Source organism: Sebastes umbrosus, chromosome 1 (assembly GCF_015220745.1).
Source record: "Sebastes umbrosus isolate fSebUmb1 chromosome 1, fSebUmb1.pri, whole genome shotgun sequence".
NCBI classification, from domain to species: domain Eukaryota; kingdom Metazoa; phylum Chordata; class Actinopteri; order Perciformes; family Sebastidae; genus Sebastes; species Sebastes umbrosus.
Genome location: NC_051269.1, coordinates 28,129,674 through 28,201,455, shown reverse-complemented (window position 1 = coordinate 28,201,455; position 71,782 = coordinate 28,129,674). Strand labels below are relative to the sequence as shown.

The 71,782-nt window shown below is 39.3% G+C and overlaps 5 protein-coding genes across 7 annotated transcripts in view; 3 read left to right on the top strand and 2 right to left on the bottom strand.

The window, feature by feature from the left end:
- Positions 1-2,186: 2,186 nt before the first annotated feature.
- LOC119495929 (complement C1q-like protein 4) lies at positions 2,187-24,392 on the top strand. 2 transcript variants are annotated; one of them, XM_037782985.1, is made up of 3 exons: positions 2,187-2,696; positions 3,498-4,613; positions 23,061-24,392. In XM_037782985.1, exons 2-3 carry the CDS (start codon positions 4,068-4,070, stop codon positions 23,238-23,240), a joined length of 726 nt encoding a protein of 241 aa, XP_037638913.1. In that variant the 5' UTR covers positions 2,187-2,696; positions 3,498-4,067; the 3' UTR covers positions 23,241-24,392. The 2 variants fall into 2 exon arrangements, with proteins under 2 accessions (XP_037638913.1, XP_037638827.1); XM_037782899.1 differs by having other exon boundaries at positions 3,221-4,613.
- A 12,639-nt stretch (positions 24,393-37,031) lies between these two features.
- On the top strand, positions 37,032-52,738 carry smarcc2 (SWI/SNF related, matrix associated, actin dependent regulator of chromatin, subfamily c, member 2). Of its 2 annotated transcripts, none has more exons than XM_037782293.1 (26): positions 37,032-37,161; positions 39,315-39,434; positions 39,521-39,606; positions 39,742-39,817; positions 40,411-40,503; positions 40,658-40,727; positions 40,833-40,902; positions 41,147-41,222; positions 43,329-43,573; positions 43,707-43,831; positions 43,962-44,015; positions 45,015-45,052; positions 45,147-45,277; positions 45,451-45,522; positions 46,173-46,286; positions 46,379-46,532; positions 46,630-46,746; positions 46,845-46,907; positions 47,014-47,272; positions 47,384-47,545; positions 47,640-47,701; positions 47,801-47,921; positions 48,007-48,170; positions 49,662-49,796; positions 49,892-50,270; positions 50,599-52,738. In XM_037782293.1, exons 1-26 carry the CDS (start codon positions 37,051-37,053, stop codon positions 50,661-50,663), a joined length of 3,162 nt encoding a protein of 1,053 aa, XP_037638221.1. In that variant the 5' UTR covers positions 37,032-37,050; the 3' UTR covers positions 50,664-52,738. The 2 variants fall into 2 exon arrangements, with proteins under 2 accessions (XP_037638221.1, XP_037638210.1); XM_037782282.1 differs by having other exon boundaries at positions 39,736-39,817.
- Positions 52,739-53,919: 1,181 nt separating this feature from the next.
- Positions 53,920-60,712, bottom strand: myl6 (myosin, light chain 6, alkali, smooth muscle and non-muscle). The gene is made up of 6 exons (XM_037787205.1): positions 60,582-60,712; positions 60,256-60,283; positions 57,669-57,812; positions 56,096-56,269; positions 55,803-55,880; positions 53,920-54,340 (listed from the first exon to the last, which is right to left on the bottom strand). Exons 1-6 carry the CDS (start codon positions 60,582-60,584, stop codon positions 54,312-54,314), a joined length of 456 nt encoding a protein of 151 aa, XP_037643133.1. The 5' UTR covers positions 60,585-60,712; the 3' UTR covers positions 53,920-54,311.
- A 1,759-nt stretch (positions 60,713-62,471) lies between these two features.
- On the bottom strand, positions 62,472-68,469 carry tsfm (Ts translation elongation factor, mitochondrial). Its single transcript, XM_037787195.1, has 6 exons — positions 68,321-68,469; positions 67,354-67,506; positions 66,358-66,486; positions 65,526-65,648; positions 64,567-64,648; positions 62,472-63,061 (listed from the first exon to the last, which is right to left on the bottom strand). The coding sequence occupies exons 1-6, from the start codon at positions 68,366-68,368 to the stop codon at positions 62,673-62,675; spliced, it is 924 nt and encodes a 307-aa protein (XP_037643123.1). The 5' UTR covers positions 68,369-68,469; the 3' UTR covers positions 62,472-62,672.
- Positions 68,470-70,907: 2,438 nt separating this feature from the next.
- endou (endonuclease, polyU-specific) overlaps positions 70,908-71,782 on the top strand; it is a 5,190-nt gene continuing 4,315 nt past the window's right edge. The window contains exons 1-3 of the mRNA XM_037778615.1: positions 70,908-71,031; positions 71,148-71,270; positions 71,357-71,479. Of these exons, the coding sequence (XP_037634543.1) occupies positions 70,974-71,031; positions 71,148-71,270; positions 71,357-71,479 (304 nt within the window). The 5' untranslated portion in view covers positions 70,908-70,973. The remainder of the gene's footprint in view (positions 71,032-71,147; positions 71,271-71,356; positions 71,480-71,782) is intronic.

Below are 71,782 nucleotides of genomic sequence, written 5' to 3'. Positions count from 1 at the left end.
TTTTAACAGGGGAAAAAAAAGGAAGAAACCTCAGGAAGAGCAACAGAGGAGAGATCCCCCTTCCATTGATGGAAGTTACTTATGAAATCCACGCAACCGATAAGTATAAAGAGCGACAAACGCAGCGCAAGGAGGTCGGGGTGGATGGGTGTATCAGAAAACACAGGACTTTCTCCCAGGAAACCGGTGTTTGTACCCAGTGTGAAACCAGAAGTCAAAGTTGATTTATTTGCCGTGTGACTTCTGTTCTTAAGTTACGCCACTTCCGGAGTTATTTTAACCCAAACCACGATCTTTTCTAAAGCGAACTAAGTCGTTTTTTTTCACGCGACTTCCGTACTAAAGTTACGCCACTGCCAGAGTTAGGCTATTTTACATGGATGTATAAAGAGAACTGGATACAGCGTTCATTCCTATGAGAGCTGCTCAGTGGTGCATGAAGCCAAAATGGCTCAGCTGTCGAGTGATAAAGTACCCTGATCATCCAGCGGTCTTCCGCATCCTTTAACTCCACCTCCCAGCCCTCGGTCCTGCCTCGATCTGGGCCTCGTTCACATAAACGGAGGAAAAGAAATAACTCTGATTTTGGCGCTTAGTGTATTTTACAACTTTTAGGACCTAATAATTTCAAAAAGAAATTATTAGTTATAGACGTCTCTTTCCCAATGTAAGTCTATGGGAAAAAGTATTTTTGGGCCATTGGGAAGTTGTAGTACCGCAGTTTGACCACTACGAAAATTTGCTTCACAGCCCGCCGCTCTTCCTGGGGGTTTGCTATTTTAACCCAAACCACGATCTTTTCCTAAACCTAACTAAGTAGCATACTATAGATCTGTTGCCTAACAGTCAATATATTCCTAAAACGAACTAAGTAGTTTTATTTTGAAAAGACTGGAGTGGAAATTGACACGTGCGTCACCTGTTGCTGGATATTCGTAGAAAAACGCACAAAAAATACATTGTTGAAAGTGTTTAGTGTCATGAAAAAAGGGGAAATTTGTGTCTATGTACACAAATCAAATAGATTAAATTCCGTGACTATTTCACAAACTGCCGTGAGACTGTTTGCGTCCAGAATTTCATACTAACATGCTCTTTAGTATGCTAAAACAGTATGTGTGATATTTTACAATGTATGAAAAATATAGTACACAAAATACATACTATTTCTGGTGAAATATTACTGTATGCAACGCTGCAGACTACGGCAGTAAATATCCCACAATGCAATGCAGTAGTGCTGAAAACGTTCATAACAGATGTTGACGGACAGCTCTGTAACGTCAATAACACTTCAATTTAGTGTAAGTATAAGATTTCACTTTGCTAGGTGTAATATATATTTTAAATTAATTCAGACTTTGATTCTCACAAACCGTCGTTTTGGACACATAAGGTTGTCACAGGTTACCATGGTTAAACGTCTCCAACCGGCAATGAGGAAGTGACGACGTAAATTACTGCTCAGTGCTACTGAAAATACAAGCTTCGTCCGAAATTTCATTCTCAACCTCATTCAACCTCATGTGACCAAAACGACGGTTTGTGAGAATCAAAATCTGAATTAATTTAAAATATATATTACGCTTAGCAAAGTGAAATATAATATAATAGTAATAGTAATAGTAATAGTAATATAAAAAGAATGTATTCTTTAAAAATAATTCAGACTTTGATTTGGTCACATGAGGTTGTCACGGGTTACCATGGTTACACGTCTCCAACCCAAGGAGGAAGTGACAACATAAATTACTGCTCAGTGCCTCCAAATAGACACACATTACTGTTTATTCACACTAAAGGATGTTGAACAATAGTACACCATATTGAGTATGTATAGTGCATTGTATGTGATTTCGGATTAAGCCTGTGTTGAACAGTTATACAACAATAAATATATATTATATTATATTATATTAGTTTTTGGTTCAATACTGCAAATTAATCTTCAAAAATTGAACAGAAAACGACACCCTTTGATTAAACTATTAAACAGATGTAGTCATTTTGATTTGTGAAAAGGTCACACAGGCAGGATGGGAGGGTGAAGCTCAGTGTGTGTGTGTGTGTGTGTGTGTGTGTGTGTGTGTGAGTGTGTGAGAGTCTCAGAGTGTGTGTGTGTGTGTGAGAGTCTCAGTGTGTGTGTGTGTTGGGCAGAGAGAGAGAGAGGAGGGGGTTTTGGTAGGAGGCAGAAGATGCTGAGGAGAGAGACGCAGGACGGAAAATACAACAAGTGAGTGAACTGTTGCTCTGCAAATAAAGTCGCTCTGAGGCGGGATTTCTGCAGGGCGAAAGTCTGCAAAAGTAACTCTCCAGAATGTGTGATTTTATTTGACGGACGCGACTTTTGAATTGCTTTTATTATCATTATTATTACTACTCTTTTTTTAATTTATGTTTTAATTATCTGCTCGGACTGTGAGCGCTGCATTGTGGACGGTGCGGTCTGGCCACCATGCAGGAGGAGTCCTGGATGAGATGCTGCAAGTTTAATCCTTATTATTATTAGTGGGACTTTGAGTTTTGCAGCGCAACTTCACTCCGATGCGACGGTGAAAAGCGCTTCAGTCAGTTCTTTGGGAGGATTTCAGTCTTCAGTCCTGGACCAGGTTTTTCCTGCGGCGTTTCCATCTGAACCCGCATCATGACAAAACACTGAGAACCGGCTAGAAAAGAAAGAAAAAAAACACACTGGGGTAAGCTGTAATCTGAGTTTCTCAAAAAAAAAGTTTGCTGGTGAAATCTGTATATATTTCCTCTTGCTCTGATTAAATGTGGACGGATGTTTAAAATGGAAGTGCTCGTTTTAATTATAAGGATGTTATTATGAGAATTAGAATTAGAATTAGAATATTAGAATTAGAGTGTTTTTGAGTTTGTAGACCTTAATGAATGTAGGCCTGTGATAATATCAACATGTAGCTGTGACCTCAGCTCGTTTGGTTATTAGCCTATATTACTGAGGTTTCCCATGTCTTTTTTTTAATTTATTTTTTATCAATGATAAATATGTTTAAATAGCATAAAATACTCACAGTATCCTATATTGCATTTTTTCGCCCTTTTTTTAAATTTAAATATTTGTTAATAACAAAATGAAATGCTTTATTTGTTAAATTTATTTTATTTTTTGGTAAATATGTGTTATAGGAAAAGTATTTGTTTTGTTAGTTCTTATTTAATTATATGTGTGTATATGTGTGTGTTTTTCTTTCTATAGATTCAGTGAAAATGTTCTCTGCTTCATCCAAGCTGCTTTTAAAACAAGTTCCCACATTCAACACAATTTGGCCGGCCCTTTCCTCAGAATTTGCCTTTTTATGACCTGTAACAAATCTGTGGCTACTTTGAATGGAGAAGTAGACCGCTGAGATAAATCTAATCCAGGCTCTTGTGTGAGTCCATCAACAAAAAGCACAAGAAGGGATATAGAAAAAGATAAGAGATTTAGCAGTTTCCTCGTTCTTCTCTTCTCTTCTCTTCTCGTTCCTGGACAGACAAGTAAAGCGCCCTTCCCCATATGTGGTGGGTGAGATGAACTCCAGTGGGAATACTGTAGACCCCACCTGACAGCTTTTCACTGGAGCCTCCACAAGAGCTGGATGAAAGAAAAAAAAGCCTAAAATCCAACATCTCAACGGTGATGCTCATTTTTGACAAAGACATTTAAAATATTTATGTTATTTTTGCAAAATAATGTGTTATCTTTAGATAGGTTGAAAGCCCTCTGACATTGTGAACCAGAGGAAATTGAAAAATAAAAGGATACAAAACAAACCATACTGAATACCAAGAAATGGAAAAACCTATTTGTCATTCTCCCCCCGACTTCTGATTTTCTCCTGTCTGAGACTTTCCCGCTCCTAGAATAGCCCCCATTTCCTTTCTCTACCCCACACAATCACATATTTTCCTCCTCCACTTTCTCAATCCAGTAGTTACTTTCTTCAGATTTCAGTCTGGCCGGCACAACCATTCCAGCTAAGGGGGAGGAGGACTTCCTCACGCTGGCCGCCTCCCGGCTCAGCCGCAAGAAACGAGTCATCGGGGCTGGAGTCGGCGTGGCCATGGTCCTGGTCCTGCTGGTGGCCATTCCCCTATTGGTCCACACCACCAAGGGGGGAGGGTCCGGAGGAGGGGGCACGCGTTACGAGATGCGCGGGAGCTGCAAGATGGTGTGTGACACTTTCACCCCCCCACAGGGAGAGCTGACAGCCGTCTCCCCTCAGCCCCCAGACTTCTCGAACCGCAGGGGCAAACAGGGGTCCAGAGGGAGCTACGGACTTCCTGGTCCTCCAGGACCTAAAGGGCCCCCCGGAGAGCCCGGAGAGCCCGGCAAGCCCGGCCCACCTGGTCCGCCAGGGCCTGGACCCGGTGGCTACGGCCAAGCCTACAGTATCAAAATCGCCTTCTACGCAGGCCTCCGGAAACAACACGAAGGGAGTGAAATACTGAAGTTTGATGACGTGGTGACCAACGTAGGGAACTACTACGAACCGAGCACCGGCAAGTTCACCTGCCCTCTGCCCGGCATCTACTACTTCACCTACCACGTCCTGATGAGAGGAGGTGACGGGACCAGTATGTGGGCCGACCTGAAGAAGAACGGACAGGTGAGTGTGAAATTTCCCGCTGATATTGTGATCTGAGAGTTCCACCTTTTGAAACAAACTCTGTCTGCAGATATTAACCAACAAAAATAGGGAAAATCTTTTGCACAGTCATATACAGAGTTTGATTAAGACACAATAACAGTAACACTTTTATCATGCAGGTACGACACATATAAATGTTTTCTGAACCGATACCTCCAAACGGTTACAAAACAGAAAAATCACACAAATCAAACAGTTTTCTAACCATTGTTTTCGGAGAAGCCAGTATTTCAATTCAGCATGTTTTCTTAATCTCTGATGACGTATAAAATTCATTTTATGATCTATTACAGTAAGATTTTACATATTGGTCCTTTAACTTCATATAAGACAAGGAGAGATGTAATATACCGGATGCTAGTAAATTGCTATTTAATGTCCGTAGTACTTGTGCAGGCAGGTAGAACAATAAAATTGTAAGAAAAATTAGGCATTACAAGAAGATTAGATAACACACACATGGCTAGACATAAAAAAAGTACAAAATACACCCCCCATCCCCTCAACACACACAAGATCACACTCAAAATTAGACCTTAAAGAGTACCAAATACAGTCCTAGTCAACTCAGTAAGGTGTGGTTATGTTTAGGCACAAACACGACTTGGTTAAGGTTGGGGAAAGATCCAAATTTGGGTTAGAATAACTATTTGTTAAGGTCAGGGTAAAGTCATCACCATGGTTACAATAATAACCACTTGGTTAAGGTTAGGGAACGATCGTGGTCAGTGTCACAAGAAACCAACTGTCAGTAGGTAATGGGAAGCAAACAGCAGTATCACATGTCAAAATCCAATGTTGACCCCTTCGTCCACCTCGACTTCCTCCCTCTGCAGACTTTGGGGCTCTAAAACATCATCACACAACTTCCTCCTTTTCTCCCATCGGACTAGATAACTCCTACAGTCACTTGAACATAAACATACGTCGCTTTTGGGCATTTTCTGAAACGACTGATGCTGTCGTTTTTTCCTGAGACATCCAAAAAAATGTCATAAGCAACACCTCTCTGACACAGGGTCAACAAAACGTGATAAATAAAAGCATCACAGATGTAGTGTTTCTACATTAAGGCTATTCAATTGAACTGCATTGTATTGCACAGATTGTTGGTGTTGTGAAATAGTTTGACTACCACTCAGTTTTTGATGTTGAAAAAAAAGTATGAGCGCACCATGATGAAGTTTTAGACAAAGTCAAGTCTAAAACAAAGTTATACCATAAAATGAAATCTTAACTCTTATATGGAGACAAACTATCAACCCTCTGTTTAATAATACAGTTTAATCAGAACACGTTCAAAAAGCTTTTTTTCAAAGTTGTTGATTTAACTTTGGAGGACAAAAAAAGAAGAAACGAAAGCAGGATGAAAGTAGAAACAGAGGTGGGACTGAGAGCAGCTTTACATGGAAAACTGTAATTAATTGTACAACACGCACGCAAAAGGGGGAGAGAGAGCGCGAGAAAGAGAGAGTGACAGCCAAGCGATCAGGAGGATAACAATCCTCTACGTCTCTGCGGAACAACGCCAAACTGCAACAGCTGGCTACTGTCCTCTGAGGAACTCTGACTTTAACACTAATAAATAAACAAGTACAAATGCCTGGAAAAAAGCCTGGAATGCTTCCATCTGGAGATCCGTGACAAGCTTGAAGTACTAAGCCCTCACTGTGTTGAGGAGCCCTGATTCTGACATGTGTGCTGCAGAACAGAAGAGTGACGTCCTGGGGATTACCAGAGAAGAAAAGGCATGCTTTGCATTGTTACAAGTCAGAGGAGCCTGAGTGTTTGACGGTACAACGGTAGTTTCTCTGCACATAATTTACACGGTACATGAACGGACAGCAATTTGCTATTGAGCAGACCATCCCCCTGCTGGGCTGCTGTTCACTTTTTATCTTCAAAGCCTTTAGATACAGTGAGTGGGCCAGTAAGAATTCAACAGGGGACACGCTCAGCGGTTTGTACTGAAACCTTCTTCACTAAATGCGAAAAATGCCCAGTTTCAACTTATTCCTTATTATGTGAACATGCAAACATTCGCATTATACTTCTGAGTCACATATCACACAAAAATCTATCTTGTCAGGCTTTAAGTAATGTGTTTGTGTCCAGCAAACCCACGGATGTATAAAGAGAACTGGATACAGCGTTGGAGGCGGTCCCCCGTTTGTTCTGAGAGTTGTACAGTGGCGCATCAAGCAAAAAAAGCTTGACTTCCGAGTGATAAAGTACCCGGATCTTTGGCGATCTTACGCATCCATTTAGCCCATAGAGCAGGCGTAATAGCGTTTCCTTTAACCCCGCCTCCCAGCAGCCTGGCTCAGGCTCATTCACATGAGCGGAGGAAGGAAAATAATTCTGGACTCGGCTATTAGTGCATTTTACAACCTTTACGACCTAATGATTTAAATAAGGGCTATTCAAGTGTAATAAGTATTATCTGCTGATTTACAGGTGTTTTTTTTCCAATGTAAATCTATGAGAAAAAGTATTTTTGGGCCCAATGGCATCACGTGATGGACACATACGTTGTAGTACCACCGTTTGGCCACTACGTACAATTTGACACTGGACATTGCAGTTAGGTGGTATAAGTCTTAACCATTAGAGCGCCCTGAAAAAAAAGTAGGTTTTCTTTACTTTTTGAATGCTTATTTATCTGCAGTCCTCATCACTGGCTCTTGCTAACCCATGTGTTGGCGTATAGCTGCAGACGGACATGGCATCGCCTGCCAGTTCTTACCACCTGCCGGAGATGAGCTTCACAGGCAGGTTCACGCTGCACCCCGGCCCAGTCGGCCCAGTCAGTATAGGAACCATTAGTGCTGCAGCAAGGACATGCAGCTGGCGTTGTTGGCTTTCCCACCATTCATCGCAATTCAACAACGCTACCTACGACGTCACCAATGACATCATTGGGCATGCTACCTACTGGGAATCAAACCTGGTGATGTTGCAGTGGTTTACCACTGGACCACCCATGCACCCCTGGGTCAATTTGTTTGTTAGCTAGCAGGATATCTCAAAAACCTGTCAACATATTTCAGTACATATATGGCATAGGCCAAGAACTTTGTTTGGTGTCAAATCCAGGATATTAACTGGCACATGCATTCCATGACTGCCTATCACAAGGGGTATTTTGTGCAGATCTGGATCCAGATGGAGATGATGAAATTATGGCTGCTGACAGTTATTTTCCTTTGGCATTTAAAAAAATGTGGAAAAAATGCACATCACAATCTGCCAGAGCCCAAGGTGACATCCTCTAATTGTTTGTTTTGCCTGACCAACAGTCCGAAACCCAAAGATATTAAATTCGCAATGCAGACAAAAAAATGGCAATCCTTATATTTGATAAGCTGGAAATGACTGAAACAACTAATCGATTTCCAAAGTAGTTATTAAATTTGGAAAGCATGCCTCCAGCAAGGCTGCATCTACATCTGCATCAAATCAAGCGGATTTGCCAGATTTTTAAATTGAAATTTGTGCAATAGTTCATGAGAAAAGTGGGAAAATGTTCACAATGCTTTACTTTGCAATGAATACATTTATTTTTAGATTCCTGAATCTGCACCACAAACAAATCACTTCCTTGACCCGTGGTCTCACTAGCACCAAATTCAACCGCAATATGTTTTATATTTTTGAGATATTCTACAAACTAACATGTATGAGCTATAACAGCTATGATTAAATCAATGTACTGTCAGGTTCAGAACAAAAGTAGATTTTCTTCATACTGCTTTGGTTTTATAGACTTCCAAATACACACCATTATTTTATAGATCTTTTTTTGTGACTGGTCAAGTCCATAAAAACAGTTATTCCCTATTGCATTGATTTGACGGGATGTGCATAAAGTGCAGGGTAAAGAGGACAGACAGTTAAATGCCAGATATAATTGGAGGACTTGGTTTGTTGCGTGCCTTCACAGACATTGTCATTCCTGTCCTCTCTGGCTGTTAAATCTTTCATAGCCTTTAGATGAGATCCTCTCCCCTCCACCTGTGCCCCTCCTTTTATACACACACACACACACACACACGCTTTTACCGTCCACACTGACTGGCTATTGACTCCTTCCCCATTAATTATCTTTTCCATCAGCTAAATTATTTAACCCAATTCAGTGCTGATCTTGCCCTCACAGTTTCATCGCACCTTTCTGTGAATAGACAAGTGCTGTCGTAGCAGAGTGAACCAGCTAGGTCAATGAGAAACACCTTGAGGATAACACCGAAAGAGTTTGTCATTATTACTGTAACAATCATTCTGAACGGGTATTCTGTTCATGTGGATTTTATTTTGTCATTATATGAGACAACTTTGTCCCACTGTGAGATAATGAATGTAGCTATGTAGTGAGGACATGCATTGAAGAAATAGCTTGATATTTTGGGAAATACGCTCATTCACTTTCTTGCCAAAAGTTAGATGAGAAGATTGATCCTGCTCTCGTCTATGAGAAAATGAGCCTACTTCTCACTTGATTTATTACCTCAGTAAACATTGTAAACATGAGTTCATGGTCTCAATCGTTAGTTTCAAGTCTTCTTCAATACAGCATGATGTTCATTTAGTAAATTATGGTCCCATTTAGAGTCAAATAGACCATAAAGCAGGGTATGCTTTAGGGCGTGGCTACCTTGTGATTGACAGGTCGCTTCCACGACGTTGTCTGATCTGGGAGTTGTCCGTGTTTAACCCTCTCGTGTCACTTCTGGTTGCTAAAAACCAAGATGGCGACGGCCAAAATGCTGAATTTGAGGTTTCAAAACAGCAGTTGACTTACGACTACGTCCACTTCTTATTAACAGTCTATGGTCTCTACTGTAGCCTATATGTCCCAGGAGCCGGCAGCTGGTTAGCTTATCTTAAGATTGAAAACAGAGGGAAACAGCTAACCTCATGAACGTTGGGCAAGTTACTTGAAAAATTTAAACAATTAGTCATTAAAAACTAAGTAGGCTACTCAAGAGAAAAAGTAATTAGTTATATTACTCATAATATTATACTCTTGTTACTTACCATAGCTCCTTCAAAGGTGTCTTTAAGCAACTCCAAAAGCCTCCACACCCACATCACATATTCTGTATTTAACACATGTAGAAACAGAAAATAGATATTATTAGGGCTGTCAATTGATTAAAATATTCTCACGATTGTCCATGATTAATCGTGATTAATTGCAAATGGATCACAAATTTTTTATCTGTTCAAAATGTACCTTAAAGGGAGATTTGTCAAGTATTTAATACTCTTATCAACATGGGCGTGGGCAAATATGCTTGCTTTATGGAAATGCATGTTTATATTAACAACACAAAACAATGACAACTATTGTCCAGAAACCCTCACAGGTACTACATTTAGCATAAACAATATGCTCAAATCATAACATGGTAATCTCAAGGCTAACAGGCAACAACAGCTTTGTCGCAAGGTTAAATAATGCTCCAAACCTGCGCTTATTCGCGAGGAAAAACTGACATGGCCATATTCAAAGGGGTCCCTTGACCTCTGACCTCAAGATATGTGAATGAGGGTGTACCTGTGAGGGTTTCTGGACAATATTTGTCATTGTTTTGTGTTGTTAATAGATTTCCAATAATAAATATATACACACATTTGCATAAAGCAAGCATATTTGCCCACCCCCATGTTGATAAAAGTATTAAATACTTGACAAATCTCCCTTTAAGGTACATTTGAACAGATAAAAAATGTGTGATTAATTATGGACAATCATGCGATTAATTGCTAATTGACAGCCCGAGTAATAAAACATCTAAAAGCAAATATCCTATCAGGTGGGAGACCCTGGGGGTCTGTGGTCTAATCTGTGTCTGTTCAGGGGTCCTTGACATGAAAAAGTTTGGGCACCACTGATATAGGCTACTGAATTTCAAATTGTAATGTCTTACAATACTTGTTACTGAAAATAAGTAATTACGATACTGTAACATGCTTTTTGTGTTACTGCCCGACACTGCTAATTAACACATTAGGCTATATCTTGTTTGTTTTAATCATACAAAAAACAAAGTGTAAAAATTACAATTTGATGTTTTATGGGGGGGTTTCCCAAAATGTCAAACTAATGTAAATGGATTTGCATTAATGTAGTGCTTTTCTAGTCTTCCGATCACTCAAAGCTCTTAAACTATTCGTTTAAAACTTGGTATGCCTGTTGATAGTGTGTTTCGCAGCATGGGTGGATGTGTGTGTGTGTGTGTGTGTGTGTACAACAATTGTCAGACTGATATGCGTGGTGTTGATCAACGTCTTGTCAAAGAGAGCTGAGAATAAGACGCATCCTGAGGAGAGATCACTGCGGGGACAGGCAGGACACAGACACGTGGGCTGACAGAGAGAGACATGGGTAGATGAATATTCACAGGAGAGTGGACATGAGGAGGGTGAGAGAAAAGGAAGCATGAGAGCGTCCTCTGGTGAAGGGAGGAGCTGAGGAGATGGGATAAAGCTATATATAACTGACATATACGAAACTAATCAGACACATGTTGCTAACGAAATGTAAAGCTGATGTTCAAGTTTGCACCAAGTTTGCAGAGATGAATCACTCAATGCGAGAATCCTCTTCACTCATCGTGTCCTATAACTCATCAAAGGATTGGTGTTGAGGTGGATGACCTTTTCAATGGATATATAATTCACCACCAATATGTACTTTGCCCTTTACAGTGATGAGCATGGAGAGAGGGAGTATGAATATTTATAGCTAGTCCAATATGGGAGAAACTGGGCTGGTCAGTTGGTCGGACACACACACGCACACAAAATATAGTTTTGATGATTTGATCAGTGTGGTAGCAGCTTTTTGGCATCTCATCTGCTATTGACACACGGTGACCTCATTATGTGGCAGTGGCATTAGGAGGAGGAGACTGGTGGACGAAGCTGAGCCTTATTAAAGCCCAACAAAATGCTCTGACATGTGGCTCAGCCTTAACAATGTAAGGTGTAAAGGTTGGAGGGAAAGATTAATTAAAAGTGGAGAATTATGTTTCGGAGTAAAGGTAAAGATGTTCAGGTTAGAATAATAGATTTATCGGGTTCTGATGAAGGTGCATATGTTGGTTTTTATTATAGTGCATGGGTTAATGTCTTATTATTATGAATAAGGGTTTGGATTAAGCAGACAGGCAGTAGCTCAAGCAACAAGCAGCAAAGGCGTGTTTGCCATGTAGTATGTACTGACTACAATGTAAACACTTGCATAAATATGCAGCCTGTTCTCATTCCCAGGGCGTCAAATACCAACGCTTCGTCATAGCCGTCGGCACCCTTTTGCGCCTTTATGAGACTTTCCATTAACTACGATGTAAACCCATCCAATGCAGCAGTAAATGCACAGGGAAAGTGGTGTGGTGACGTAGTTTTAAGAGCAAAAGAGACACACGGCAGGCGGGAGGGGAGGTGGATGGATCCAACAAACACAAGGCTTTCATCCAGGAAACCGGTGTTTGTGTCCCGTGCGTTATGACTCACTTTCACGTTACAATCAGCTGTTCGCACGAGTCACATGTTCACGACGTCAAGTCACATTTTCACTGTAAAAATGTAGTAATTTTCAAACCCAAACCTAACAAAGTCGTTTGGTTGCCTAATCCTAAACAAAACTTTAAACAACATTAAGCATGTGTTTACTGCGACCAAAAGGTGACGCCGAGCGGTCTGACAAAGCGTCAGCATATGACGAGTTGGGATGAGAACGTGTTGAAATATGCTACTCTCAGAGGTAGAAGTAAAAGTGAGAAATAACGTTCATGGCGAGCGGGTGGGAAGATGGATGGGTCCAACAAACACATGACTTTTATCTGGGAGAGCAGTGTTTTGTTTTGCAAGTTACGTCAGCGACGTTTATCATGTTTTTTAGTGACGTTTGTGAAGTGTTTTCCGTACTTATGTTATGTTGTTTCCGTACGTTTTTTAAGACCAACCATGACGTTTTGAGTGAGTGATTTTGTTGCCTCATCCTAACTGTGGACGCTACTGTAGTTTTGTTGTATGGCGCACACATGACACGCGAAAAGCCTAAAATGCGTCCTCACGATCACCCAGAATGTCCGTGTAATGTCGTGCTATTTATACACCTTCCCGTGAGACCAGGTGTCTTTTAGGCTAGTTCTCAAGCAACAGTCAGCAAAGACCCGTTTGCTCAAAAAGGTGTATGAATGACATGATAATACACAATAAGAACACCTTTCTTGCTTTTGGCGTGTCATTTATTCACCTTGTAGTCTTGTACTGACAATTGCAATGTAAATTCATCCGCGTAAATACTGTATGCAGACATAAAGCGAGAAAGAACGCTTATGGTGAGCTGGCAGGTGGGGAGGTGGACGGATCCAACAAACACTCACGTTTTAACCAAGAGACCAGTGTTTTGTTTTGTAAGTTACGTTAGTTTTCCGTAGTAATGTTATGTTCTCTCCATACGTATTTTACTTAGTTTACGCACTTTCTTGAAGCCCAACCATGACGTTTTTCCTAAACCTAACTAAGTGGTTTTGTTGCCTAAACTTAACTGCGTACATTACCGTATTTTTGTTGCATGGCGTACACATGACATGTGAAAAGCCTAGAATGCGTCCTCATGACACAAAATGTCCTCGTAATGTCGTTCTATTTATACGTCTTCTTGTGAGACGAGACCGGCTGTCTTTTAGGCCGGCTCTCAAGCAACAAGCAACAAAGACAATGCACAAACTGACAACCACGGTTTATGTGTGTACATAAGAAAATAAGCTAATACGATCTAAGAGCTAATTAGATAATTAAATAAATCACACAAAAGTAGTGGTGATGACAAGCTTGGACTCAATTAGAGGAAATGAACGGCTCTCCTCCAGTAGGTAGGTGTGATCTGTGAGAGGTGGAAGCTGCTGATTACAGTACGTCAGACAAGGTGTCAATACGAGCCTCGTGTGGCACTTCATTAGACAGTTTCAAATTTATTTTATTTTTTGCCTTTTGGAAGCCGTGCTTTTTTCCCTCAACGGTTGCGTGTGTTAGTAGAATAATTAATAATCAAGGCTAATTTTGTGTGTGATGCATTGCTTTAGTGTAAAACACTATTATAATGGGAAACATTTTATGATGAAGGATAAAAGTCCACCCTTTCAGACAGCTTGTAGAGCAAACAGAAAGGGTCCTCTCACATATACCCTGCAGCTCGCCCTCGTCTTCCCTTCTTGTCTTTGTCTCTGAGAGCACACACACATTTATGCGCATGTTCATGCACACAGCCATTATTTGACTATATGTTTCTGTTATAATGGCTGAGGCCATTATATTCTGCCGACTGAAACGACCTGGCTGGTTGTTACTGTGTTTCGTCGTGCCTTTGTTGTGCTTTCCCTTTGCCTCCCCATTATATCATTATTTCTCCTCATCAGAGAAGCAGGATTTTGTCTCTTTCATAAACAGCAACAGTGTTTTGCAGTGTTTGACAGTGGCACAGCTGATGAATGCTGTTTGTGTTCCTGTGCACATAGCATTGTAAAACACACACAGAGTTAATATGAGACAATTAACAATATGTCATAAAGCTGCAACAATAAATCGGTTAATTGTCGACGATTAAATTAATCACCAACTATTTTGATAATCGATTAATCTGTTTGAGTAATTTTTTAAAGAAAAAAAAAGTCTAAATTCTCTGATTCAAGCTTCTTAAATGTGAATATTTTCTGGTTTCTTTACTCCTCTATGACAGTAAACTGAATATCTTTGAGTTGTGGACAAAACAAGACATTTGAGGACATCATCGTGGGCTTTGGAGAACACTGATGGACATTTTTCACCATTTTCTGACATTTTATAGACCAAAACAACTAATCGATTCATCAAGAAAATAATCAACAGATTAATCAACAATAGAACTAATCGTTAGTTGCAGACCTAGAATACTATAATTTAACTCCAGATGTTAGGCTTTGTCAGCTGATGCTCTGCAGGTATGCCGTCCACAGAACCCATTTATACCCAATTAAGGCATCTCCTCTACCCTCAAAGGTTTCAGTCTAGAGCCAATTAGAGACTTTTTAATCAACATCTTGACACCTTGGGTCTTGAGTGTCATGGCAAAATATTAACATTTAGTATGCCAATTAGTGTGTGTGAGTCTTCAGTGTAGGGAGAAGGGTTACGTGTCGACCTGCATAATAGAAACAGGATACCTCAGACTGGTACACATTGGTGAAGGCAGAGCGGCTTTTTACAAAAAGGGCCATTTCAATTGCCCTTCTCCTCTCTCCCAGTTCACCCTTAGACGTCCCTCAGGTAAGTTTAAGAGACCCCGTCTCAATCGCCTCGCTCCGCTCTGAGAGGTCTGTACATCACAGTGAATGAATCCTGTCAGTTTTATTACCAGAGGATCAAGGCGCCGCTGCGAAACAAAACAAAACTGAAAAAAAAAATAACACACTACACGGACAACCCGCCTCCCTAACCTCATTTAAACCCCCCTTCCTCCGAAGCAGGCATGCTTGATCAGTTTGTTATCCAACAGACTCCCTCCCCCATCACTCAAAGCCCCTCTCAACTTTGGCTTCCTTTACCCCAATCCTGTGCTTAGACTGTTAAAAGTGCATGCAGCTGCTCACCCGTCTGTGTCCTTATCCAAATTTCTGCTCTCCTTTTCACTCTCCTTTTCTCCTTACCCCCATCTTCCTCCCTCCTTCCATCATTTTTCCCCGAGACAAAGCCCAGACAAACATTATGAACACGCACTTTGATATTGGGTCGATACACATAAAAATGATGAAAATCTTTGGCTAAGTAAATTTGAAATACAGTATGTCAGCCCTTAAATATGTCACACAAATCAGTGGCTCACAGCTGAAAATGTAGATTTCATTGAGCATTTAGCACTGTCTGTGAATTATTTCTGTGCTGTCAATTTCCCCTCTCTCTCTCTCTCTCTCTTCCCATTTAATGTTGCCCCCTAATGAAAAGTGGAGGCAGTGTAATCTTCTCTATTGTCCCGCGGGTCTCCCTTCTCCCCAACAGCAGCAGATCAAGTCAGAACGGCGTTGAGCCAACAGACAGAAATTCACTCCCTTGTCGCTATCAATCTCCGCCGCTGTTGACAATAATCCTGATTTGCCTTTCCCTCTTGTTTTCACTCCCAAAGCCCTGGCCGGCGCCTCCTGCACACTTTAAGAAAACACTGTTTCACTGTGATTGTTGCTGACAGGCGAACCTGCAGACTCGTCTACGCTGGTTTCAGTGTCACAAAGCTCTGCAATGTCATCGGCTCGGGCTCGGCCCAAGAAAATATATTCACACAGTGGTGGAGGAAGTATTTAGGTTCTTAAATTAAGGAAAAACACCAATACAACAATGTGAAAATATCAGTTAAAGTCCTTCACTCAAAATTCTCCTTGAGTAAAAGCACAGATGTGTTATCAGCACACCAAACGTGTGACCTTAAAATAAACACCTTGACAATAATAGTTATTTACCTATTTTTTTCAAGGTAATCAGTTTCCTCATTTTTTTTAAAGTAAGATCAATTTGTCAGATTTTACAGTGTACCTTGTATCACAGTTAAAGTATGCACAGAAAAATTGCCCCTATGAATGATATATAATGATATATTAATTATTAGATTTTCAATACTGATGCATGAATGCATAAGAAGCATTTTACTGTTGTAGCTGGTTGAGGTGGAGCTAGTTTTACTTTATTTACTGTAGGGCTGCAACTAACCATTATTTTCATTTTCCATTATTTTCTCAATTAATCGACTAGTCGTTTGATCTATAAAATGTCAGAAGATATTGAAAAATGTCAATCAGTGTTTCCAAGATGACGTCCTCAAATGTCTTGTTTTGTCCACAATTCAAAGATATTCAGTTTACTGTCATAGAGGAGTAAAGAAAGCAGAAAATATTCACATTTAAGAAGCTGGAATCAGAGAACTTTGACTTTTTTTTTTCTTAAAAAATTACTCAAACCGATTAATCGATTATTAAAATAGTTGGTGATTAATTTAATAGTTGACAACTTATTGATTAATTGTTGCTGCTTTAATTTTTCTAATTATTTTAGGTAGTTTAATCTTTATCATAGAACTGTATTTTATAAAATCACAATATATTTTTAATGTAAACTCTTAATCTGAAGAGTTACTTGTAACTACAGCTGTCAGATAAATATAGCGGAGTATAAAGTAGCATAAAATAAAAATACTCATGTATGAATTGTACTTCAGCACAGTACTCGAGTAAATGTGCTTAGTTACTTTCTACCACTGATACAAATAATAATAAATAATACACTCTTTACACATATTTAATTGTCTTAGTTGATGTCAAGAAATATTTAATATAAACAAATATTTTAACCTCTTTCTTTTTTTGTTTTGTTTTACTGAGTACGATTCTGATTACTATTAATTCATGATTAACTCATATTCCATTGCGGCAATAATATTGAAGATGACTGTGATAATATTTTGAATGCCACAAATATGTGCATAAAATGTATTAACATGTCCACTGGGTTACTATACAGAGGAGAATGCAAACATGAATTAATCATAAACATAACACATTAAATGTCAGCATCTCCACTGTCTCTTGGAGTCGAGGCTATAAGTAAACCTGCGTGTCTCATAAGGAAGTCAACCATAAAAAGCCATAAATAATATTGTGTCCTTTTGGCTGGCAAATATAATTAGCTGACGTTCATGCTTAAAATGTCATTACAATGAGGTGGTGTGAATATCACTGCTGCAACTTACAGTATGACTCCTAAACATGGATGATACAGGTAGACAGCAGTGTGTTTTAATGTGCTGCATTCAGTTTTATCAAATACTTTAATAGGAGGGATTGTAATAATGTTGTCCATGCACATGCATTAGATGTAAACCAGTTTTAATTGTAATCTTATATTGTGTTCGTAGCGAGTTACAACAGCCTGTCAGCCTCTAACTCAGCTGAAAACACTGTCAGGGGAATCCTGCCGTTCAACCATGTAGACAGATGTTGGACGTACAAGATGTCAGAATCTCTTTACTGTTATATTTTTCCTAAAACCTATTAGGTCTCCTCTGGGGAGCCGTTCAGTCCCTTCAGAGGAAAAACAGTCCAACAGTATAAAATCACAAAATGTCTCGTATGCTGCGTGGTTTTTCTCAGGTGTTCACTTGAGATTCATAAAAAAACAAAGAGAGATGCTCTCATCGAGATGTAAAGAAAGAGAGAGCGAGCGAGATGGATTTTGTGTGTGTGTGTGTGTGTGATCTTCTCCTGACCTCCTGCTAGTGTTTCATGGGCCCATTTGACCACTGTAGCCTATCCTGTGCCCCCATTTATTGTGATTGTATGGAGTTATTGAGGAGTTGGACCTATTAGGCGGGGAGCTGCCATGGCTATCCGACTACCAATTACTGTAGCCTGCAGCCGTGTATAGCCCGCCCTGACGCATCTGGAGGTAGGGAGGGGTGAGGGATGCTGCGAGGGGGGGAGGGGAAGGAGGCAGAGCGGAGGGGAGGGGTCCTCAGGAGACCTGCCACAGCAGCACGCCGTTAATCAATCCGATTTAGACCGGACAGGGACACACTTAGTCGCTGCTCCCGCCAACACTGCCATGGCGGGGGAGAGAAAATGTGTGCGTGACCTGCATCTAATTGGAGTGTAAGGACACAAAAAGATGGATAGATGGGTCCAGAATGAAGAGATAGCGATGGGGTAGCGAATGGGCGAGGGGTGATGGAAGGGGCGTGAGGTTTGGAGAGAGACAACAATTAATGGAGTGATGTGAGTTGAATTAAAACAAAGGAAATGTATCGATTCATTTCTGTCTGGAGGAGGGGGAATAAAAATGTTCACCTTCTCTGCATGGAGAAGAAATGCTCGTATGGAGAAATATATTGAGTTGAATTGATGAAGTGGGTGCGGAAAAAACTCATCATTTGATGGAGGACGAGGAGAAATGGGTAGTTTAGTCTTATTTGATTTGTCTTAGTGATCACAAGAGAGTCGTGGAAGCAGGATGACTGGTGGAGATGATGGACCAGTCCGACCCAGAGCTGGAGACAAGGATGGAGTGAGGGTAGCATATTTGCATTCATTAATATTTATGTCCTTGTGTACTTTATTTTTCCACTATTAAATGGATCTTCTGCTTGAATAGTTGGTCACTTACCCAATGATGGTGCAATTCATTATGAGCAGATTTGCTTACTGGGTGCAAAGACAACTTGGAACTCAACAGAAACACCAGGGCGCCCTATTCGCCACCGAAACAGCTCATTATCCACGCTCAATTCTTTACATTTATCAACTGTGTTGGCTACCGCATGTAATCGCAACATGTATGGGAGCGTTATGATCTTGGAATATGCAGACATCATTAGAGCTGCGTTCAGTGGTATCACATTTGTGTTAACTGCTATGTAAACATGTACAGTAATGACTTCTTCCTGAACTATACCATTACAGACCCAGCATCAAGATTAATCACACATCCGCACACATAAACCTGTCCAGATGTAGATAAAAGATTGAAGAATGACTCATCAGACAGTAGGACTTTTTAAAATTGTGTCAGGCTCCAGGTTCTGTGGTCTTCTCACCAGATAATGCATCTTTAGTGGGTTGGTTTTGAATTTTGATGGCAGACATTAATGCCAGTTTTATGAAGCTCATAATGTCGAGCTCTTGTTGTAACTGTGTTATCGGGGTGTTGAATATATTGTTTGGTAATTTTGAGGCTATGGTGTTGCTCAACTGTCTTTGTCCTTGCCGAAGCATGTTGTCCATGTTTAGCATTATATACATATATATTAGGATTTCTTTTTTTTTTTGCCATTTAAAGCTGAAGTAGGCGAGATCGGAGCAAATATGATACAAAAAAAAGTTATTTTAATAAAACGTTCGCTATATCGTGACAGTAGTACGTGAAACAGGTAACCTGAAAAAAATCATGTGCCTCTGTGTCCTCCGGTGCTCCTAATGGTATCTGCAAGATTTCACAGACCAGAGGAAAACAAGCAGTAAGAGCTGATCTGAGGTCTGCTGTCCAGCTGCCGTCTATAAGAGCCGGCTGTCAATCACTCGCAAACTAGGCTCGCGCTGATCAATTATGAATCAATATTATGTTACGTTAATGCCTATTTCTCGCCTCAAATGTTTTCAGATTCATCTTGTAGTGCACTGTTTAGCTGTAAAATTTGAAAGTTTGTGACGCAGCCGCCATTGTAAAATCTGTTGAAGGAGCACAGCCAATAGGAACGCTCTCTCAATGAAATGACCTGTGATTGGTCAAAGTCTCCTGTTACAGGCTAGATTTTTTAAAGCCTGAAAACAGAGCCATGAGGAGGTGCAGGAGTCTAGTTTTCTCTCAGAACACTTGAATTACAATATGCTAAAAGGTTAATATAGACTTTTTGCCCAATGATGCCAAAAATATACTGCCTACTGCCACTTTAAAGGAACAATATGTAACACTGACAGCTAGCGTTTAAAATGGGTACTGCAGGCCAAATTCAAAATTGGAGAGTTGTCTCCCCCCTCCACTCCTCTCCAGATTTGAAGTTCATGAGGGTTGCCAGGTTGAGGATACTGAACCAACACAAGCGCAACATTATACTTTGAAAATGACAAGCGAAGTCGAATCCTTCACTGCAAATTCCTCAGATAACGTATACGATTGCAATGTATTTATTGTTTTCAAACATAGACTGCAATACAACATTGACAACAACAGAAAATGACGGACAGCAGTACACACTCAAGCCTGTTCAGCGATGCCTGTTGTTTAAGGCAGCTATAAATGCCGGTATCACGCTTTTCCCAAAGCGAGCCCTATTGCACCTCAGTGTTCTATACCAGTGCCCGGAGCGGGGCATTATGGTGAGGTGGTGATTGAGTGGGTGTGTGATGTCCTGTGCTATTGAGATTGCAATGCGTGCAATGGCTTTGTTGTTGAGAATATAATATTAATAAGTATGTTTTCTTTAGTGCATAATTACCTGAAAATAAGAATTGTTTCGTTACCCTAAAATGAGCCATTTATATATAGGGAGCCGGCTGGCATGTTTCTACAGTAGCCCAGAACGGACAAACCAAACACTGTTAACTTTTCCTGCTTGGGTCGGAGTCAAAAGAACTGATCCTCTCGGATGCGATCCTTGTAATCCCATATCAGCCTCTTCTCTGCAACAGGTGGATCAGGTGTGAGAGCAACAATCCTCTGGAAAAATTGATGGCGGCTAAGAAAGCTTGTGCTCTCAGATGGAGGTTTGAGGCCAAAGATCACTGCACATCTCGTCTGTCTACCCAGTGGACAGGAAGGCATCTGTACTGATGACATTACACCGAGATCACAGAATGAAACAGGAAATAATATGGCACCAGTTACATCCAGATAACGTGAGCAGATGGTTTTGGGTGGGATGCTGTGACAAGATGAAAAAGATAAACGTGTTAAAATCATCAGCTTCTTACTATAAACTGTCAATTTCTATCAGAATTATCCTCATTAATCTATCTGGATTATTTTACTGGATTACATAATATCTGCTTTCTTCATGTTGAATGCAGAAATCCATATTATACATACATTATACATGTCTTTTATTACTCAACCCAGTAATTAACATTTAGATAACTGTGTTGAACAGGCCGGCATGCAGGTGATGATTAGTGTTTTGGGGCTACAGTACCAGCGGTTCAAATAAGAGCAGAGAGGATTGTGGGAGCAGAGGCTTGTAGAGACGCATGGATGACATTAATAAATCGGTTTTCCACGATGAAAGATTGGAAACTAGCCAGTTTAAATCGCTCGTCTTCAATATAAAGTAATGGACGTATATATACATCCATGATCACAGATACATGAAAACAGTCCTGTAATTAAAATTAATTTTTTTCTTGTGTTGATGTATTTGATTGTAATTCAATGAACTTTATTGACATGGATGTTCTAAACAATATCAAAGTAAAGAAGGAGAATCTAAATAAAATATGAAATGCCTCAATAGTGTTTGTATAGTATGTAGTAGTATGTAGTGGCATGCTGTATTATCTTGCCTTGAAGAGTCCTTACAAACAAAAACACCTTTTTTTGAGTTGAGTGAAATGGTTCAATGACATTTAGTAATGATGTAAAAAAAAAAAAAATGCTGGTCATACTATCAGCATCTGAGCAAAAAAAAGGGCCATATTTATGTCCAACCTGTTCTCATCCCCAGGGCGTCAAATACTGACGCTTTGTCACGGCCGTCGCCGTTGAATACCGCTGCACAATGCACCCCCTTTAGCGCCGGTCTGCGACACATCAGGCTTTCCATTAACTACAATGTAAGCCCATCCAAGGCAACAGTAAACGCTCAGGGAAAGTGCAGTGGTGAGGTAGTTTAAAGAGTGAAAGAGACACACAGGGCGGGAGGGACGGGAGGTGGATGAGTCCAACAACACAAGGCTTTCATCCAGGAGACCGCTGTTCGTGTCCCATGCGTTACGTTTCACTTTCACTTTACAATCAGCTGTTCATTTAAGTCCTTTGTTCACAACACCAAGTCACATTTTCACTGTCATTTTAAACCCAGCTATGTTGTCTTTTCCTAAACCTAACTAAGTGGTTTTGTTGCCTAAATCTAAACAAGTGTTTTTGTTTAATTTAGAACATTAAGCATGTGTTTGATGCCGACGGCTGTGACAAAGTGTCGGTATGTGATGAATTGGGATGACAACGTGTTCCTATGTCAGTAATCTTCAATGAGAGTGGCAGGTGTTCAGTTTGAGCCACCATTTGCAAGATTCTTAAAATGCGTTGTTTAATAAAATCATGCCACCACACCCAAATTTAAAATTCGAAACACTACTCCACATTCCTCCTCCGTCCAACATTTTTTGTAAAATGTACAGAGGTTCTAACTGGATGCAAAATTGCACTTCAAAAAGCTGCTAAGCCTAAAACAATTACATAATGTCAGTGGAGAGTTGCATTTTCCCATCAAGCTCAGTACTGTATTGTAGTTTTTCACCCCATGAAGACTAAAACTAGGGTAAAAACATCAAGTTTTTGTCATATAAGGTTTGAAAATAGTCAGATTTTAAAGACATTTAATATCAGCACAACATCTGCGGTACCCTGTGGTTTACAGTAGGTGTTACGATGTTGACTGTGAGTCGCAGCATCCCCAGAGACCTTTGTTATATCTCCCTCTCCCTCATCGCTTCAAAAAAGGCTTACAATGCCCTAGAAGAAATATCACAGAACATATCAACAATCAGCAGCCTCAACACAGACCACAAAACTCTCTCTCTATCACTACTTTCTCAATGGTATTTCCTTATTTCTTTCCATCTTTGCAGCCTATATCAACACGTTTTTTTTTTGTCTCTGTCTCAGGTGAGGGCCAGTGCAATCGCTCAAGATGCAGATCAGAACTACGACTACGCGTCCAACAGCGTCATCCTGCACCTGGATGTGGGAGACGAAGTGTGCGTGCAGCTGGATGGCGGCAAAGTTCACGGCGGAAACACCAACAAATACAGCACCTTCTCTGGCTTCCTCATCTATCCTGACTGACAGTATATACTCACATTTATATACTATCTCTCTCTCTCTCTCTCTCTCTCTCTCTCCCTCTCTCTGTAATCAAGCAAAAAGTTTCCTCTCCTTTCTTCATCTAACACCATCATGCCTCCATGATGTAATTTGTCATTTCAAAGCCGTTCAGTGCACAAACCATGTAATAACACGATCACAGTTAACAAATAGAGAATTTGTGTAAAAATGAATATAGTATTGTATATATTACCAGTTAACATTTACTTCTGATACACACACTTGTGTTATCATTATTCTGTGCCATGTACAGTATGTGTAAGCATGACTAAAACACATGATTCACATCTGTTTCACATGCACACATTGGCTTGTACACACACATACACACACACAAAGGCGTGCTCACATGCATTGAACTTCTCCTATCAGTTGTTACACTGAGACAAGATGACCATTTCAGCCACCGGTCTGAAATCGACTGCAATGATCTCTGAATGTAGACTGTAAATCGAAGTGTGTGTACTTGGCTGCAGCCTCTCGCCTTCACTGTGAGATGGATTTTCAAATGAGAAATGTCATGAATATATTGATCCCAGCTGATAATACAGCCAACACCATGAACATAATCCAGTGTGTTGTATGTTTGTGCTCATGCCCGCGTTCGAGAGTACGTGTGTGTGTTTACCCTTCAGTTTGTGTTGAGGCGTAAAAGCATCACGCTGCTGTTAGTTTGACTCGTCTCCGGCTCCTGTTAAGGGAGCGAGTGTCAGGTTGTCGGTAACAGTCCCTTAACACACACAGTACATCGATACTGAGGTTTAGCTTTGAGATTTTCCCTGAGCCAGAGCTCATGGCAGAGCCTCATCATGTCCTGCTAATGAGCTGAGGCGTCCTCTGCAGCCTCATCTGTTCAGTCACATTCACATCTGGCATCCATAGTTTTTCTGTATGACGTCGTTTGACATTTTGGGAAATACGCTTGTGTGCTTTCTTGCTGGGAGTTAGATAAGATTGATACAACTCTCTCATATCTGTCCGTTCACTATAATGCTATACAGGCAGCAGCCGGGTAGCTTAGTGTAGCATAAGGGCTGGGTTATACTCTATTATAGAGCTGGATACCGGACCTCAAGATGGAGCCTATTCATTCCAATGAGAATTGCTCACCTGGTGCATACGCCAAAAAAGTTTTCTAGCTCCCTGGTTTACTTCCGGGGTATGCAGCCCACTGAATATGCACAATAGGTTTTCTCCCGCTCAGCCCTTATAGACTTTACATCGTGATGACGTCGCTTTTCTCGACTCGAGGAATGTTTTACAAATATAAAACCTCCATGGATCAAAAATTCATAATAGAAAGAGTCATGATCGACTTTGTTTGCAGTTCGAGGCGTCCTGTCAACAGTTTTACAGACGTCTCTTTTACAATTGTGGTCTATGGGGAAAATGCTTTTTGGGCCGCAGGGGGGATTTTTCGCTGCAATACCACAAGTGGTCACTGGAACAAAATCTAGAAGCAAGGCTGAGCAGCGGCACTGTATCCAGTTCTGAGTATACATCCATGGTTATACTGGAAAAGAAGTGGTACGACATGTTGTCCGACCTCGTTGGAAATCAAAAGTGTTTCAGTGTATCAATCAACAGAACGGTTACACTTGACGGCCGAGTGAAAAGCCAGCAGAGAGAGGGGGTATGTGATATCATAGCACACGTTTTCAGACAGTGTGCGTGCAGCAAGACATTCATAGAGTTGTTTAAGCAGTTGTGTAACAAAAATTAAAATCCTGGCTTCTTTCGCACCTCCGCACAGCTGACCAATCACGGTGTAAGATGTGTTCGAAAGTCGGATTGGAAACTTGGTTGGTTAAACACAGCCCCCCCTAATCGGCTTTCAGAGATTTGATTTGAAGCTATTTGAACATCCGACGAGTACTTTTGAAGAAGCATACTGGCAGCTTAATGCTAATACAGTAGTGGAAGCTGTGATAGCTTTAAGCTGTTATTCAGGGAGTTTTAAAACTCCCTGAATAACATGTTATACCTTGTCTGTTTACTTTGTATGAAGACCTAGTCATGTTGTGGACAGAGTCAGGCTACAGTAGCTGTACCCCAATTTCCTGGCTTTGTCCGAAATCACATACTATGCATTACATACCCAATGTGTGTATATCGTTCAACATACTTTTGTGTGAATAAACAGTAGTATGTATCTTTTCGGACGAACTGAACAGTAATTTACATCGTCACTTCCTGAGAGCCTCCCTGCCGGTTGGAGACGCGTAACCATGGTAAACCATGCCAATCTCATGTGACCAAAACAACGGTTTGTGAGAATCAAAGTCTGAATTAATTTAAAATAGATATATTACGCATACTTATAGTTAAATTTAAGCATTATTGGCGTTACAGAGCTGTCTGTCGACGTTTGTTGTGAATATTGTCGTCACTACCGCATTGCATTGTGGGATATTTCCGAGGTCGTAGTGTCCAGCGTTGCATACTGTAATATTTCACCAGAAATAGTATGTAATTCTCGTACTATTGGTTCCGTACTAATGTGTCGGATATACTAAAAAAATCTCACATGTAAGGGATAATGTACAGCGAGCCGGTCCGTGTTGTGAAAGAAACCTAGACAGGGCGAAGTGGTCTCTCATCGCCCTGAAGGGGATTCTTTCAAAACAATGACCCGCTAGCTGTACATTATCCCGCTTATTACACGGATACTTACTTAAGAAATCAATAATTTGACACAAAAATGGTCCGCCAGAGTCCGACATCAGAACTGTGCCCATAGCAACTCTCTGCTATAAAGAAATAACAGACCACAGAACGCTGTGATTGACCAATCAGAATCGAGTATTCAACACAGCCGTGTAATAAACTGTTTTAGCGTACTAAATAGCAGGTTAGTATGGAATTTTGGATGCAAGAAAACAAATAAGCGGATTTTCACAAAGTGTCGAACTATTCCTTTAATTTTACTGTGATATACCCACGTGAAGATGTTTTTCAAATGCAGGAGACTGTTGTTGACGTTTTACTGCCATATGCCATACCTATAGGTTTTTTGTGCCTTACACTATCTTTTTCATTTTTATGCATGAGACACTTGTTGAATCCAGGCGATATGAACGAGCTGATACAAACAGCCATCTGATGAGAATTTCCGCAAATGTTGTTACCCACTTTAAGAAATGCAGATGCTAACTGAAGATATTGATTGTGAATCTTTGTATGTAACTGAATGTAACTCACTGCTGTAAATAAAAGCCCCCAAAATGGAGACCAAGGTTTATTCAGTATGACGGTAAAACACCTGTGAAAACGAACAACAGAAGCATGTCACTGTGCTGTTCAAAAGTTACATCTAGAAAAATTATAAATATATCAATGTAACCAAATTGTAACAATTCTATTTTTTTCATGATATAATGCTGAGACGGGTATAATATAATACTCATTTGAGCACATTTATTGTAGTTTTAGTGCCATGAAGAAGAGAGCTTCATGTTGGCCCAACAAGTGACACTTTGAAGCCTGATAGCATGACTGTACCCTGATGAGATTTGGATGTGAGCTTTTCTGATCATTCTTGTACTGTGATTAAAAAACCCACCCGACGTTGTGTAATCGTACACAAGACGTTCCTCCTGAGTGTCTTTTACATAACCTCTGTGCCATGCTGCATCCTACTGTGTGTGTTTTCTGGCGCTGTTACCTTTGTTCATGAGCAGTGTGGATTCATTGTTGTCGCTGTACTTTGCAAGCTGAGTTGTGTGTATCTGTTATGTATGAAATCAGCATCGATTTTTCTCTGCCCTTGAAGACCATGAAATACAATAAAAAAAGAAAATTCAGGATTATTTTTGCTGTCACTGAGTAAAACCAGAGCTTTCTTTATTCTTTATTCTCTCTGTGTACTTTACAGGAAAATCAAAACTCAGCAGGCGTTGACATGTTGTGATATGTTTTCACTGCTCAGGGTGTTTTTATTTATTGCAAATATCTCAATATTTTATCAGAATTTGTCAAACTTATCATAGAGAGGTTCAGATACAGCTGACAAATATCTTCCAGTATACTCCACAAGAGCCAACATTAAACCCATACCTGTCATATCTTTGTTTCATCCATTGATAAAGAATAATGCAGTAAATTATCTGACTTTGTGGATATTATTTATTGATTAATGTTATTTTTATTAAGGGGACTGTTTGTAACTTCTTACTCGTATAAATCAATCCGGGTCGGTGTCCCAAGCGCGCGCGAGTGTGGCTACGCTGTTCAGACTCAGACTCCAACACAAACTACACGGAAGCACCAAAACCGCAAAGTTATATCTAGTGAAGCCCGTCTGTGAAACAGTGTTGGCCGCTGCAGAGGATGCGAGAAGACCGTAGCTTTGGTCTCCAGGGCCGGCGTCTCTGCTGTACTCTGCTCCTCTGCCTGCTTGCCTTCACTCAGCTCGCTCCAGCGCACGTGCATGCGCGCACACTACACACTGCAGAAGACTTCGTAGCTCTGAGAATATCTAGTGAACGTACAGTGGACGTTTGTCCAGAAATAAATGCTGCAGCTCCTCCAGACTAACAGAAGTTTCCCGTGTCTTGTGAAGTGACGGGGCTCTGCAGCAAGAAACGTTATCATCTCCGACCGGGTGCCGGTGTCTCCCCTGTTCCCTCCGACCGCGGCCGGGAGGCTGAAGCAGGAAAAGCCAACACTAGGATCAGCATTGATTCATGGAGAGACCTTCGTCTGGTCAGCTAACATTACTGCCAAGCAGGTGAAATATAGAGTGATATTGTGGTTTTAGCTGACGTGTGTCGCCTCACTGTTTTGACGGATGCCTGCTCACATTCAGGTAGCGCGTGCACACGGGCGAGCGCGAGCAACAGGACGCTGATTTTCGTTGACTTAACGGCCACAGGTGTCGCTGTTACTGTACAACCGTACAATTCTGACTTGTATTCCCACTGTTAAAACTTCCTGTTCAATTTCCTTTATTAATTTCCACCTGTACTACTACAGCTTTTATTTAGACTTACTTTTTTGTTGGTGGGGTTCAAATAATCCTTCTTTAATATTTGAGTAATTTACGTACATGGTTAAAATATAGCTTAATGATATAAATGTTATTTTGTATATTTTGTGGGCAGCTAAACTTATACATATATGGATGTGGAATATACAAATGGCAGTAGACACAGAAAATTAAGCTGCATAAAGATGAAGTTTAACAACTTCTGGTACAGTACAGATGCGAATACAGAGATTTTTGTGAAATAGACAGATACAGTTACAAATAGTACATTTGCATTATACACTGGTGCTTCTTTACTTTTTCACATTGTTAAAAGACATTTTTTTTATGCATCAATTAGACAATAATTAACAAAGGAGGAGTTGAGAGAGTCTGAAAAGTTCTTCAGATGCCTTTCAAAATAAATGCTGGCAGTAGTGCTGCAGGACTGACGTATAGTTTACATCATCCTGGTTCCCTCGACAAAAAGCCATTTTTCCCATTGGGTTTTGGATTATTGCAGAAAATAAACTCTGTGGCAAACACACGTTTATGATACTTACAGTATATATACTTGTTTAGCATGATAATCTCCACAAATGAACACCACTGTTATGATTTTTGAAGTGTGAATGGAATCGCCAGAGGTAAAAAACTAACGTTAGGCTGTTAACAAACTACACCCCGGTCGCATGAGCGCGAGTATACACAACGAGGCTGTAAAGGCGGACGAGTCGGCGTGATGACGTTTAGTAGTCTCATTAAGCCACTTGTTAGCAACCGCCTTTTTTAAGACACATAAAAGCATCAAAATTCACGAGTGGGATATTTACTGACGAATTTTATATCGTAGAATAAAATATTAAAATCTCTTCAGCTTGTGTTAACCACAGACCTGATTTCAGGCATCTAACTAAAAACCAATTAAAAAAACATTGACCTCAAGACGAGCGAATCATGAGTGTTAAAATGTTAACTCATTTCTGGGTTTTAGAAATCATTCCTGTAGCACTTCAGCAGCATCATTCATGTTTTGTTTTTTAACATGAGTGAGGTCTCAGACATAATATCACATATCCTTTCCTCAGCACTCTGGGCCAGGGTTGCTTCGTACTTTTGGCGCTTATTGTGTTGGATAGATCTGATGTAGCTGTATAATCTTAATAAAACAATGCCTTGTGACTTACACCATCTCTCTGTTTCAGGTTTAATATCAGTTTTGTGAAATAAAGCAACTCCTTTATTTGCGAGTCCATACAGTAATTAAAGGTTTGGTTCTCTGAATTGTAGCGTCAAGAGAGAGTTGAACACAAACACTAATTGGACAAATACTTTTTGAAAAATGTCTGCGATCAGACGGCGGCAGCAGCTTGTTGGAAGGTTTCCCATTATAAGACTTGCTTCTTCACCTGCTGCTGCTTCTACCCTCTGCAAAGCCACCCTGTGAAAATGAAACACTGGCTGAAGGGAGTTCTCGCCTTACCAGAATAAAACAAGCAGATGGGTCTTTAATTAAAGGTGAGAGGTAATACTATTCTGGAGGAGGAAGTTCTTGCTGGTGCAAACGAGAGGTTGGGAGATGTTGGACTGGAGGGGGGAGGTGTTGTATCTCAGCAGTGTGTCCAACCCTACCCCCCCGCCACCACCACCACCACCACCCTCTTAGTCCCAGTGCTCCCTCCTCGCAGATTCCAGCGTTAAGTTAATTGGACAGGGAGAGAGGGCTGAGGAGGGAAGCGTTCAGCCCCATTAGCAATCCCCCCGTGGAAGGCTGAGCCGAGAGGATCACAGACTCACAAATAGGAGGATTAAAATAATCAATAGGCTTCACTCTCTCTCCTTCAGCACAGACGGGTGCACCACACACACACACACACACACACACACCGTTACACAGATATATACACACACACACGTTCATAAGCAAACACAAACACACAGACAGCCTGAGGAATACTAGTTCAAGGAGCACTACTCTCTTCAATGTTGTCTCTGGACTTTCACAAATTAGCCTGGGTCATGTAAGATTCACACACTTTCTCACACACACACACACACACACACACACACACACACACACCTATTCTCTGTTAATGAAGGTTAATTTGAGCCTCTGACTAACTGAGAACCAGTAAAAAGGTCAGAGGCATGAAAGCAGTCTGATGGTTTATATTTTGCTCAGATATTTCTGTACTCTCATGTCTGCAGCATTTCCCGTTCTTATGACTTTTAAACAAGTCTTTTTACTTCATCAACTAATTGTGAGGGTGTATGGATAACAAGAACTTGCTGTAGTCCTATGATATTATAATGAATATAATGTATAACATATAATTCCCTACAGGCTTGGGATTGCATGTATTTAGGTATTTTTTTTCTTTCTTTACAAGTTTTTCAAGTGATATACTGTATTTTTACTAGGGCTGTCATTTGATTAAAATATTTAATCGCGATTAATCGCATGATTGTCCATAGTAATCGTGATTAATCGCAAATTAATTGCGCATTTCTTATCTGTTCAAAATGTACCTTAAAGGGAGATTTGTCAAGAATGTAATACTCTTATCACCATGGTAGTGAGCAAATATGACTGCTTTATGCAAATATATGTATATATTTATTATTGGAAATCAATTAACAACACAAAACAATGACAAATATCGTCCAGAAACCCTCACAGGTACTGCATTTACCATAAAAAATATACTCAAATCATAACATGGCAAACTGAAGCCCAACAGGCAACAACAGCTGTCAGTGTGTCAGTGTGCTGACTTGACTATGACGTGCCCCAAACTGCATGTGATTATCATAAAGTGGGCATGTCTGTAAAGGGGAGACTCGTGGGTACCCATAGAAAACATTTTCATTCACATATCTTGAGGTCAGAGGTCAAGGGACCCCTTTGAAAATGGCCATGACAGTTTTTCCTCGCTAAAATTTAGCGCAAGTTTGGAACGTTATTTAGCATGGTTGGTATCAATTGATTCCTTAGGTTTTGTAGTTTCATATGATACCAATATCTTCACTCTAGCTTTAAAACCCGCTATAACAAAAATCACAAGTTGCGTTAATGTGTTAAAGAATGTAGTGGCGTTAAAATTAATTTGCGTTAATGCATTATTATCGCGTTAATTTGACAGCCCTAGTATGTACTCAATGGTAGCTTTGATTTTTGCTGTGATATTTATATTGTTGTTTGGACATGTTCATATAATGTTAAGTCAGTGACAGAGCACGCATTAGTGGCTTAGGGCTGTCCTTAAATATACAATAGATACAGGAACCTATACATTTTTACATACAAACATACAGAAATCAAATCAAATGCAAATTGCAAGACAATATCATATCATATCAAAATATGTAACATAACAGAGAATAGTAGGTAATATCTCTATCACTGAACATGAACTTTGTAATTTTTACAACCTTTCCCAATGTTTTTCCCATATGACCCTTAAAAATGATGCACTATAGCATATACAGTACACGCACCCATACAACACATACCCTTCCACATACTTTTCCCCTCCCTGACCTCTGACCCTTCACTACATTTTTTTTTTTTTTTAAATGTATTTATTTATTTTATTTTAATTCTTTGGATTGTCTAAGTATATGTCCTTTCTTTTTCTCTGAATTCAAATGAAATTATAGTTTAAGATGAAGTCTTGTTTTGTTTTGTTTTTTCTCTCTCCCCCCTTATTTTAAGTTGTGAAATTTTGTGTAAAAACAAAGAGACAGCTGTAAAATGAAATTACAGTAGTATTGGCTGTGCTCCGGTCATGTGACCGGAACTTGGCGTTCCTTCAAGATTTCCCGGAGATTTCACATGGCTGCCGGGTCACAAACATTCTCATTTTACAGCTAAACCGTGCACGACAAGATAATTCTGAAAACATTTGAGGTGAGAAATAGGCATTAACGTAACATAATATTGATTCACATTTGATCAGCGCTGCCTAGTTTGACCGTTTGGTCGGAGTTCGTGAGTGATTGACAGCCGGCTCTCATAGACAGCAGCTGGACAGCAGACCTCAGATCAGCTCTGACTGCTTGTTTTCCTCCGGTATGTGAAATCTTGCAGATGCCGTTAGGAGCACTGGAGGACACAGAGGCACATGATTTGTTTCATACACTACTGTCAGGATATAGTGACCGTTTTATAAAAATAACTTTTTTTAATTATTTTTACTCAAATCTCGCCTACTTCAGCTTTAAACAGTGACATGTACATGGGGTAATCATCCCTACCCTTTTTAGCCATAAAACTTTTTAAAATGGCCCAAAAAAAAACTGTTCTGTATTCATCACTGGGCTGAAGAATTCATCCAGAAATACATAAGAAATGACACTTATACCAGAGGTTCAAATTGGGTTAATAAGGGCATCGCTCCTCTCACTGTCCTCCTTAACAAGACATAGCGGACGTTCTGGAATAAATACTGTGAAAATTGTGAAATATGTTTTAAATAGAACACCTTCATAGTTCAGGTCTTATGCAATCAAAGTAATCAATTGATAGTAGGTCTAGTGGACACTACATGCCTGATTCACATGAATGTGCACTCACTGCCGCTGAATCAGAACCTGGTCTTTGAAAATTAGCTTTAATGATATGGGTTTTATTTCATTGCTTACCTTTGTGCAGAAATAACATTTTCTTAGATTTTTGTGATTTGAATTGTGTAGTCTATTTGAGGCAGTGACAAATTAATCCCCCATCACTCTCAGTGAGGAAGCATGAAGTGACAGACTGAAATGCACTGAGATAGCTAAAACTTCTCGTCATACTTCATACTCAAAATAGACACACTTCTCACAGTTGCCACTTACCGTGCGCACTATTAGTGCTTTGTGGCACGTCAAACTACCCGTTAATTCTGAAAATTGTTTCGGTTTTCACAAACACAGTGAGATCTGACAAGCTGTTAAATGATACAGTATGTAGGATTTATGAGTTAGAATTGGTTAAAGCCACTGTAAACTCAGGGGGCCCATATGCAGATTAGAGTGATAGAGAATTTTTGATCGCATTCAAAAAAATGTCTAATAATTAGGCCGTCAAAGTTAACGTGATAATAACGCGTTAACGCAAATTCGTTTTAACGCCACTAATTCTTTTAACGCATTATCACAACTTGCGATTATTAGGTTGTAGCGAACTCAGTTTTAAAACTAGAGTGAAGATACTGGCATCATATGAAACTACAAAAAACCTAAAGAATCCATTAGTACCAACCCTGTCATAATAGTTTGTTGGGAAGGAGGTTAAATAATACAAAGTTTTGCGTTTGCTTTTGGTGAGGAAAAACTCTCATGGCCATTTTCAAAGGGGTCCCTCGACCTCTGACTTCAAGATATGTGAATGAAAATTGGTTCTATGGGTACCCACGAGTCTCCCCTTAATAGACATGCCCACTTTATGATAATCACATGCAGTTTGGGGCAAGTCATAGTCAAGTCAGCACACTGACACACTGACAGCTGTTGTTGCCTGTTGGGCTGCAGTTAACCATGTTATGATTTGGGCATATTGTTTTATGCTAAATGCAGTACCTGTGAGGGTTTCTGGACAATATTTGTCATTGTTTTGTGTTGTTGATTGATTTCTAATAATAAATATATACATACATTTGCATAAAGCAGCATATTTGCCCACTCCCATGTTAATAAGAGTATTAAATACTTGACAAATCTCCCTTTAAGGTACATTTTGAACAGATAAGAAATGTGTGATTAATTTATCCATTAATCATAATTAACTACGGACAATCATGCGATTAATCATGATTAAATATTTTAATCAATTTAGAGCCATAATATATGTATATACAATCACTTTTATCAAGTATGACGTATTACTGGAGATTATACTGCCCAGCAGTATGCCTACATAAAGCAGTTACAATTAGGTCCACCTCGACCAATATTTAATGTCTGCTACTGCCCAATGCTTGTGTACTAGCCTGCATATTTTTTATGTAGCACTTGCTGTTAAATGTAAAGCTTGTTGTGATTGTTTGTCTTTTGTTTTCTTGTCGTATTGCCTGATACTGTTTGTCTGGTACTGTCTGCTGATTGTGTACCTGTCTGCATTTTCTTTTATGTAATGCTTGTTGTCATATGTACAGTAATGCTCGTCATGTATGTCAGTGCCGTCCTTTAAACTTTAAATATTTATTTTTACCGCCTCTACCCCCCAAGAGGCTTTGCCTTTTGCCAGGCCGCCACTGTAAATAAGAATTTACTCTATATTGACATACCTGGTTAAATAAAGATTAAAAAAAAGTACCGCTTATATATTTATTTATTTACCTTGTTTATTTATTTATTTATCTTGTTCCCACTATCCTCTACACATAAAAGGAAAGATATCTGTATGTGTATGTATAGATATGTGTACGTATGTACAGTATATTTGTATTTAAGAGTACTTATGTCATATATTACCACCTAGCCCTGCTATTGTCCCCTTGTTTTATTTTTGTTCTTTGTTATTTGTCTTTCTCTGTATAATAACTTTTTTATATATAAATATGTCCCTGCATGAGTCTTCACCTGTTTTGTATTCACTTTATAACGCAATAAAATAAAAAAAAGTACTGCTTACATGTTAATACATCAATGATGATGATCCAGTAATATAATAATAATATGACACTGACAGAAGCCCTTTTTGCATGATGAGTGCATGATGAGTTTTTATTTATTTATTTATTTGCACATAAATAAAACTACACAAAATCCAGTCAATGAAAAAAAAAACAAGAAATGTGTCAGGAGAGGTCAAGAAGCCACAGGCTTATACAAAGGACCTCCTCCCAACCCCAGGAGAAAAAAAAAAAACAATAACAAAAAAAAGGAAGAAAGATCTAAACTAACATAATTTTAAAAATACAACAAAAGTTAAACAACAACAAGAAGTACACAAAATGGGCAGAAAACCCTAACAAAACAGTGGAAAACAATCCAATAAAAACAATGAAATACACACAAAAAACAGTACAGAAAAAAAGAAAATATATCTAAACATATCAAAAGATAATTAGACATCATGAATTAAATGTGATGATAATTTCCTTTTAAAATGTTCTAAGGATAACAAGCTCTTGATAACATGTATTTTGGTGTTCCATATTTGTACACCACAATATCTGAGGGATTACTGGCCATGTTTTTTTATTCGTAACACTTGAAGTACATTTTATTGCTGAATGCAGGATTTGAACTTGTAATGAAGTATTTATTACAATGAGGTTTTTGCTGTCAAGTAAATAATCTGAATACTTCTTCCACCACTGGTGCATGCTTTTTTTACATCATGCCGAAGTATTTTTAAAACTCATCCCCTACCTGAGCGCCCCGCCTGCTGCACACTGGTTGTTATTACAGCATGGTCCCTGCATGTGTCTTCACCTGTTTTGTAATCACTTTATAACGCAATAAAATAAAAAAGTACTGCTTATATATTTATTTATTTTACTTATTTATGTTTTCTCTTGTTTCCCCTATCCTCTACACATAGAAGGAGAGATATCTGTATGTGTATTGATAGATATGTGTGCGTATGTACAGTATATGTAAATTACCACCTAGCCCTGCTATTGTCCCTTTGTTTTGTTTTTGTTCTTTATTTGTCTTTCTCTGTATTATCTTGTCTTCACCTGTTTTGTAATCACTTTATAATGCAATAAAATAAAAAAAAAAGTACTGCTTACATGTTAATACATCAATGATGATGATGATCCATTAATATAATAATATGAAACTGACAGGGGCCATTTTGCATGGTGAGTACTTTTATTCTTGATACTTGAAGTACATTTTATCGCTGAATGCAGGATTTGAACTTCTAATGAAGTATTTTTTACAATGAGGTTTATTTACTGTCAACTAAATAATCTGAATACTTCTTCTACCACTGGTGCTATGCTTTTCAAATCTCTGACATCATGCAGAAGTATTTTTAAAACTCATCCCCATTATCTGTATGTGTATGTATAGATATGTGTGCATATGTAGTATATGTGTATTTAAGAGTAGTTATATGTCATATATTACCACCTAGACTTGATATTGTCCCCTTTTTTTGTTTTTGTTTTTTGTTATTTGTCTTTCTCTGTATAATATCTTTTTTTATATATATATATATAAATATACCCCTGCATGTGTCTTCACCTGTTTTGTAATCACTTTATAACGCAATAAAATAAAATAAAATAAAAAAGTACTGCTTACATATTAATACATCAATGATGATGATGATCCAATAATATAATAATATAATAATATTTATTTATTTAAAAAGGATCCCCATTAGCTGATACCAATGACACCACCTAGTCTTCCTGGGTTCCGAAATCAAGTACATTACATTTATCACATACATACTACATACAACATCATATTTGTATTACACTAATAACATTCAAATTTTCCAAACATATATAAATTGAATATATATATAAAATGTATATATAATATGATACTGACAGGGGCCAATTTGCATGATGAGTACTTTTATTCTTGACACTTGAAGTACATTTTATTGCTGAATGCAGGATTTTCACTTATAATGAAGTATTTCTACAATGAGGTTTTGCTGTAAATAATCTGAATACTTCTTCCCTTGCATGCTTTTTTGTTGTATCATGCAGAAGTCATCCCCTACCTGAGCACCCCTCCTGCTGCACCCTGGCTGTCATTACAGCCTGGCAGCAGCAGCAGGTGCAGTAGCAGCCTGTGACCTCCAGGAGGCAGCCGACGTTGACTCTCAGAGTCTGCAGTCAAAAGATAAAGATGGCGGTGCGGAAGAAAGACGGCGGCCCGAATGTAAAATATTTCGAAGCGTCTGACACCGTTTCTCAGTTTGATAATGTCCGCGTGTGGCTGGGGAAGAATTACAAAAAGGTACTGAACCGCATGTTTTGTATCCACACATACACACACACTGAGCTTAGCAGTGAAATGTGGTTGACTTACCTATTGGGCAGAGGCAGTGACAAAGAGAAGGAGGGAGGGTGCTGCTGTAGTCCAGCTGTTTGATTCTCTCTAGCCGGGATACAAAAGGATGCTGAGACAACAACCAGCTGCAACACATGCAGACGAGAATGGAGGCTGCATGTGTAGGTTATTGTAGCTGAAGTGATGTCTAAAGCAGAACATAAGCAGTCAGGAGAGGGTGATGTTTTTTTGCAGAAAAAGGGGGGTGACTTTAGCCGGCCTAGCTGGTTGGCTAATGCAGCTCAGATCCAGATGTTGGCTCTGTGGCGCGCGGCGCCGACTGAAGCCCATCTGGAGTAACACTGAGCTGGTGTGCTGCTGTTTTAGACACACTGATTTAACCTAATAACTGCACTATTTCTTTTAAAAAACACGACAATAATTATAATGAATTATATTTACCATTGTATCCCCATATCAGATATTACAATAATGGTTAAGTTACCAAGAATAATAAAGAAGATATAGCAATGCTCCCTCCATAATGGACCATATGAGCACACTGTAGTGTACTTTTATGTGTGCTCTCTGTGGCTGGGAAGCTCCATTAATAACAGCACTATTTCTTTAAAAACACGACAATAATAATAATAAACTATATTTACCATTGTATCCCCATATCAGATATTACAAAGCATATAAGTTACCAAGAATAATAAAGAAGATATAGCACCACACTTAGCACCATATGAGCACACTGTAGTGTACTTTTATGTGTCCTCTCTGTGGCTGGGAACCTCCATTAAGTTATATTACAATTATAAAAGGAAATACTTTGTACAAGGCACATTAAGAACATATACATATCAGGAATGTAGATACATATGATATTTCTTTAAAAACAGGACAATAATAATAATGAACTATATTTACCATTGTATCCCCGTATCAGATATTACAAAGCATATAAGTTGCCAAGAATAATAAAGAAGATATAGCAATGCTCCCTCCATAATTGATTCAAGATTCAAGATGTTTATTGTTATACAAGTACAATCATGTGAAATGCTTTTTTGCTGGGAAGCTCCATTAAAAATAACAAGTTATATTACAATTATAAAAGGAAATACTTTGTACAAGGGCATATTAAGATCATATACATATCAGGAAGTATGAATGTACATATATAAGAAATACTTTGTACAAGGCATATTAAGAACATATACATTAAGAACATATATGATACAACTTTATTGTCAGTTTGCACTGAAATTCATTTTGCATCCATAGGCAGCTTAGTTTGAGAAAAAGTACACATACAGTAGACGTACTGTTACCATAGACAGACAGACGAGTAAGACACATCAGACAAAAAACAAAACACATCACAATTATTCATACATAACCCATTACAAAATGACCATCTGTCCTCTGGATTTACATGTCTTTGTACAGTATATACAGTATAAGATATATGATTGAGGTACTTTTTGCGTGAGAAGGTTACGTATGAATTATCTATTTAAAAGTCTGATGGCCTGGGGGAAAAAAACTGTCCCTTAGTCTGCTGGTGAGAGTCCTGGGGGTCCTGTATCTTCTACCAGAGGGCAGGAGGGAGAACAAGCTGTTGTGGGGGGGGTGTCTTGTCCTTAATGACCCTCAGAGACTTCCTGAGGCATCGCTGGGTGTACAGCTCCTGCAGGCTGGGCAGCTCGCACCCGGTGATGTGTTGGGCCGAGCGCACCATCCATCCCAGCGCCTTATGGTCCACGTTGGTGCAGCTGCCTTACCAGGTGGTGAAGCAGCCTGTCAGGAGGCCCTCTATGGTGCCTCGGTAGAAGTCCCTGAGAATTTGTGGTTTCAGTCTAAAAGTCCTTAAGAGTGTCCTCAGAGCGTACAGTCTCTGTTGGGCCTTCCTGACTACAGCGGTGGTGTGGGTGGCCCATGTCAGGTTCTTATGGATGTTGACACCCAGGTGTTTAAAGGTGTCCACCCTCTCCACCGCTGTGCCGTTGATGGTGACTGGGGACCACACATAGCACCCATGAGCACACTGTAGTGTACTTTTATGTGTCCTCTCTGTGTATTGACTTGTCTCTGTGTGTTGATGTCCTCTCCAGTACATCCAGGCTGAGCCCCCTACCAACAAGTCTCTGTCTAGCCTGGTGGTCCAGCTGCTCCAGTTCCAGGAGGAGGTGTTCGGTCGACATGTCAGCAACCCTCCGCTCACCAAGCTGCCGGTATGTCTGTCTCCTTTTATCTCTGCCATTCACACACATACATAACTTTACCTCCACTGAGACGTTTTTTTTTTTTGTGTCTGCAGATGAAATGTTTTCTGGACTTCAAGTCAGGTGGGGCTCTCTGCCACATCCTGGCTGCTGCCTACAAGTTCAAGAGTGACCAAGGATGGTAAGGCTTTCTTTCTAGCTGCTATAAATGTTTTCTAAAAAGAAAATTAATTATCTAAGTGCTCTGAGTACTCTTGTATTTTGGCTATGTAGCCGTTTCATGTGTAACTCCAGTCTAATTTCCTGGTAGGCGCAGGTTTGACTTCCAGAATCCGTCGAGGATGGACCGAAATGTGGAGATGTTCATGACGATTGAGAAGTCCTTAGTGCAGGTGAGTTTGCCTCAAAGCTTCTCTCTATGTATGATTGCAACACACTTTACCTGGACTGCCAAAATACAATTGTGCATGTTTTCAGTTCTGATTTTTTGAGGTGTAATAACAGTATTTATTTTGTTATTTTTATATAAAAGAAAGCGTCTTTCACACACTTTTACAACATTCCCACAATTTGCCATAATTACAGTTGTTTTTAAGAGATCAACTGTGAGCTCCAGCAGGAGTCAGTTGACACATTTCCGTTGTTTGTTTTCTGCTGCAGGCACCACAGTTAAATGGCCGTAAAGAAAATACTCTCTTTGAGAGGTTGCGTGTCTCACAATTGCATCATATTTGTGGAGTCTCTGAGAATCAGGCTGCCTGAGGGCGCCCAGTCATGTGACTTGACCAGTAATCCTACTTAATCAGTCCTGCAGTTACACTACAAGATCATTCAGCTCTTCTAATCTGAAAAGCTCAGCAACACAGACAGAGTTTTAATTGAGATTATATAGATTTATATATATATATATATATATATATTGTTCTGCCTATTTGAATTTACGAGGTTCACTCATTCACACACCTGCTGCATTTCTTTATTTCAGAACAACTGCCTGAGTAGACCGGTCATCTACCTGAGCTCTGACATAGAGCCAAAACTGCTCGGGAAACTGAAAGACATCATCAAAAGACATCAGGTGTGTTTTTTTGTTTTGTTAAAAGTCTCAGTATTACAGAGCGAAAACTTGCTCCACACTTGACTGCATGTGAGGCCTTTAGTCAGAATAAAGAAAGTATTTTAATGTTGTAAACTTAACTCATGGTTTCCTTGTGACTCTTTATCTGTTGCAGGGCTCAGTAACTGAGGACAAGGCCTCCAGCTCCCACGTTGTTGTTCCTATTCCCACCAGCCTGGAGGAAGGTGAGGCTTCAGATATTGTATTTAAGCACAGTTTGTTGTTTTTAATGTGAATTCTGCTGCAATGACTTGCTTTGTGCTGATATTTTTTTCTCTTTTTTGATCCAGAGGAGTGGGTGCGTCCCGTGATGAAGAGAGATAAGCAAGTGCTGCTCCACTGGGGATATTTTCCTGACAGGTTGGTGCTGAGTTTACAGAGATATGAACACCATTCAACATTTTACACTTAACTGAAAACTGTTGCCTCATCTTATTATGGAAATATAACACAGTTCCCACACTGTCGAGTGGATCTGATACTTTACTGCTCTTAAATCCAAAAGCTTAAGTTACACCTTTGTCTACCTGAGATGTTTTTACAAGCCCAAACTTGTAATCTTTCCCCTGCCTTAACCTTTGACCTTGCTCCTCTCACCATTTAGTTATGATACGTGGATCCAGGCCAGTGAGATTGAGGCTTCTGTGGAGGATCCTCCCGGCCTAGAAAAGCCCAGGAAGGTATTTAAATTCTTGTCATGCTTTGTTATTAAAGTATAGAACTTTTTTTGTATTTTGTTCATTCTTGTCAATCCATTTTTCTGTCATCCATTCCCAATTTATAAAATCTGTCTTTTATTCTCCCTTAATTTTAACTTTTTTTTTTGACAAATCCTGTTTTAATATCTGCTTACATATCCCAGATTTTTTTCAAATTGTTTTATTAATTTTTCAAATAGTATCAAACAACTATAACAGAGTGCAGTACACTATAAATTACATAAGATAAGATAAGATAAAATAAAATATTCCTTTATTAGTCCCACAGTGGGACATTTTCAGAGTACAGCAGCAAAGGGGATAGTGCAAAAAACAAGAAGCGGCATTAATAAACAAAAATCAGATACAACACAGTGCAAAAAGCAAAGCAAAAGTAGACAGGCATATAAAATATGAACAATTTAAATATTATTAATTTACAGTAGTAGTAGTAATAGTAATAGTAGTAATTTACATAGTATATATTATACACAGACAGAAAAGCAACATAATAGAGAAACAACAAAAAGTCAACAACGAGAGAAAGAGAAAAAAATCCATCCAGACAAGAACGAAAAGCACCCCATTTCTTTCACATGAAGATCACAAAGTTCAGGACTGTCTGCTGTTGGTCGCGTCACCTTTGGCTAGGGCTGTGTATTGACAAAAAGCTGGCGATACGATACGTATCATGAAACAGGGGTGACGATTCGATATATAACGATGTATTGGGATACTGTTAGCAAGGTGATATATTGCGATTTTTAAAAATCTAATTTTAGGAAAACTGTCACAGTATAAAGAACACACCATCATATGCATACAATCTTTGTAAAGAAAGTTTACTTTTTTATGCAGTCAGAACAGTGGGATCTGTGTTTATCACAGTCCCTGTAAAATCCAACATCATAGCACTTTGAGAGGACACAAACACTGAGAGGGCGCATCTCTTTACAAATCAAATAGTAGTATTGACTGAGTTCATCTTTACATGTAAACTATTAATTAAAATAATATATAAAAATATTGATACAGGGTTTTTGAGAATCGCGATATTCAATATTTTTGATATTTTCTTACACCCCTACCTTTGACCTTGCCTTCGTCCAAGTGACTGTGTCCAGCACCGGTACTCCGTCCTGAAGATTTCCAGGTCAGGAAAGACGACCAGTGCTGTATCTGCTTATTCCTGTTCTTTATTGAGCCTAAATGACACTTATGCGCTTCAGCCTTTTCTTTATTATATAAACCTGTCAGGGGACTGTAGTGTGTGCACAGAGCTGATAGCTCCGTAGTTTGGCAACAGTACTCTTCTCATGTTTTTCTCTCTGTGCAAAACATCCATGAATGAAGTGCTCTGGCAAATTGGCACTTTGAGCAACAGATCTTAACTCTGGCACTTAGCTGAACCGTAAATTCAAAGCAGCGTCAGAAGCTCTTGTTGTGTATTCAGAGCATCACTCGCTCAAGGAGTTCAGCGCTCACAAGGACATGATAGTAAGAGCAGTGAAGCGTTCAAATGTTTGGAGCTGTATTCACGCAAAAATCAGCACACTGGCTTAGTTTGCTATCAAGAATCGTCACTCGGTTTACTCACAGAGGAGAGTTCTCCCTCAGACCACAACTTCAAAGTGACATAATTAATATTAGCTGCATTTGTCTCCTTTATTGTGCTCGCATGCTGTATTTAGGTGTCTGTAGAGTTGTTTTTACGCAAACGTAAATCATTAAAAACTTCCATTGAACACTAACAAATGTATTGTCTTTTGAATCCAGCCATTATTGCCCAAATAGAGTAGTCTATAAAACCAACATATGATCCAGAAAACACACCCACTACTGATCTTAGCAACATTATTTCTGCTGTGGGTCCACTTAAAGAATTAGTGTTTTAATTGAATTTCTAGACTAGGTATCTGAATCCATGCATACAAGGTTAAATTGTGCCATGTTGAAATTGACTGTTGGGGATTTCTAGAAGATGTAGCTGAAAAAGTGAGCGGAGTGTGCAACACTACCTGTTTAAACTGTGAAATAAGTTGGTGACATTTCAGTTTTGGTCACACATTGTATGTTCTCTGTTCACAGGTCCATGCCAAGTGGATTTTAGACCTGGACCAGTATAACGAGTGGATGAATGAGGAGGACTATGAAGTGGGCGAGGGCTGCCCTAAGAGGAAGAGGATCTCAGCCAAGACCCTGACAGACGAGGTGACCACGCCGGACGAGCGGAGGGACAAGAAGCCTGGCAGTGCCAAGAAGAGGAAGAGGTCACCGTCGCCCTCTCCGACCCCTCCGCCTCAGGAGAGCAAGAAGAAGAATACCAAAAAAGGGTCGGTGACCAGACGTGTCTTGATGCAATGATGTCACTCTCGTGAGCTGTTAAAGAATGATGTGTTGCAGAACCAGTTGTATGCAGTATAGTAAAATAATGTCCTGTGTATGTGCTTGTGCGTGTGTGGACAGGCCAACGACCCCGTACACCAAGTCTAAGCGGGGTCAAAGGGAGGAGGAACAGGAGGATCTTAGTAAAGACTTGGATGAAGCCTCACCTGTTCCAGCATCTGAGGAGGGAAACCCACCTAAGACAAGTACACATATGTTCAGAATATACATAAAAATAACCATATATGAATATTAAAATGAACCTCAATTGTCCCCTTCAAGACTTTAAAGTAGTTGTTGTCTGTTACTGGCTGATAGTATATGTTCTTTGTGCAGATAACACCAAGAAGGACTCTGATTCTACTCCAGTAAAGGGAGGAACAGATATGGGTGAGCAGAACATTTTGTATGTGTCTCCTCCATCATGGCCACCAGTAACTTCTTTTACTCCCCTTTATGTGCAGTGCTAATGCACGTAAATCAGTGGAAAAGCAAGAGTGATCCACTGTAATTTGTTTATGATTAGGGCTGTCAAAGTTAATGCGATAATAACGCGTTAACACAAATTTGGTTTAACGGCACTAATTTCTTTAACGCATTAACGCAACCTCTGGAGGTTGTCCCAGACTCTGTTTTTAAGCAAAGTGAAGACATTGGCAACATATGAAACTATAAAACGTAAGGAATCCATTGGTACCAACCATGTCATACTAGCTCACCGGGAAGGAGGCTAAATAACGCTACAAACTTGCACTAAATTTTGGTGAGAAAAACCTGGCAGGGCTATTTTCGAAGGGGTCCCTTGACCTCTGACCTCAAGATATGTGAATGAATCATAGTCAAGTCAGCACACTGACACACTGACAGCTGTTGTTGCCTGTTGGGCTTGAGTTTGCCATGTTATGATTTGAGCATATTTTTTAATGCTAAATGCAGTACCTGTGAGGGTTTCTGGACAATATCTGTCATTGTTTTGTGTTGTTAATTGATTTCCAATAATAAATATATACATACATTTGCATAAAGCAGCATATTTGCCCACTCCCATGTTGATAAGAAAATTAAATATTTGACAAATCTCCCTTTTAGGTACATTTTGAACAGATAAAAAATGTGTGATTATTTTGCGATTAATCGCGATTAACTATTTTAATCGATTGACAGCCCTAATTATGATATTATCAGGTTATAAGACATCAATTTATTACTTTATCGTGGATCTGGGTTTTTCCCATGACTGTTGTCTCTCCCAACATGGAGGAACAGTATGCATTTCAAACTGTGAATAAGTCCTCTATTCATTTTGAGTTCATTTTGTATTCAGTGAATGTTATGTCGCTCTACTCGTCCATTTCATATTAACTTACGAGTCTTTTGTGATTTGAACAGACGAGCAAGAGGATGAGTCCATGGAAACAACAGGCAAGGTAAGGTAGTTTGTAAAAGTGCAGGAAAATGTTTGGACGGTGAGGAGAGTAAACTCATATATCATCATGAGCATGTGTGCTTGTGTTTAAACAGGAGGAGGAGGAAGGCTCTCCGAGCGTGAAGGGGGAACCAGTGAAAGGCTCAGACCTTCACGAGGACAACGTGACTGAGCAAACTCATCACATTATTATACCGAGCTACGCGGCCTGGTTTGACTACAACAGGTAAGAAAAATAAAAAATGAAAATGTTTTAAGTAATCTGATTTCAGATGAAAGACTGAGACGCTTTCGGCACTAGAGAGCACGACATGAGACGTAACTCAAAATGTTTAAAGTGAGTCATTGATGCGGATTTCATCTGTGAATCCTCATAATGTCTTAACTGTTTCCCTGCAGTGTTCATGCCATTGAGCGCAGAGCTCTGCCAGAGTTTTTCAATGGGAAGAACAAATCTAAAACACCGGAGATGTAAGTATTTGATCCGTACACAACACAATATTAGATGTTTTTGTTACAGGTTACATCTGGAATGATTATCTGACTAGGGATGTCAGAACACCAGAAATGTAGTAGTCGATAACAATGCTAGTGAAATTCCTCGATTCTTGATACACATTCGATACCACGATTCCCTCTCTATTATCTATTTTAAATTGCTGTGAAAACATCTTCAAACAACTGGATCTATTCAAGTTTTGCGCCAAGAACTACATTTTATAAGATTACATTTGAACACATCATGATAACATTAGAATTTACCTTTACTGAATAGAGCCTGAAAGCATCATAATGTAAATCAGTGACACCCCCAGTTAACGTTAGCTGTTAGCTCCGTGCGGGACGGTGTTGCTTCCCGGCTGCTAACAGCTAACGTAACTAGCTCTCGTCCTGCGGATTTCAACACGGATTTGTTGTTCATAATGTAGCGTGGTCAGGGAAAAAATATGGTGAGTCCCCTGGACGTATCTAGAGTGAGTTTACTGCATCCCAAACACATTTACTATCGTGCCCGGGACGACGGGACACCATTAGTCTTGAGCCCTGACTCTTTAATTAAAAAGCAGTCACATATGGTACAAGAGTAATATCTCCGTTTTCTATGCGCCTCCTTCTTTCAGTTACCTGGCGTACAGGAACTTCATGATTGACACCTACCGCCTGAACCCTCAGGAGTACCTGACGTCCACCGCCTGTCGCAGGAACCTGGCAGGAGACGTGTGTGCCATCATGAGGTAGGTGGAGGCTGAATGTGAATCTTTGTACTCAATCCAGAGCTTTAACTGTCTGTATCTACACAGTCACTTGTTTGCTTCTTCCACTGCAGAGTCCACGCCTTCCTGGAGCAGTGGGGCCTGATCAACTACCAAGTGGACTCTGAGAGCCGACCCACACCCATGGGCCCCCCACCCACATCTCACTTCCACGTCCTGGCAGACACTCCGTCCAGTCTGGTGCCCCTGCAGCCCAAGACGTCTCAGGTCCATATATGTTCTCAAACACACACACACAAATAGACACATGCACACATGTTCTGGGTTATTTGACATGCATCCCCCTGTCGTTGTGTACCTGTAGACCCCTGCTACCCAGACGATGATGTCCTTCCCAGATAAAGTGAAGGAGAAACCAGCGGATCTGCAAAACTTTGGGCTGCGGACTGACATGTACAGCAAGAAGACCGTCTCTGCAAAGGTACAAGTCTAAGAAGACTTGGCACGATTATTATTATTTGGTTTGTGATTTTTAATGACAGACGATATTAACGAAATGATGGTGATATTTGTGCACAGAGCAAGAGTACAGCGAGCTCTATGAGGGAGTGGACAGAACAAGAAACACTACTACTACTCGAGGTACAAATTCTAAATTAATTGTGTGATGATGCAGATAATTCCTTTCGTAAACGTGAGAATAAGACAGTAGAAATGCGGAGCTAAATGTAGTCCTTGCTTGTCTCAGGGGTTGGAGATGTACAAGGACGACTGGAACAAGGTTTCAGAACATGTAGGGAGCCGTACGCAGGATGAGTGCATCCTGCATTTCCTGCGGCTGCCCATTGAAGACCCTTACTTGGAGGATCACTCCTCGTCACTGGGACCACTGGCCTACCAGCCGGTACCTTTCAGCCAGGCAGGAAACCCTGTCATGAGCACAGTGGCCTTCCTCGCCTCTGTCGTTGACCCACGTGTGGCCTCAGCTGCAGCCAAATCTGCTCTGGGTGAGAAGATTATGTTAAAGTGAATTTATTGAATGTCATTATCGATTACTCATTAGTCATCCCCAAATCTAAATTTTGCTTTACACCTTGACATGTCTCTCTCCCTCTCAGAGGAGTTTTCTCGTATGAAGGAGGAGGTTCCTGCAGCGCTTGTTGAGGCTCATGTGCGGCGGGTGGAGGAGGCAGCGAGGGTCAGTGGCAGACAGGACCCGCTGTATGGCCTTGAGGGTAGTGGCATTGCAGGCACTGGCCTGGAGGAGGGAGAAAGACCTGGTAGGATGGACACACTCACGTACAGCATGCAAAATTGCAAAAAAGAAAAAAAACTTTGAACTGAAAAATAAAAAGTGACTTGTCTTATCTCTAGATGAAAGCAGTGATGAAAGTAAGAGTGACAGCCAACCAGGTGAAGAGAAGAGGGAGGCCAAGGTATGATGCATGTTCGTTACAATTTAATGTTTCTGATTTGTGAGTTCTGCTGCTGAACTGCTGCGAAGCTCATTGTGCCATGTTTGCTTTCCCACACAGGACAGCAAAGATGGAGCGACTGAGGAAGAGGAGAAGCAGGCGGAGAATGGGAAGAAGGAAGAAGAAAGAGGAAGAGAACAAGAAGGAGAGAGGGAGGCGGACAAAACAGAGTCAGAGATGGGTACGAAAATGCATCTCAGTCAGATACGGGAAATACAGTGTTCTTGTTTCAAAGGTGAAAAAAAAGGAATGTTTTTTCCTCGTAGGCGATGGAGAGAAGGAGAAGGATGGAAAAGAGGGCACAGAGGAAGGACAAAGAGAAGCAGAGAGTGAAGGAGAGAGGAAGGCTAAGGTGGAGCGTGACGTGGGAGAGGGGAACCTGGCCACTGCTGCTGCATCTGCGCTCGCTGCTGCTGCAGTCAAAGCCAAGGTAGAGTTAATTATCACCTCAACTTGCTGTTTCCTTCATCACCCTGAGAAGAATAACGTTATGTTTTCGGGCTGACTTTAGGTTGACTTTTTTATGACATGCTATACTATGACTTTTTAATGACATTTTCATGACAAACTATACAGACTTTTAATGACATACTATACTATACATTTTTATGACTTTTTTTGTGACATACTTTACTATGACTTATATTTTCATGACATATTATACTATAACTTTTTTCTGTCATTTTTTCCCAAATGTTATTCTTTGACTTTTATTTATAAAATTATTTTATAATGTACTATAACTTGACTTTTTTGTAATGAAATTCCATGACATAAGATACAATGGCTTTTTTGACATTGTTTTTTATGACATACTATACTGTGACTTTTTTCACTTTTTTCGACAAACTATAGTATGACTTTTTTTTATATTTTTTTTCGTCATACAATATTATGATTTTTTTTATCACTTTTTTCGACATACTATACTATGACTTTTTTTAATAATTTTTTCGTCATACAATATTATGACTTTTTCACTTTTTTCGACATACTATACTATGACTTTTTCCACTTTTTTGACAAACTAGTATGACTTTTTTTATAATTTTTTTCATCACACTGACTTTTTTTTACCACTTTTTTCTACATACAATACTATGACTTTTAATCGACACACTTTTCTATGGCTTTTTTTCCACTTTTTTTCGACATATTATAATATTACTTTTTTTGATATACTATACCTTGACTTTTTCATGACTTTTTCTACTTACCACCACCTGAATGTGGAAGTCAAATACACAAAAAAGCATTCCTCAAGTATATCGTGTGAAATAGCTCAGCTGGTAGATACCTGGTTGGAATGCTGAAGGTTGTGGGTTTGATCCTTATGCAGGGCAGTTGGTTTTCAGGTCTAACTTCACATGAAGAAGTCAAATACAAAAAGCAACAACATCTGTTGTATTTGGTCAGATAGCTCAGTGTGGTAGATAACTGGTTAGGATACTGAAGGTTGTGTGATCGATCCTTATGTGGCACAGACAGTTTGACTTTTTTATCACTCTTTTCGACATACTATATTATGACTTTTTTATAATTTTTTGCAAAATAATATACCATGATTTATTTTTTCGACATACTACACTATGACTTTTTTATGAATTTTTATAACATACTATACTATGACTTTTTTCATGACTTCTTCGATAGACTATACCTTGACTTTTTCATGACTTTTTTGTACATACCACCACCCGAATGAAGAAGTCAAATACACAAAGAAACATTATTATATGTGGAATAGCTCAGCTGGCAGATATCTGGTTGGAACGCTGAAGATTATGGGTTTGACGTTTTAATGATTTTTTCGGCATACTGTATGTTCACCATGTTGTTGGAGGCATGCAACTACAAGGTGGTAATTCTTCTTATTTTCACATTTTCTCTAATATAAATTTCTCCTTCACTTTCTTCGTAGCACCTGGCTGCAGTGGAAGAGAGGAAGATCAAATCTCTTGTGGCTCTGCTGGTGGAGACCCAAATGAAGAAGCTGGAGATTAAACTGCGACACTTTGAAGAGTTGGAAACCATCATGGACAGAGAAAGGGAGGCTGTGAGTGAGGGATTCTGGGATATGTAGTATCTTAACAGAGTTATCAACCTAATTACAGTACAAAAACTTTAACTTTTTACTTTTTGTGTGTGTAGTTGGAGTACCAGCGTCAGCAGCTGCTGGCTGACCGTCAGTCCTTTCACATGGAGCAGTTGAAATACGCTGAGATGAGGGCCCGCCAGCAGCACTTCCAGCAGATTCAGCACCAGCAGCACAGCCAGGCCACGGGCCCTCATGCCAACCAGGCTGCCCCAGCTCCAGCTCCACCAGCCCAGGGCCAGCCTGCAAGTCAGCAAGCTCCCAGCACACCAGTGCCACAGCCGGCCCCCAGCCCTGCGCCTCCAGCTGCAGCTTCTGCCCCGACCCCTGAATCCCAACCACCTCAGGGTGCTCACACCTCGCCCCCCCGCCCCCCAGGCGCAACCTCAGCTTCCCACTCAAGCTCCAGCACCAGCACTACTCCTGTACTCCATGGTGAGTTTAAAGTTAAAGCACCATTTCGACCAGAACCTTTTTTAATACATGTAATACATTAATTATTTTAGTATATTCGTTTGCTATTTCTTTGCTATTTTTCAGCTCTTCGATCTGAATAGCCGTTGTCAAATATTTAAATGATTATAATTTGCGTGGGTGCCAATTAGTCCCTTTGCTAGATAATATACTAAATTCTTGACGCATACACTATCAGCTTTATTTGAAATATTTTCCCTGTTAACTTTACTTGAGCTCTCAAAACAATGTGTCAAAAAGTTGTACTTCTCAACATTGTTCTGCTCTTCCCCCGTTTCACCCCTCACAGAGCCCACCGCCCCTCTTCCCGGGGAAACACTCCACCCCTCCGCTCCGGTCCCACCTCCACAGTGAGAGAAAAATACATGCCTGAGAATCCGAATGACTCTGACCACTTTGAATCCTGCCGGTATCATCTGAAATGAAGAAGTCATAAACCGAAGGAAGTGAACACAACTTTCATGTTCAGCTCTTTTTATTTAGTTTTTTTTTTTTTTTAGAACAATTGATGCGAGAAAGAAAAATATGATTACATCTTAATCAAACCAGCTCTACTTTGACTCTCTGTTGAAAAAGAAGTCCCTTTTAAATTCAATCTGCCTATGAAGAAAATGTACTTTCAAACAGAAGCTGTTCATCCCGTGCGGTCGGTTGGACAGCAACATCTCACGTCATAATTTTAAGCTTAACACCAGAGATCTGGTGAACTAAGAGGGTCTTACCATCATGCTGCCACTCAAGGAGACGAAGAGAAAAGACTCATCTTGTTTTTTCAGTGTTTTGGACATTGTTGTCACAGCTTGTGAAGTCTCGTGCTTCACTATCTCTCCAGAGCCCCCCCATCCTGTACTGTAGGTACTAATTAAATATATGTAAGACAAAAATGCACTTTTAACATGTTTCCCAAGGTCTCATTGAAAGACTTGAAGCATCCATGAAATTGAACTTTAGCACTTATATCATCGTTTTATTGTCTTAAATACTCTTTCATGCTGAAGGTTTTGGAAACTTGATTGGGAATGTTACTTTTTCCTCTCTATTTTTATCTGTATTACATGGACAAACGGTCACTCTACAGGGTCTGGCCTGGAGGTCACATGTCTAAAACTAACGTCCCTCTCCAGAGAAATGTCTGTAATGAATGAAAACAAATCAAAAGCCAGTTGGAAATTAAGTTGGTTTGGATGCAGTTTGAGACAATGTACTGTAAACTGGATTTTCTGTTACAAACACACCTTACGTTGCCCTGTAATGTTAATATTTGAAAGTACTGACAGCATGAGATCATCATCCTGAAGAGACCTCTCTTTAAATATATCTTAATAATGTCCCTCCTTTCAACAGCACTTAGAGAAAAACATGTCAGCGAGGAGCTTCATGTTTTTCAGATCTGGAAGAACTCAAAGCATCCAGGTTGTAGTTTTGTGAGGAATGTAGTTTTGTTCAAAAGGAATGACTGAAAGTCTGAGAATAATAATTCTACCAGTGAAGTGTTTTATTCATAATTGACTTTGTGTTAATTGCTCAACCAAAATGTTTTTATAATCATGTGTATCTCACATTTATTCAGTGAGTTTTATTGTGGTTGCTTGGGAATTGAGAGGATTTTTTTAGCAGCTTGTTTTTCGCTGGTGCATTTCAAGTTACACATGGAAGAAATGTGAATGCTGTCAAAAAAACAAGAGAGCTTGCACCTTAAACAGCTGACAATGAAGAATTGTGTCCTTAATATCTGCAACAATATCCTCACTTTTTATCCTATCAATTTTTATAATTTTTTACTGTCTGTTTTTCCATCTCCTTTCTTTGATATGTCAACATTGTAACTGTATATTATTACCTTTGTAGCCTATATTTACCCTCTCCACTGTTGTGTATGAATCAGGCAGGTTTGTTGAATCTGTCTTGAGATGTGACTGTGAGCATGTGTGTATGTGAACGCATGCCATTAAGATCTGTAAATCACATTACCATTCAGTTTTATTTCCAGTGCCATTCGTCGTGTGTCGCAAAGTTTGAAGAATTAAAAAAAACAGGCTTCGTTCCACACACGACACGTCACGTCAGTGTCATGAAATATAATCCAGTCAGAAGGTGAAACTTTACAGTTAATGTCCGTCAAGCCAGTATTGCAGACCTCACCGATGTTGTGAGCGTAAATGGACTTCTTTTATCTGTGTTATTACTACATTGTGTGGATTTTGTGATATGAAATAAGTGTATGTTCAGTTTCTGTATGTTTTTCACTATGCTGAAGGTAGCAGCAATTGCATTGATTATTATACAGTAGAAATCAATTTTTCCTCAGTAAATCATCACATTCGTGCTGACAGTTACTCTGGCAGTTTGTATTAAAATAAAAGCAAAACAAAAGAGGTTCAGGTTTTAATTACAAAATGTTGGAGAAAGAATAAAGATGTGAAGAGGAAGTCATTGTGTGGAGAGGTTTGTTTTTTTTGTCAGCAACTTCACAGACGGGTAACACAAATAAGAACCACACATAAGAAGGTACAGTAAATGTCGGAATGAATAAAGTAGTTTACTGGTTTGTCAGGAAGCTGAAGAATAGAGATTCAAAGATATATCACACTACTGTTGTAATGAAATCTCTCCACTGACTACCAATTGTAAGAATACTACAAAAAAGTGATAGTATAGTATGCCATAAAAATATAATGAAAAAGCCATAGTATATTATGTCATAATAAGGTCATAAAATAGTATTTTATAAAAAGTTATAGTATAGTGTGTCATAAAAACTCTAAGCATGTCAAAATATTTTCATAAAAGTCATAGTATAGTATGTTATAAAAAAGTCATAATATAGTGTCTCATAAAAAAGAATGTCAAAAAAGTCTTAAGAAACTCATAGTATAGTATGTCGAAAAAAGTGATAAAAAAAGTCATACTATACTATACATACTATGTATGTCGAAAAATGTCATAGTATAGTATGTTGTAAAATGTCAGAGTAAAAGTGATAAAAAGTCACAGTATTTTATGGCAAAAAAAGTGATCAAAAAGTCATAGTATACAGTAGTATGTCGAAAAAACTGATAAAAAAGTAAACTATACTATACTACTATAGTATGTTGAAAAAATGTCATAGTACATTATTGTCCCAAAAAGTGATCAAAAAGTCATAGTATAGTATGTCGAAAAAAGTGATGAAAAAAAGTCATAGTATGGTACTGTATGTCATAAAAATTTCCCAAAAAGGCATAGTATTGCCACAAAATTAAAGTCAAATGTCATAGTATGCAATAAAAGTCATAGTATAGTATGTCATTTTTGGGGAATTATGCCAATTCCCCCACATATGCAAGTAAGCATCCGGCAGTTTCCAAATGCTGGGGACCCATACTGTACATTTCTAACATAAAAAACAACTTTTTTAGGCTCACAATAGGGCTCTATCAGCCTGCAAATAGACTTTTTTTTTTTATATAGTAATTAATATTTTCCTGATATGACATTTATTTTGCTGATAACGATAAGGTTATATTTTACAGAGATTATACGGATATTAATAGTTTTCTAAGATAATGTTTTGTAATGTATCTATAACCTATAAAGAAATATTCGATCCAAGCAGAACACTCAGAGGCACTTTGGAAACCAGGGGTTTTATTCAATACTGTTAAATGTCACATGTCACATTATCATATCCATCCAAATAAAAACAAAAAAAAAATCTGTTTACAACAAGACTGACAGGATGATTAACAAAGATGGAACAGGTGAAATCATCGAGGGAACCTTACTGCCCATTGTACCTGCGAGGCTGAAGAATGTTTGGAAAATGAGATGAAAAGGGTTTCTTCACATTAGACAGAAAAGGCACTTTTCAAAATAAAATAAAGATGTCCAAAAAAGAAAAGAAAAGAAAAGACAAGCTTGTTGGAGGTAGGATGACACGGATGGATGGAAGAGCAAGACAAGACAAACAATACAAAAATATTCAGGAATAAAATTAAAGCTGGAAGTGTGTTTCTGAAATCTTCAACCGCTCATCACCATCCGGACGAGTTCTGTCACAAGAGCAAAAGAAGAAACTTCAATCAGCTTCAAATCTGAAGAAGGTCCAATAAAAGCAGGAACAAACTTCACATACAACATCTGTCAGAAGGGATACAGGCTCTCCTCGCCAGCAAAGACGACCAAAAACATGGAACAGGTTCGAATATCAGATCTGATCAACATTTGGCCTTATGCACAATAATAAAACATGAAACGCAACTTGGGAAAAAAAGAGGGGAAGAACAGGAGGTGAGACATCTGGAAAGATAAATACATTCAGACATAAATATTAACGAGTAGCACGGCCACAGAGCGGGCAGCAGCAACTGAAGGAGAACACTTTACCTATTAAGATTTTTTAATGTATACTGTATTTGTTTGCATCATTTGAGTTTATTGTATTTTCACTGTTTCACTTTTTGTACCCGGTGTCTGTATGGTAGGGCTGCACAATTAATCGAATATTAATCGCGATCACGATTTTGGCTTCCCACATTTATATGAACACGATCGACTGCGATATTTACGTTTAAAATGCGTGTTCTGCTCATAGGAAACTCTGCTGCATATCAAATCAAGCACTTCCAACATCTTCCTTTTCGACATCGAGCAACCCTAATTTGTACAATAGCAGGAATGTAGCACAGCATGAAAGTGAAAGCAGTGCTCTGTTTATTTTAATGTGAAAGTGCAATCAAAATATGTTGTTGCTAAAAATCAGTGAATAATCGTGATAAATAAACATGATCTTAACATTGATCAAAATAATCGTGATTAATACAAGGCTTTTATTCTGAAATATGTGCAGGACAGTGTTGTAGAACATGCAGTGACTTGTACAGCTCCGGTATTGTGGATTATTACTATTATTTACAAATTACCACACGTTTCTAAACCTTTTTCTGTCTAAAATAAATATAAATTACATTTATAATGAAATGAAATGGCCATTATGAAAGGCAAACTCTATGTAGAAAGAAAGGGCTGGCAGCAGCGGCAGAAACGCAGCTGGTGTGAACAACCGATGCCTGAGTCACGCAGTAGTTCAGCAAGGCAGCCGTCAGGCGCTGCTCATACGGGCGATGTGTCCAGACCATAAGAAAGGTACTTTAACCGCTATGCTGCACTCCCACTGCATGTTACGACATGTACACACTTCTTCACTCACTATCTAGATGAGAGTGAGGCCCCTGTGCAGTGGTGGGCTGTTTCTCCGTCTGACTCAGGAGATGAGCAGTGAGGAGGGCTTTCAGGGGTTTGCTCATACCCTCAGGGCTCAGCTGGACATGATGTGGCGGACAAAGGCTGTGAGGCGGGAACGCCGAGTCAGTGAGCACGTGACACAAAGACACAATGACCCTCGTTGTTTTGTACGTCCACAACAGAAGTGTCGCATATTTTCATGAGGCACATTGCACAGCGTAAGACTTTGTATAAAGTGAGTGCATCTTTCCATAAACTGTGCAGTTGTACCTTCATAGTTAATGCAGCCATTGGCATCTTCATGTCCAGCTAAAAGAGTCTCCACCTCCTCCTCTGTCATTTTTTCACCTGGAACAAACAAAGAAGAATTTCTATGCATTTTAAGACACAGTAAAGAAAAGAAAGACCGACAGAAAAGGCAGCATGCTTGTTTACATTGTTCTTGGCTGAGATAATAGCCTGAAGGGATTTTACTTTGCATGACAAGAAGACATACACAAGTCAGCTCAGCTAGATAAAAATGAATGACAAGTGTTTGTGTTTTGGAGGTTTTATTGACTTGCCTAATGTTGTGAGAACATGACGCAGCTCTGCTCCCATCACGGTACCGTTTCCCTCCTTGTCAAAGACACGCAGACCCTCTACGATATCCTCAAAGGAGCCCTGGTCCTTGTTCTTAGCAATGGCCTGAAGCATGGGCAGGAACTGTTCAAAATCCAACATCTTGTAGTTCATATCTGCAGGTCAATCAATAACAAATGTTTTTTTTATTTTAAAACACCTCCAGAACCGTTATGAAATGGGGCAGATTTGTATGGATGTCAGTAAGCTTGCATGAGATTTATAGAGCCTCTCTTTTTTCCCAGCATAGGCAAAAAATGGCAGTACAAATGCAGTTTTCACAATATCAAAGCTTTAGGCTAAATGCTCATTTATTAAAGGTGCTAAATGTGATGTTCAAAGCATTAAAGCATAAAACAACTATTTGCTATGTAAAGATATAGAGGAGTAATGTCTGAGAGAGCAGGGAATGAAGTTGCTCTCCCTCTGTGTGCGTCGTAATACGAGCTTCCCCTCGCCTTGCTGACATTGCTGGACCAGCCATGCGTGCTTTTAGTGCATGTCTGTGCATGTGAGCGTGCCCCACTGGCTCACCGTATGACTCCAGGCCGTGAGCCGTGAGTCATACGGTGATTACAGCTGGTAACGCCGTCCCGACTGACGGCGTTGTCGCAGAAGCATAGCACCCACCCTATGGTTCCCCCCCTGGTTAATACTGTTATCTCTGTCAGCACGTTCGCCGTAGTTTGCAGTGTTAGCGCTGTTATCGCCGTTAATGATGTGCATCACATTGTGGTTTACACAAATCCTTATATTCTCATTGATTTGAAATATAGAAATAGCACCACTTTTGCACATTGCGCACACCTTCATACATACAAACTACTGTCAACATTAGATCCACATCCCAGAGGACCTTACGGAGTTCATTAACGTGAGGAGTGAACTTGCAAGGCTTTCATAGGTCATCAATACTAAAAGTAGAGTTGTTCCTGCATCATGGCCACTTGCAACTACTGTTTTAGAGCAGCGAAGAAGACCTGTTCAGTATATAAGGCTTCCATTTCGAGGGGTGGCAGTACTCTTGTAGTGTGTGTGTGAATATTGCACCCTGCAGGACAAATTAGCACACAGGCTGTCAACTGAGAATACAGAATCATTTATTCCTAGCTTCACTTATTTATGTTTTTTGTAACTGACAAACTAAACGATAAAAGAAAGTTCTATTGCATTCATTCTCTGTATGTATTTGTACATGTTTTACAAAGGGTTCAACCTGAGCCAGGCCATACAACAAAGATAGTTATCATATCGCACCCATACATGGTCAGTAGTAAACAGCTGTTAAATAACAATAACTTTTTTTATCACGCAAGTTCGCAAGTATCGGGAAGGAAAAAATGGTATCGTAAAATCTAAAGAAAAAAACTAAAAGAAATGCGCTGTCCTGTATGCTCATGTCTGGGGTTGTAATGAGGGGTTAGAATGGTACACTCAACTGAACTGTTAGCCAAGGCAACGATAATGTAGGTTAATTGGTCTATTTTAGTTGTGGATGTTGAATCAGATGCTTGCCTTCTAACTTGGGGTTTCCCAGGACCTTGAGCACCTCAGCATTGACAGGGTTCTGTCCAAGGGCCCGCATAACGTCACCGCACTGGCTGAAGGTTATCTTCCCCTCACCCGTCCGGTCAAACAAAAGGAAGGCCTCCTTGAACTCTAATATGGAGACAGAGAGGACAGAGAGGTAGAAGTGAGATTCAGTTGTACAGTACATTAACAAACATTATTCAGACATTCAGACAGCTGATACCACTGCACAAGTTGTTTTGACAGTAGACATATGCAACTAAGTCTCCGCATTTTCGCAGTTGCGTGGCAGGAGGGATTCCTGACACTACTGCGTAGGTAGGTAGGTAGGTAGGTAGGTATCTATCTATCCATCTATCAGCTGAAACTGTTGCGACAATAACGCATTATCGCAAAGTTCTGGAAACATGAACGTGATAAAAACATGAACACAGTCGGGATTCAAAGTACTGCTGCCTATCAATGATGCATTCACCTCATAAATAATGAAATAAAACAACTCATCTCTAATTGATAGGACATTAGCAGCTTTAATAGTAGGTATCCAGTTCACTTAATACATCCATGGCTCACATAAATACGGGCGGCCATCAGATTTAAAGACCTCAACCACATTGTTGAAATCATCTAAATCTCAGCCATGACATTAAAAATCTTTTAATCTTTTAGATAACACTAAGCTACACTTTCTGTACTCGAACACAACAAACTGTGTCCGGCTGACACTCGCATTTCCACCATGGATGTATTCCTCTATTCCACCGTTTTCTTCCAGCGACACGTCACCTCGTCAGATTTCAGAACGAGACTTCTCCTTGAGCGAGACTCTGTCCATAATGTCAGACACTCATAATAACAATCAGAGCCTCTCAGGGCAAAAACAAGCACTTTTAGTGGACGTAAATGACGGTGCCAGATTGCCCCAATAGGATTACATAGAGTGCTGTAGTCCCGACCCTTCCGGTGGACCCAATGGAACCTTATTTCGGAATAAATACGAACAGTCCCAACACCTCTAAGTAACTGGTGTCCTGCATCAATGTGTACTATCTGTTCAAACAAACTGTTTTAGTGAGGGCCACAAGACTAGTTAGTGACATCTGCCACGCCTTTAAGCACACCAGAGCAGTGAGGGCTGGGCCAACACCCTGATCCCAGCCCCAGCATGCAAAAACAAACATGCTTTTACTTTTTTGCAGGTTAGTAGAGCATTCTGTGGCACTCGTAATGAATTCAGATAGCATTTGTCAGGTGTTAAGTCATGACAAGTATTTAACACACAAACGTTGAACCTCACAGTTAGAAAATGTTTAGTTTATTAGCTGTATATCCTCAGTCTGTCAAAGTTACCTGAAGGGGTCCTGAGGTTTGCAGAGACAACAGTCGAGCTACAGGGTCAGAGTGACAAAGTCATAAAGCTATTTCATATATTACCACGATGTTTATATAACCTTAACCCAGGGGTCTGCAACCTGCGGCCCCGGAGCCACATGTGGCTTTTCAGCTCCTCTCCAGTGGCTCCCTGTGGAGTTTTAAAAATGGAAATGAATAACTGTTTTTTGTTTAAATTTTCATTTTTATTTATCAGTGTTGTAGGTCTATGGTACGACGGAGTATTAGGGCCACATTGAGGAAAAAAATTTAAATCTGAGATTTCGAGAATAAAGTCATAATATTATGAGAAAAAAAGTCATAGGTTTACGAGAAAAAAAGGCGCAATATTACGTATTTAAGTCAGAAGTTTAAGAGAAAAAAGTCGTAGTATTATGAGAATAAAGTCATAATATTATAAAGTAGTAATTTTACGTGTTATTTTCTTTTTTTTCTTGTAAATGTATGACTTTATTCTCGTAATATTACGACTTTTTTTCTCGTAAAGTTACGACTTTATTCTCGTAATATTACAAATTTTTTTCTCGTAAAGTTACGACTTTCTTCTCGTAATATTACGACTTTTTTCTCGTAAAGTTATGACTTAATTCTTGTAATATTAAGACTTTTTTCTCGTAAAGTTATGACTTTATTCTCGTAATATTAAGACTTTTTTCTCGTAAAGTTATGACTTTATTCTCGTAATATTAAGACTTTTTTCTCGTAATATTATGACTTTATTCTCGTTACATTACGACTTTTTTTCTCGTAAAGTTATGGCTTTCTTCTCGTAACATTCCGTCTTTTTTCTTGTAGAGTTATGACTTTATTCTCGTAATATTACTACGTTTTTTCTCGTAAAGTTATGACTTTCGTCTCGTAACATTACGACTTTTTCCCCGTAATATTATGACTTCATTCTGTAAATCTCAGATGTTTTTTCCCTCAATGTAGCCCTAATACTCCGTAGTACATTTGCACTTGGGCCCTCACTGCATTAGACTTATATACTATATACTTAGACTATAAACTGTTACCTTCATCACAATGATCAAATGTTTTGCAGCTGACAGATTTTTTTTCCATTTATTTATTTTTGCCTAAAATGTGTGTTTTGATAGTAAAGGTTGCTGACCCCTGCTTTAACCCATCATTAAGAAGAGAGAGAGAAATCCCCTATGTTAATCAGATGTTAACTCACCCATGATCTGGTCCTCTGTGAAGTCAGACTGGTGGAAGCAGGGTTACAGGGGGAATAACATAATAAACAGGTGTTAGTGTGATGTTATGCTTCAAGTTAATCCTGCATTAACGCTGAGGCACAGTGAAGATAAAGGATTGTGGCTAAAGGCTTAAAGCTAGACTGAGTGCAGCAGGCCAGCAGAGAGATGCGCAGCTAGCTCAACGTTACCTGGGTTACATGTTTCTCTCAATCACTGAATGAAGAACAACGTGTTCGTCATTTATTACACATCTATTAAAAGCAGCTACTTGTATAGATTCATCTGGAGCAGTATCGGTACTCACCATGTCGGTGTGTTAGTGTTTGTTGGAGGACAGACGGGCGAGGGTCTGTATCTCCTCTGAGCTGATGATGAGCAGGACAGCAGCAGCTACACCGGCTAGCAGTGCATCACTGATGACGTCACAGCAGCTTATCTAGCAGCAGCCAATCGCAGGCCTCTATTTCACAGTTGCATTTACTCCCATTTCTTTTGCAGGCGTGCAGCTACAACACTGCCACACCCCCTCTGTACATCCTCCTGAGACCCAGCCCATTGACATGTGTCCTCTGTAGTGGACATTTTGTCCACATGCATATCCTTTTACTCTTTTGACTTACTCTATCAACCCCTGGTGTATTGTAAAGAGGATATCATGGGCTTTCCAGTGATATGGCATTTTTTAATCAAATTGAATGTATTATTGGTTTAATATCACTCTATCGACATAATCTGTTCATTTTTTTATGTCTTTCAAAAAGCCTAAATTGTAAGATTTTCTTTTAACCCTAAATAGGAAGGAAATTACACAAAAAAAGTAATTGGAAGACTCCTTTTTTACTCGGTTCCCAGGAGGTTATACTGATTATTAAATACTAGGTAATCATATAAATAGTACTAATCAAAAAAGCTTCTACATAACTGATAACTGTATTCTGTAAAGAATAATGCAAATTTGTGGATATTTGATTTTGGGTATAAGAATAATGTATGCATGGTCGGATGCTGTGTATTGTATATATGTATATATACATTTCAGATTTCGCAATCGTGGCGGCGTCACAAACTTTCTCATAATAACATAATATTGATTCATATTTGATCAGCGCTGACTAGTTTGACCATTTGATCAGAGTTCACGAGTGATTGACAGCCGGCTCTCATAGACGGCAGCTGGACAGCAGACCTCAGATCAGCTCTGACTGCTTGTTTTCCTCCAGTCTGTGAAATCTTGCAGATGCCGTTAGGAGCACCGGAGGACACCGGAGGAAAGAGAGGCGCATGATTTTTTTCAGGTTACCTGTTTCATGTACTACTGTCACGATATAGCGACCGTTTTATAAAAATAACTTTTTTTAATCATATTTGCTCCAATCTCGCCTACTTCAGCTATAATGCGTTATCGCGTTAACTTTGACAGCCCTAATATATTCACCGGTCAGCCATAACATTAGGACAGAGTGGGCACCCTGACCGGTCTGCGGCTACGCAGCCCCATACGCAACAAACTGCGATCCACTTTGTGTTCTGACACCTTTCTATCGGAACCAGCATTAACTTTTTCAGCAATTTGAGCTACAGTAGCTCTTCTATTGGATCGGACAACAGGGGCCAGGCTTCGCTGGATGAGCAAGATTGTTGGTAATTTTAAACATTAGGCAGGAGTTTGCAAGGAAGACAAAATTATCAACGGTCAAAAGGTTGTACTTTGCAGTTATAGGACAGTGATGATAGTTTTTTTTGTCTCATCACCACCTTTCACTCAAGAGGCAACAGCACTGATTTCATGCACTTCTGCAGTCATTTGACACAACACCCTTTCAAAACCCTAAAAATACAAGGAGTTTAAGCCGGTAATGTGTCCCAATGTGTGTATCCACCTTGTTCTCATAATTAGGACAGACGTTTTTGACATTTTCTAGTGGGAAGATTCATGGCTATGTTTAGTTCAAAACAACTTTTTCCCTTGAAATATGCACAATTTCTTGGGAGAATGCACAACAGGTTGGAAAGTCCCATCTAGACATGGCCATTTTCATGCAAGGATGAAAGGAACTAAGAAAACATGAAGAGAAGATGTAAATTATGACGGTAGGTTGATGCATGTCAGTGGGTTACCTGATTAAGATGATGTTCATGTGGATCTTATAATTCAAAATACTGAGTAGCATATTCAAATGAATATGGACTAAGATTTCCAGGGAAAAAAAATAATTTTATTGTTGGATTGGTAATTTCATCAGGCACCAACGCTGGTAGACATATTCTGCTTTCAAATTTACAGAGACACTGTGTGACTGTCTGAATGTTCAAGAATAAATGGGTAGTTGCATTTAATCTTCATATTAAATAAAGACACATGACGAATCCTTTTGGATGAATGATTTCCCTCCCTTCATTTAGCTTCTTCTGCCTCGCCACACTGAAATCGGACAAAGTCCAGCACACGAGCCTGTTGACCCCTGAGGAACTGTGCCACAGTCCTGCTGGGGTCTCCCAAGAAGGTCTGAGGCAGCAGGCGAGTCTCACTTTCACCGCAAGGCAGGTCATCCATGTTGCCCAGGGACACAGGGGCCTCTCCCACTACGTGCTGTCCCAGCTTACGTCCTAGAACTTCCCGTTCTCCCTCCTTTCCACCATGAAACACGACCAGGGAGCCGTATCGACCCATGGCCACTTCAGTCTGGCCGCTCACGCCACCGTGTACATACGAGCCGATGTGCCACTCAGCAGGGACACCCACCGTCACCGCCCGCCTCACTGACATATTCTCACCGAGGCGACCTGAGAGGAAAGAGGGAAACATGTTTTATCAGTGAATGGTGCAATAAACTGATGTCAGCAAAACTACTTCATTTCCTAGATGGTAAAGAATTCATTTTGAGGTCTGAATGGTTTCTCGAGTATAAAGTATTTTCAGTTCTTCTAGGCCCAAATATTTTGTGTCTGTTCTTCTTTCTTTCTTTGCTGTTAAGAAACTACAATGTGTACATTTTGCCATTTAATGACATCATGATTGATTTACTTTTAATGTTAGAATATCAGTATAAAGCGCAGCAGGAATGAGTCCTAAACCCCCGGAAATTAGTTAGTAGTTTAGCACTTCGTGCTCCCTTGTCTGGAAGTCAGTGTTTTTTTTTTTTAATTGTTTTTTACTTAGATGCCTAAAATAAGGTCTGTGGTTAACACAAGCTTTAGAGATTTTAACATTTTGTTCTACGACATAAAATACATCAGTAAATATCCCACGTGTTTTTAAAATAATAAAGGCGGTTGCTAACAAGTGGCTAAATGAGACTACTAAACGTCATCACGCAGAACCCTAGTCCGCCTTTAGCTTCGTGGTGGCGACGTGAAGTCATGCGCCCGTGTTGTAGTTTGTTTATAGCCAAATGTTAGCTTTTTACTTCTGGCGATTACATTCACACTTCAAATCAAATCATAGAAGTGGTGTTCATTTGTGAAGATTATCTTGCTGAAGAAAACCTGTAATTTTCATAAATGTTTATTTGGCACAGGGTTTATTTTCTGTAATAATATAAAATCAAATGGCTGGCCAATTGGCTTTTTGTCGAGGGAACCAGTGCGATGCCAACTTCCTAGTTGGCCTACAAAATAACGTCACTCTATAGTGCCGCAGGGATGACGTATTTTTGTAGGCCTATTTTTTTTTTTTTTTTTTTTTAAAGTTATTTTTTTGGGGGCATTTTCCATTTTTATTGACAGGACAGTGGATAGAGTCTTGGAAAGGGGGGAGAGAGAGAGAGAGTGGATGCGGAAAGGGCCACAGGCCGTATTCGAACCCGGGCCGCCGCGGTCAGGACTGAGCCTTGTTACATGGGCGCCCGCTCTACCAACTGAGCTAGCCAGGCACTGTAGGCCTATTTTTAAACCTGCAATAAGTGGAAACAAGTTGTGGAAAAAAATGACATATTACCTTTTAAGTTGATATTTGCAAACAGTTGCTTATTTAAATATCCAGCACATACGGAGCGCCGGTAGCATTCATTCGTATTTGTGTCCACCTGACGAACGTAAATCCAATATTCACCCTCATTTAGCTCTGATTTTGGTCTCTACCAGCTCCTGAGGGAAATATCTGGCTCTTTAGCTTCCAAAAGCTCCACTATGCTAACCAGCTTAATGTGTCTGTTTGCATATATAAGCACTTTGGTCAACTTACAGTAGATAAACATTATGTGGATTTACCAGTTTTCCCTTTTGTTTGAAACCAAAACAATGAATTGAAAAGTGTCACTTTAGGAACAAAACAACGTTTTCTTACTGACCTATTGTGAGAGCGACCCGATCAGAAAGTGAAGCTCCATCATCCAAACTGAGTTTGTTTAACTCATCACCTGCCAGGACACTCTGAAAACATGAGTGAGCAGAATCAGAGCAGAGCAAAGGAAACAGGGCTGGTGCGTTCTGACACCCTCAGTTAACAGTGTTGCCTTCAGTTGCACGCAGTCATACAGTATATTCCGTCCTATCAGCATCGACCTCCAGAAGTCTTTTATACAGTAACACTAAAACCTGTAAAAACCAGCATAGATCATTATTCCCACACAACCTGATGGATGTTTCACGGAGGAGAGATAAGCCAGAAAATTACAGTTGCAGTTCAGTTTATACCAGTTTCATTAAATTAAGTTCCAATTCTGATTAATAATGTCAAGTTTGTGTGTGCACATTTAAAAGCAAGTTGAATAGTAAGATGCAAATCACTGATGACAGAAGCAAGATAAGTTCTATCATGCATATGATAAAAATAATGAATGTTGCTGCTTAAAAGATTGGCAGTTAAGTCTGCAATTGTATACTTGATCAATAGGTCTTTTTCACAGCACATATTTTGACTCGTCACAGTAGGAAAAGCAAACTAACTACATTAACAATGGCTCCCTTAAGCCCTGACAGTGTGAGCCAGCAGGCATAATACCAGGACCCTGAACTGAAGCAGCCATCATCAATTTTATTATTTATACCTGAGCTTTTCCTACTGCGTCTTTTGTTAAAAATGCCTATTGTATAATAATAATAATAATAATAATAATAATAATAATAATAATAATAATAATCATGATAAATCAATATGAAGCCACATCAGTATAGCCGGCCTCTTTTTGTGTGTATTTATATATTTAAAGACCTGAAATCACATTATGGGAGTTTCCAGCCTCCAGCTCTACAGTGAACAGAGAAGTTTCCCTCAGTTGCACCTCCTGCAGTCAGTATGTGGTTTTACCTTCACATATCCTGCATGGCTTTGGGTTTTATTCCGGTGGTGAGCCAAGGTGGCAAATGCCGCATCCTTAACCAGCTGCTGGAACTTCTCATTACGGGCAACAAAGTCTGTCTCACAGTTAACCTGCATCAAGCAGACAAGAAGAAAGACAACAGATATTGCTGAATGGTAAATATCCTTGAAATGTCTCAGACAGTACTGATCTCAACTAAACAGACAAATACTACTAAACATCTTTAATAGAACCTTTTACTGTAAGCTCCACATAGACTGCACAAAATACGGACGCAACTAAGGACTTAATGTGAAATATAATACAAAATACTTCATATTACTCACGAGCACAGCTGGGAAAAAGTGTATTCTACAAAAATGGAAATCTGAACATCCTCCTTCACAGAGGCAATGATTAAATGAATTAAAATCCTACAGTACACCTGAAAAGATCCTGTATAGTGTGAGGAGGAAACCAGCAATGTATGAAAAAAGATGGGTCTCTTTTCTGGCCATACTACCATCATTACATCCTCATTGATAGTGAAGTAGTATGGAAATGTGTCCTACTGTGCTCTTATTATGTACTTAATGTTGTATTACTTTACTAACATACATTAGAACCTCACACCTTACTTAATTCCATGTTTATTTTATTCCATTTTTTAATTGTGAACTAGGGAGAAATTTCTACCATTCCAGGGCTGTGTGTGGGGGGGGGAGTACTTTGTTTGTTTCCATGGTTGTCTGTTTTTGTATTTGTTCTGTGTATTTGCTGAATGTCATCACGTCAAACAAACTGGAAAGTGATCAACTTAAGTAATGGCGCTGGCCTTACCTCCACCATAACTGCAGCTTTATCTCCTATAAACAGACCAATCAGACCCTCTTTGGCTTTGCGACCCTCCAGCTTGTTTGCTTTGCTCCAGCCCTCCTTCTGGGCCTGCTCATGTAGCCAGGTCTCTGCCTGAAGGATTAATCAATAACACAGTCACAATAACACAGTCGTTTCAGTAGTCAGTCACCATGTAAATATGTTGTTGTTGTACCACACCTGTATTGTGAGTGCAGATAGAGATTGAGAGTAGGGTGACCAGGTGTCCAACTTTATGAGGGACTGCACAGCATTTCTATCCCTTGTGCCACATATTGAGACGATGTCCCACATTTTCATTGGCTCTAGTTTTCAAAAGTCAACCCACTGCAGGACAGACGCTTTTTTAAAAATCTGGCTTCTATCCAATGACTGAAGAAATCAGGGAAGGCTGTCATCACGGCGCTGTGTTTGCTGTCAAACTGCGGACACGTGGGTCAAGTGCAGGTTGACCTTTCACCGCTATGCCCAACGCAGAAAATCGCGAGTAACCGTAAAGTCACTATGCAGATTTAGGCAGAATATGATGGAAACTACCACAAAGAAAAGGAAGAGCAGCTACGACAAAGACTGTGAAAGTACTTATAAGTATTTATAAGCCGGTGGAAGGCGATGCTCAGAGTCTTTTATGAAATTTGCCAGTTATTTTTCAATTTCACACAGGGGGGGAATACGACATGAAGCGACACAGTTCATGTGAGTCTCACAAGAAACATGCGGCTCAAAGAGAGATGTGCCAATCTATGGATGCATTCGGGCAAAGCATAGAGATGTTATAAGATAAGGGGCAGAATAGAAATGATTATCATATAAATTAGATAGACATTATATATAAAAATTGTAGACTACCTCTCAGCCTTGGTAACGTGTCCCACATTGTCCCACACAAACATGCTCTTTGTCCCACATTTGGCTTGTTGTGATCTGGTCACCCTAATTGAGAGAGGAGGGTTACTGTACCTGTGCCATGTCATTATCAAACTTCTCCAGGGCTTTCTTGCAGTTTATGAAGGTGTAGCCGGTGCTTTTCCGCAGTTTCATCAGGAGGGCTTTCTCAGTTGCCAGAAGCTGACAACCTGTGTGTAACGACTGGACATGATGGCAAATGCTGACCTGAGGATGACAGATGAGAGAAGGTGTAGTAGTACACATTGTATAGCACTACTTTAAAAAAGCCCAGTGACCTAGGCTTACTCCAGACAGTCCCATGCACAAATCTGTAACAACAAATGCCTTTTTTTAAGAAAAATATTCTACAGAGATATCCACCCATAATGATATCTAACCAAACATGAAATAATATTTTTTTTTAATATATATTTTATTTATTTGCACATATATAAAACTGCACAAAATCCAGTTAATGAAAAAAAAAACTAGAAATGTGTCAGGAGAGGTCAAGAAGCCACAGGCCTCCCCCAACCCCAGGAGAAATAAATAACAATAACAAAAAAGGAAGAAAGATCTAAACAACGTAATTATTCATTATTATTTTATAATAACAAGAAGCACACAAAATGTGCAGAAAAACCTAACCAAAAAGTGGAAAACAATCCAATAAAAACAATGAAATACATACAAAAAAACAGTACAGAAAAAAAATATATATATATCTAAACATATCAGAAATATTGAATTAAATATGAATTAAATGTGATGATAATTTCCTTTTAAAATGTTCTAAGGATAACGAGCTCTTGATAACATGTATTATATTTTGGTGTTCCATATTTGTACACCAGATATCTGAGGGAGTACTGGCCATGTTGTGTTTTATAAAAAGGCAATATAATAAAATCAGGATGAATTAACAACACAGAGGTAGCTCAGTGAAACTGGCCCAGTGACAGTGAGGAAGTAAAGAAGATAAGATAACAAAGACAGCTCCAGCTGCAGGTAACATGATATATAAAGTATAAAAGCTCACCTTTGTAACGCCTCTTGTAATTGTTCTGAATAAAAAGGTTAAAGACATCTTTACACCCTGATGAAGTGAGCTGACTTATGAAAGCTCAGTGTCATTGAAATACACGCTGTGTACGGAGGCCGCGCAGGGACAAAAACACTACAGTCGCTTATTACCCCGCAGCGCCCCCTGCAGGGCGGGAGGACAGCTGCAGCCACACTACACTTTACATTACCACATTTACTCAAGTACCCTACTTCAGTACAATTTTGAGGTACTTAAGTATTTCCAGTATGTGCTACTTTATACTTGATTAAGTGCATTGTCAGGAGCTTGTTTGGTCTGTGTGTGTTATTATGGAAGTTTTTATTGGACTTTATTAGTTGTAATCCACAGAAGACATTCCACAAATGTGTACCATGATTTCCAAATATTTCAGTATCCACAAACATGTATTTTTGTATTTGAGTTGTGTTAAGTCACATCCACAAAAATAAAGGGCGATTTGCAAATACGCATAACTTACTCTGTAAATACGTATTTTAAGGTTTACATGTAAAGTGATATATACGCATTTGTGCATCTATTTCCAATAAAAAACTTCCATACATTATCACTATAAGACTGTTTTGTGGACCCCAGAAAAAATAGCTGTTGTAATGCTGTAACTAAAGAGGATCTTAATAAACTAAACTAAACTTCTACTTCACTACATTTTGAATTATCAATATTGTACTTTTCACTCAGGCTGTTCTCATACACTGTTTGTGTATAAAAAAAAAGAATGCTATTTATTTATTATTTATTTTCAATATGGATTATTAACTTTTTTTTAAGATGAGTGTGCTTGTAGTATTTTTATTATTTTATTTGTGGGTGTAATTAGCTTATTTTAATTGAATTGAAAGCCTGGACAGGTGAAGTCAATGTTAGCACTCCACTACCTTTAATTGGCAACATTAGTTACTAGTTAGGTGGTAGATTCATATATATATAAATATATATAAACTAATATATTACTAATATAACTAATATATTATATTATGATATAATATTATGGATTAAGCTAAATTGGCAGTATATAAAGTAATTAAAAATAGCTCCGCTTTTACCAGCTGCAACATGATTGATGCTTACACATTCATGCATCACTAATTATTATAATATTATAAATAAGTATATTTAGATGCTAATACTTTTATTTAAATAATATTATGAATTCATGACTTTTACTTGTAACAAAGTATTTTTACATTGTGGTATTGCTACTTTTACTTCAGTAAAATATCTAAGTACTTCTTTCACCACAGGTGTCAATAGCTTGCGTGATTCTGACCTCAAAAATAGTAGCCTATATTTCTGATCATGAAAAATTATTCCAAAAGTCGAAATATAGACTTTGGACCTAGTTATCAAAATTAATCTAGTAGTTACTTGATTCCTCTTTTATACTATTAGAGCACCAACTCATTCCTGTATTTACTAATATTGTTCAAATCACAATTAATGAGATCTCGGCTTGCAATAACCTTTCTGATAGTTAGAATTTTACTGTATTATTATAGACTCTTTATCTTACAACAGTGATATCCTGAAAGAATATTCAACAATACATGGATGGTGTCCCACTTTCTCCATATTTCCTGACTCACTAGTGGAACCTAAACTGTAAACTGTTTGCGGGCTGTTATATATGTTATAATTTCATTAATGGTTATTATCAGGGACAATATAGTGATTTAAACTGCTCTGACAAAAGGCAGTTTCCAAGAGAAACTACATATGCTGAAAACAGAAAATACATTTTCAAGTACTATGACATTGTCTGTTTGAAAGCACCTGAAAGCCTCAGAATATACATATATGTTTTATTGTATACTCTATGCATAACTTAAATGACCTATATGCATCTTTGATGTCTGGTATCTGCAGTGGGAGCATGTGACCTCAACCTGACCGGGGACACTGAAGCAGGTGAGCTATTCTGAGTATTCTGAGTTTGCATAAATCCTGTGAAATACAGCATGTGGTCACTCTGGCAGGAGAAATAAGATAGGCTCCTCCTGGGTAAATGTATTTTTTAAAATAAATTTAATTTTGTATCGGACAATATAGCCTTAAAATGCAATAGGCTAAAAGAGACATTTGGCGAATAGTTTCATTATAACAGAAATAACATTAAAAACAGTGCAAAATTATCACTTTGATTATCACAGCTCACACCTTGATATGGTTTTATGTTTACACATTAAAGCGCCGCCTCTGTGCTAAGCAGGTGTCCAGTTTCACAGAGATGAGATAGAGAGAAAGTTTATTTACACTTTAAAAAAAAAAATGTATGCTGTGATGAAGGTCTGACAGACTGAAAGCTTAGAATAAAGTGAAATACATCATCTAAGTGTGCGGATATCTTTTCTATCATCTTGTGATGCTTCCAGCACCTTAGCAAAGATTAAGACAGGTGGAGCGGATGTTATCCCGCATTACAAAAAAAATACTGTTAAAAGGTCCTGTTCTTCAACATAATCATTATTCACGATGGAGTGATTGACCTCCTGACTTATGGGCTGGGTTAATGTGAGTGTTGCGTCTGGATTGGTCAGGTGAAACTTGCTATAAAGGGGGGACAAACAGTCAGTTCACTTTGTTTTTTCCAGGTTGCAGCTGAGCCAAGATGAAGGTCATTGCTGTACTTGCACTATGGGTGACCCTGTTCCACCAGGGATACAGCAGTAAGTCAGTGTTTCTGCTCTATTATCACCATATAAGCTATTATTACAGGTTCATGTATAACCATGTTACAAACAGGATTGTCATTAAGATACTAATCTGTGCTGTTGATTGTCAGACACCCTGGACTCATGTGTGGGTCGATGTGGTTATGGAACAGACAATAACTTCTCCTGTCAGTGTAACACGTCCTGTGAGCGCTTTGGAGACTGCTGTTCTGACTACGCTGAAACATGTAAAGGTGAGTGACTTATTTTATAACTAATCATTAAAACATTGCAGACTTCTGAAGAAAAACATCACATGAGTGTGTTTTTTCCCCTACAGCTGGATCAACATCTTGTAAAGGTAGATGTGATGAGAAATACAACCCTGACAACAAGTGCCACTGCAACTCCAAGTGTCCCCAGCACAAAAACTGCTGCAGCGACTACGCAAACCTCTGTGACAGTAAGACCAACCACATATCACCTATAGCACGTACCACACAGTGCATTATATCACCTCTGATAGCCAGCTAGTTTCTATCTGTTTGTGTTTCCTGAGCAGCTACTCTACTTACAGTACGACACCTGGTCACTTTCCCATGGTGGACACCGAATCTAAGCAGTCGAACAATCAGCCCTATATGGTGTCTGCACTTAAGATCAGTTGCTCAATCAGATAATTATGAGTTGTTAAAAGAGATTCTCCCTCTAAACTTCAGACAGTTTCATCTAAATAACTGTTTGAGGCTCAAAGAGGTCAAATCAT

Coding starts and splice junctions, on each gene's coding strand:
- myl6 (XM_037787205.1), bottom strand. Junction 57,813..60,255: donor CACAGAGGACCAGATCATGG/GTGAGTTAACAT, acceptor TCTCCATATTAG/AGTTCAAGGAGGCCTTCCTT. Junction 56,270..57,668: donor GGGAAACCCCAAGTTAGAAG/GCAAGCATCTGA, acceptor ATTGACCTGCAG/ATATGAACTACAAGATGTTG.
- smarcc2 (XM_037782282.1), top strand. CDS start 37,051: ATGGCGGTGCGGAAGAAAGACGGCGGCCCGAATGTAAAATATTTCGAA. Junction 37,162..39,314: donor TGGGGAAGAATTACAAAAAG/GTACTGAACCGC, acceptor TGTCCTCTCCAG/TACATCCAGGCTGAGCCCCC. Junction 46,908..47,013: donor AAACACTACTACTACTCGAG/GTACAAATTCTA, acceptor TGCTTGTCTCAG/GGGTTGGAGATGTACAAGGA.
- LOC119495929 (XM_037782985.1), top strand. CDS start 4,068: ATGGTCCTGGTCCTGCTGGTGGCCATTCCCCTATTGGTCCACACCACC. Junction 4,614..23,060: donor ACCTGAAGAAGAACGGACAG/GTGAGTGTGAAA, acceptor TCTCTGTCTCAG/GTGAGGGCCAGTGCAATCGC.
- tsfm (XM_037787195.1), bottom strand. CDS start 68,368: ATGTCTTTAACCTTTTTATTCAGAACAATTACAAGAGGCGTTACAAAG. Junction 64,649..65,525: donor GCCATGCAGGATATGTGAAG/GTAAAACCACAT, acceptor TCATGTTTTCAG/AGTGTCCTGGCAGGTGATGA. Junction 63,062..64,566: donor TCGGGTCGCTCTCACAATAG/GTCAGTAAGAAA, acceptor CTTTCCTCTCAG/GTCGCCTCGGTGAGAATATG.